This window comes from Rattus norvegicus, chromosome 4, assembly GCF_036323735.1.
Source record: "Rattus norvegicus strain BN/NHsdMcwi chromosome 4, GRCr8, whole genome shotgun sequence".
Classification (NCBI taxonomy): Eukaryota; Metazoa; Chordata; class Mammalia; order Rodentia; family Muridae; genus Rattus; species Rattus norvegicus.
This window is the reverse complement of record NC_086022.1, coordinates 352536-424624: the sequence shown is the minus strand read 5'-3', so window position 1 is coordinate 424624 and position 72089 is coordinate 352536. Positions and strand designations below refer to the sequence as shown.

Sequence of the window (72089 nt, the reverse complement as noted above, 5' to 3'; positions counted from 1 at the left end):
TATTTGAGAGTGTTTGTGTGTATGTATATTGTGTACAGGCATACACACTTCTGTATGCAGGTTCAATCTACCAAATGTGTACTTGCAGAGGACAAAGGTTCATGTCAGCTTTCTTCAATTATTTCTCCAGCTTATGTTTTTCAATACTTTGTAGGTTCTATTAATTTTTGAAATTCTGTTCATATATTGTCTGTGTAGACTTTTGTGAGTAAGTGTGTGTGTGTGTGTGTGTGTGTGTGTGTGTGTGTGTGTTCTCATGCGTGCAAATTCTACAAAGCACATGTGAAAGTCTGGGAACAACTAGCATGAGTTGGTTCTCTTCTGTCATCTGTCTGTCTAACAACTGACCTTTTACCTGGTAATCTTTCCAGCTGTCTACCTTATTGTTTTGAATTTGTCTCTCGGGGGAGATTCTGGAGCTTAACTAAATCTGCTATACTGGCTAACCAGCAAGATTCAGGTATCCTGTTTGTGTGTCTTCTCAACCCTGTCTCTCATAAAATAGAAAAACAAAACCACAAGTTTAGCTTTTTCATATGGGTGATAAAGATAAGAACTCAGGTTCTTACATTTTACAGTACACTTTACCAAGTCATCTCTCAGTTTTTAAACAAGTTTTTTCTATAGTGAAATATTAGATCTATAGGAATACTAGGCTGAAGTCTATATGTTCTCTAGTAGGAGACATCTCAAGCTGCAGATAAAAAGGCAAAACCCAGGAATATAAAATGAATTGTCTTTATGAACATTTCTTGGATCTTTTTTATTATCACCTTTTCTCTTCCCTCATTCCAGCCCAGTATTAGTAGTTGTACTCTTGTCCATCTTCATGTTAACCTTTAAGACATTCTCAATGTAGAAATGAGTAAACCTAATTACTACCAATATTAGTTATTTTTTTATTGATGTAAGAAAATATCCGATGAAAGAAGCTGAGAGGACTGAGTGAGCCAGACTCAGGCTGACTCCATGACAGGCTGAAAACCAACAGTTTGGGAGAATAGCCCTAAATGTATGTTTCCAAGAACTGGAAAAGACTGAACACAGTCAATTCCAGGAAAAAATACCACTTGCTGGCAGCCAATCAGGAAGATGCCTTACCACCTATTCTGAGCCAACCTCATGGGCAACCAATCAGAAGCTGTAAAAGCTGACCCACCAGCTAGCCTGAGAGAAGTATAATTAAGTAGCAAAAGTCCCCAAATCCCTCAGTGCTTTAACCAATCACAAAGGCAGCCATACTCCTGGAGATAGAGCTAATCAGTAATAGGAATGAAAGTTAAAAGTCACCCATTCCTACACTAAGATACTTAAAATTAACCCTGAAATTTCCACACCTTTGTCTTCCATCTTGATGAATGGTAGACCCCCCTCCCTGCTGGCAGGTTATCTACAAAATAAACACAATCTCCTGTTGCATATTATTTGAGTCTGGGGTATTCTTCCCAAATCATAGCCTTTTATAAAACTTGATGAATAAAAGGTTTATTTTGCCTCTCACTTTGAAGACATTATCTATTTAACAGGGAGGACATGACTACAAACTGTGTGAAACTCATCTTAACATTGCATTACAAGCAGAGAAATGGATGCTGTGCTCGGCTCAACTTTCTCCTTTTTATTCTATTCATGACTGCAGCCCATTGACTGGTGCAGTCCACATTCAGAGTATTCTCACCTTAGTTAGGACAGTCATAATTCTCCCTTAGAGTCATTGCTGGGATTTGTTTCCTAAGTGAATCTAGATCCTGTCATACTGACAATTAATATTAATGAATACATTATCATCCTTCAGTATTTGTATATCTCAAATTTTACTAGCATAATTTCAACATGAATTAAAAACATTATGAAATGAGAAGAGCTGTTTTATACCATGTTGAGAATTAGAGAGCAGCCGAGTCACAGAGACAGATTTGATTTATTTTTTCACATCTTCATCACATTCTTTTGCTTTTCCTGTGTGGAGATATAGCAGAAGACATTCCTAAAGGAGAGGTATTGCCAAGGATCAGAGATTGTCATATACTAAGCAGTGTTTTAGGAATTCTGCTTTATAACACAGAAGTATGATCTCCATCTTAAACATCTTATGTGTTTATTGTGTTTTGTGGAGGTAGGTACACAAATGCAACCATGAGAATGTAGAGGTCAGAGGACAACTTGCAGCATTCATTCCTCTCCCTCTAAAGTGTCGGGTCCAGAGATCAATCTCAGGTCATCAGGTTAGTGGTAAATGCCTTTACCAGGAAAGCCATCTTATTCCACTTCCTTACACTGTCAGATAAGAAAATTGGATAGTTATTTAATTACACAGTTTGAACATGTATAGAAATATCATCCTGTACCTCCTAACAGCATTGTACACATATTAAACAATAAAACTTAATTGATAACAAGAAACACATGGATTGTTTTTCATACACATCAAACAGCAAATCACATTCATCTTTATTTAATATTTCATTTATTTACAGTCCATTTATTACCCTCTCCTCCCAGTCCCACCTTCCCCAGTTCCTCATCACATTCTCCCTCTCCCTTGCCTCTAAGAGTGTCCTCCCCACCTCCCAGATATCTCCTTTCCCTGGGGCCTCAAGTCTCTCCAGAATTAGGTGCATCCTCTCTCACTAAGACAAGATTAGACAGTCTTATGTATGTGCTGGAGGCCATTGTCCAGCTTGTGTATGCTCCTGGTTGTTGGCTCAGTCCCTGAGTGTTCCCAAGGGTCTGGGTTAGTTGACCTACTGGTCTTCCTATGGGGTTGCCCTCCCCTTCAGCTCCTTCACTCCTTCCCTTAATACCTCCATAGGAGTCCCTGACTTCTGTCCAATGGTTGGGTGTCTGAATCTGTCTCAGTCAGCCTCTGGTAATGCCTTTCAGAGGATGCCATGCTAGACTCCTGTCTGTAAGATCAGTAATTGTCTCAGGCCTTGCTGCCCCCCAAGCCCAATACAAGATGGATTCCAACTTGGGCTGATCACTTTACAGCCTTTCCTTCAGTCTCTTCTAAATTTTTGTCCTTGTAATTCTTTTAGATAGGAATAATTCTGGATCAGAAATTTTGACTGTGGGTTGGTAACAAGTTCCCTTCACTTGGGACCCATTCTATCTACTGGAGGTTGACTCTTTGAGTTCCCTCTCCACACTGTTGCATATTTTGACTAAGATCACTCACATTTAGTCCCAGGAGTCTCTCATATCCCAGGTCTCTGGAACTTTCTACAAGCCTCCCCCAACCTTCAAATGCCAGAAACAGGATATTTTCATTTATTCTCCTGGTCCTCTGGGATTTTCTCTTTCTCCCCTCTCCCCAAACCTGATCCTGTCCCCTTTCACCTCCCTTTTTTTTTGTTAAACTTTTAGTGTCTATGGGTCGTATCCTGGATATCCTGTACTTTTTGTTTAATTTTCACTTATCAGTGAGTATATACCCATTTTTTTTTGTTCTGGGTTACGTTAATCAGGATGATATTTTCTAGTTCCATCCATTTGCCTGCAAATTCATGATATCCTTGTTTTTATTAGCTGAATAGTGTTCCATTATGCAAATGAGTCACATTTTCTGTACATATTCTTCAGTTGAGGGACATCTGTAAGTTTCCAGTTTCTGGCTATTATAAATAAGGTGAACAAAGGCCATGAACATAATGGAGTACATGTCCATGAAATATGGTGTAGCATCTTTTGGGTATATAAACAGGAGTAGTATAGCTGGCTCTTCAGGAAGAACCATTTCCAGTTTTCTCAGGAATCACCAGATTGATTGCCAGAGAGTTTGTACCAGTTTTCAATCCCCCCGGCAGCAGAGGACTGTTTCATTGGTAGGCATTTTCTACCTCTATGCCTGTGTGTCCTATATTTCTTTAAGGATATTATTTGTATTCTTCTTGAAGGCCTCTATCAATATAATGGAATGGAATTTTATGTCAGTATACTGCCTTTCACCTATGTTAGGGTATTTAAGGATTGCTGTGGTGAGAGAGCTGGGTTTCATTCTTGCCAAATTACATTGGCTTCTGTTGCTTGCCACCTGGTCACCTCTGGTGTTAACTGGGCTGGGTGTCTGTGACTAGAGATGGCCTCCTTGGGAGCTGGAAAGCTCTGTGACATGGGTTAGAGCAGGCCTCCTGGAAGTCAAGAAGTGCTGTCTCTCAATGAAGGGGAGGGGCTCCTTTGAACTTGGATAGTGCAAGCATCCTGTGTTCCTGGTTAGAGCAACCTTCCTGTATCACTGGCTAGGGCAGAATTCCTGGGAAATTTGTGGGACATGACAGGGAGCAGGCTGGTCATCTGCCTCATCTACTTCCTTAGATATGGATTAAGTCATTAGTCATTAATCATAAGTATTATAAGCTTTACTTAGCAAGACAAAATTATAAAGTCTTGAAATTTGGGTCAAATCTTCTATTCTTATTTTTTCCAGATGTGTTAGCTATGTAGGTTGTTAAATCTCAATAATTTACATTATATCCCATATAATGTGTTCATACAGATACGAAACATTATTGATTTTTATTTCTGACATTTTATTTTCAACTTGTCGATATTATTTTGCCATTCACACTTTAAAAAAAAATTGTTTTAAAAAGGAATGCCTCTCGCACTCGAGTGGCAGGTCCCCTGCAGGCCAGACACCACCCTGACCTGAAGGGACCCGGCCAACAGTTCTCTGCACCCAAATCCCGTGGGAGGGAGAGCTAAACCTTCAGAGGGGCAGACATGCCTGGGAAGCCAGACGTGTGTGCACTCTGCCCACATTTCTTACTCCAGAGGAAAACACCTAAATGCCATCTGGGACCCTGGTGCAGGGGGCCTCCTGGAAAAGGCAGCACAGGCCCTCATGCTTGCTGCTGTCACAGAGAGCTCAAAGGCAACCACCCATGAGCAACTTCATCCACAGGACCACAGGTAAGACCAACTGTTCTGCTCCAAGCGACCTGCCTGGTGAACTCAGGCCACAGGTCCACAGGAACAGCTGAAGACCTGTAGACAGGAGAGACTACAGGCCCGAAAGCAGAACATTCTGTTCCCATAACTGGCTGAAAGAAAACAGGTCTACAGCACTCCTGACACACAGGCCTTTAGGACGGTATAGCCACTGTAAGAAATAGAAGAACAAGGTAATTCCAGAGACAACCTGATGGTGAGAGGCAAGCTCAGGAACTCAAGCAACAGAAACCAAGACTACATGGCATCATCGGAGCCCAATTCTCCCACCAAAGCAAACACTGAATATCCAAACACACCAGAAAAGCAAGATCTAGATTTAAAATCACATTTGATCATGATGCTGGAGGACTTCAAGAAAGGCATAAAGAACTCCCTTAGAGAAACACAGGAAAACATAAACAAACAAGTAGACGCCTATAGAGAGGAATCACAAAAATCCCCAAAAGAATGCCAGGAAAAGACAATCAAACAGGTGAAGGAATTAAAAATGGAAATAGAAGCAATAAAGAAAGCAAAAAGAGAAACAACCCTGGATATAGAAAACCAAAGGAAGAGACAAGGAGCCATAGATACAAGCATCACCAACAGAATACAAGAGATAGAAGAGCGAATCTCAGGAGCAGAAGATTCCATAGAAATCATCGACACAACTGTCAAAGATAATGTAAAAGAGAAAAATCTACTGGTCCAAAACATACAGGAAATCCAGGACTCAACGAGAAGATCAAACCTAAGGATAATAGGTATAGAAGAGAGTGAAGACTCCCAGTTCAAAGGATCAGCAAATATCTTCAACAAAATCATAGAAGAAAACTTCCCTAACCTATAGAAACAGATGCCCATAAACATACAAGAAGCCTACAGAACTCCAAATAGATTGGACCAGAAAAGAAATCCTCCTGTCACATAATAGTCAAAACACCAAATACACAAAATAAAGAAAGAATATTAAAAGCAGTAAGGGAAAAAGGTCAAGTAACATATAAAGGCAGACCTATCAGAATCACACCAGATTTCTCACCAGAGACTATGAAAGCAAGAAGATCCTGGACAGATGTCATACAGACCCTAAGAAAACCCAAATGCCAGCCCAGGTTACTGTATCCAGCAAAATTCTCAATTAACATAGATGGAGAAACCAAGATATTCCATGACAAAACCAAATTTACACAATATCTTTCTCCAAATCCAGCCTTACAAAGGATAATAAATGGTAAAGCCCAACATAAGGAGGCAAGCTACACCCTAGGAAAAGCATGAAACTAATCATCTTGGCAACAAAACAAAGAGAAGAAAAGCACACAAACATAATCTCACATTGAAATATGAAAATAACAGGAAGCAATAATCACTATTTCTTTTTTTCTTTAAACTTCTTCTTTTTTTTATTAACTTGAGTATTTCTTATATACATTTCGAGTGTTATTCCCTTTCCCGGTTTCCGGGAAAATATCCCCCTTCCCCCTCCCCTTCGTTATGGGTGTTCCCCTCCCAACCCTCCCCCCATTGCCGCCCTCCCCCCAACAGTCTAGTTCACTGGGGGTTCAGTCTTAGCAGGACCCAGGGCTTCCCCTTCCACTGGTGCTCTTACTAGGATATTCATTGCTACCTATGAGGTCAGAGTCCAGGGTCAGTCCATGTATAGTCTTTGGGTAGTGGCTTAGTCCCTGGAAGCTCTGGTTGCTTGGCATTGTTGTACATATGGGGTCTCGAGCCCCTTCAAGCTCTTCCAGTTCTTTCTCTGATTCCTTCAACAAGGGTCCTATTCTCAGTTCAGTGGTTTGCTGCTGGCATTCGCCTCTATATTTGCTGTATTCTGGCTGTGTCTCTTAGGAGCGATCTACATCCGGCTCCTGTCGGTCTGCACGTCTTGCTTCATCCATCTTGTCTAATTGGGTGGCTATATATGTATGGGGCACATGTGGGGCAGACTCTGAATGGGTGTTCCTTCAGTCTCTGTTTTAATCTTTGCCTCTCTCTTCCCTGCCAAGGGTATTCTTGTTCCCCTTTTAAAGAAGGAGTGAAGCATTCACATTTTGATCATCTGTCTTGAGTTTCATTTGCTCTAGGCATCTAGGGTAATTCAAGCATTTGGGCTAATAGCCACTTATCAATGAGTGCATACCATGTATGTTTTTCTGTGATTGGGTTAGCTCACTCAGGATGATGTTTTCCAGTTCCAACCATTTGCATACGAATTTCATAAACTCGTTGTTTTTGATAGCTGAGTAATATTCCATTGTGTAGATGTACCACATTTTCTGTATCCATTCCTCTGTTGAAGGGCATCTGGGTTCTTTCCAGCTTCTGGCTATTATAAATAAGGCTGCAATGAACATAGTGGAGCACGTGTCTTTTTTATATGTTGGGGCATCTTTTGGGTATATGCCCAAGAGAGGTATAGCTGGATCCTCAGGCAGTTCAATGTCTAATTTTCTGAGGATTCTCCAGACTGATTTCCAGAATGGTTGTACCAGTTTGCAATCCCACCAACAATGGAGGAGTGTTCCTCTTCCTCCACATCCTCGCCAGCATCTGTTGTCCCCTGAGTTTTTGATCTTAGCCATTCTCACTGGTATGAGGTGAAATCTCAGGGTTGTTTTGATTTGCATTTCCCTTATGACTAAAGATGTTGAACATTTCTTTAGGTGTTTCTCAGCCATTCGGCATTCCTCAGCTGTGAATTCTTTGTTTAGCTCTGAACCCCATTTTTTAATAGGGTTATTTGTTTCCCTGCGGTCTAACTTCTTGAGTTCTTTGTATATTTTGGATATAAGGCCTCTATCTGTTGTAGGATTGGTAAAGATCTTTTCCCAATCTGTTGGTTGCCGTTTTGTCCTAACCACCGTGTCCTTTGCCTTACAGAAGCTTTGTAGTTTTATGAGATCCCATTTGTCGATTCTTGATCTTAGAGCGTAAGCCATTGGTGTTTTGTTTAGGAAATTTGATCCAGTGCCTATGTGTTCCAGATGCTTCCCTAGTTTTTCTTCTATTAGTTTGAGTGTGTCTGGTTTGATGTGGAGGTCCTTGATCCACTTGGACTTAAGCTTTGTACAGGGTGATAAGCATGGATCGATCTGCATTCTTCTACATGTTGACCTCCAGTTGAACCAGCACCATTTGCTGAAAATGCTATCTTTTTTCCATTGGATGGTTTTGGCTCCTTTGTCAAAAATCAAGTGACCATAGGTGTGTGGGTTCATTTCTGGGTCTTCAATTCTATTCCATTGGTCTATCTTCTGTCTCTGTACCAATACCATGCAGTTTTTATCACTATTGCTCTGTAATACTGCTTGAGTTCAGGGATAGTGATTCCCCCTGAAGTCCTTTTATTGTTGAGGATAGCTTTAGTTATCCTGGGTTTTTTGTTATTCCAGATGAATTTGCAAATTGTTCTGTCTAACTCTTTGAAGAATTGGATTGGTATTTTGATGGGGATTGCATTGAATCTGTAGATTGCTTTTGGTAAAATGTCCATTTTTACTATATTAATCCTGCCAATCCATGAGCATGGGAGATCTTTCCATCTTCTGAGGTCTTCTTCAATTTCCATCTTCAGTGCCTTGTAGTTCTTATTGTACAGATCTTTTACTTGCTTGGTTAAAGTCACACCGAGGTACTTTATATTATTTGGGTCTATTATGAAGGGTGTCGTTTCCCTATTTTCTTTCCCGGCTTGTTTCTCTTTTGTATAGAGGAAGGCTACTGATTTATTTGAGTTAATTTTACACCCAGCCACTTTGCTGAAGTTGTTTATCAGCTTTAGTAGTTCTCTGGTGGAACTTTTGGGATCACTTAAATACACTATCATATCATCTGCAAACAGTGATATTTTGACTTCTTCTTTTCCGATCTGTATCCCCTTGACCTCCTTTTGTTGTCTGATTGCTCTGGCTAGAACTTCAAGAACTATATTGAATAAGTAGGGAGAGAGTGGGCAGCCTTGTCTAGTCCCTGATTTTAGTGGGATTGCTTCGAGTTTCTCTCCATTTAGTTTAATGTTAGCAACTGGTTTGCTGTATATGGCTTTTACTATGTTCAGGTATGGGCCTTGAATTCCTATTCTCTCCAGGACTTTTATCATGAAGGGGTGTTGAATTTTGTCAAATGCTTTCTCAGCGTCTAATGAAATGATCATGTGGTTTTGTTCTTTCAGTTTGTTTATATAATGGATCACGTTGATGGTTTTCCTTATATTAAACCATCCCTGCATGCCTGGGATGAAGCCTACTTGGTCATGGTGGATGATTGTTTTGATGTGCTCTTGGATTCGGTTTGCCAGAATTTTGTTGAGTATTTTTGCATCGATATTCATAAGGGAAATTGGTCTGAAGTTCTCTTTTTTTGTTGTGTCTTTCTGTGGTTTAGGTATAAGAGTAATTGTGGCTTCATAGAAGGTATTCGGTAGTGATCCATCTGTTTCAATTTTGTGGAATAGTTTGGATAATATTGGTATGAGGTCTTCTATGAAGGTTTGATAGAATTCTGCACTAAACCCGTCTGGACCTGGGCTCTTTTTGGTTGGGAGACCTTTAATGACTGCTTCTATTTCCTTAGGAGTTATGGGGTTGTTTAACTGGTTTATCTGTTCCTGATGTAACTTCGGTACCTGGTATCTGTCTAGGAAATTGTCCATTTCCTGAAGATTTTCAAGTTTTATTGAATATAGGTTTTTGTAGTAAGATCTGATGATTTTTTGAATTTCCTCTGAATCTGTTGTTATGTCTCCCTTTTCATTTCTGATTTTGTTAATTTGGACGCACTCTCTGTGTCCTCTCGTTAGTCTGGCTAAGGGTTTATCTATCTTGTTGATTTTCTCAAAGAACCAACGTTTGGTTCTGTTGATTCTTTCTATGGTCCTTTTTGTTTCTACTTGGTTGATTTCAGCTCTGAGTTTGATTATTTCCTGCCTTCTACTCCTCCTGGGTGTATTTGCTTCTTTTTGTTCTAGAGCTTTTAGGTGTGCTGTCAAGCTGCTGACATATGCTCTTTCCTGTTTCTTTCTGCAGGCACTCAGCGCTATGAGTTTTCCTCTTAGCACAGCTTTCATTGTGTCCCATAAGTTTGGGTATGTTGTACCTTCATTTTCATTAAATTCTAAAAAGTTTTTAATTTCTTTCTTTATTTCTTCCTTGACCAGGTTATCATTGAGTAGAGCATTGTTCAATTTCCAAGTGTATGTGGGCATTCTTCCTTGATTGTTATTGAAGACCAGTTTTAGGCCGTGGTGGTCCGATAGCACGCATGGGATTATTTCTATCTTTCTGTACCTGTTGAGGCCCGTTTTTTGACCAATTATATGGTCAATTTTGGAGAAAGTACCATGAGGACCTGAGAAGAAGGTATATCCTTTTGCTTTAGGATAGAATGTTCTATAAATATCTGTTAAGTTCCTTTGGCTCATGACTTCTCTTAGTCTGTCTACATCTCTGTTCAATTTCTGTTTCCATTATCTGTCCATTGATGAGAGTGGGGTGTTGAAATCTCCCACTATTATTGTGTGAGGTGCAATGTGTGTTTTGAGCTTTAGTAAGGTTTCTTTTACGTATGTAGGTGCCCTTGTACTTGGGGCATAGATATTTAGGATTGAGAGTTCATCTTGGTGGATTTTTCCTTTGATGAATATGAAGTGTCCTTCCTTATCTTTTTTGATGACTTTTAATTGAAAATTGATTTTATTTGATATTAGAATGGCTACTCCAGCTTGCTTCTTCTGACCGTTTGCTTGGAAAATTGTTTTCCAGCCTTTCACTCTGAGGTAGTGTCTGTCTTTGTCTCTGAGGTGTGTTTCCTGTAGGCAGCAGAATGCAGGGTCCTCGTTGCGTATCCAGTTTGTTAATCTATGTCTTTTTATTGGGGAGTTGAGGCCATTGATATTGAGAGATATTAAGGAATAGTGATTATTGTTTCCCTTTATATTCATATTTGGATGTGAGGTTATGTTTGTGTGCTTTCATTCTCTTTGTTTTGTTGCCAAGACGATTAGTTTCTTGCTTCTTCTAGGGTATAGCTTGCCTCCTTATGTTGGGCTTTACCATTTATTATCCTTTGTAGTGCTGGATTTGTAGAAAGATATTGTGTAAATTTGGTTTTGTCATGGAATATCTTGGTTTCTCCATCAATGTTAATTGAGAGTTTTGCAGGATACAGTAACCTGGGCTGGCATTTGTGTTCTCTTAGGGTCTGTATGACATCAGTCCAGGATCTTCTGGCCTTCATAGTTTCTGGCGAGAAGTCTGGTGTGATTCTGATAGGTTTCCCTTTATATGTTACTTGACCTTTTTCCCTTACTGCTTTTAATATTCTTTCTTTATTTTGTGCGTTTGGTGTTTTGACAATTATGTGACGGGAGGTGTTTCTTTTCTGGTCCAATCTATTTGGCGTTCTGTAGGCTTCTTGTATGCCTATGGGTATCTCTTTTTTTAGGTTAGGGAAGTTTTCTTCTATGATTTTGTTGAAGATATTTACTGGTCCTTTGAGCTGGGAGTCTTCACTCTCTTCTATACCTATTATCCTTAGGTTTGATCTTCTCATTGAGTCCTGGATTTCCTGTATGTTTTGGACCAGTAGCTTTTTCCGCTTTACATTATCTTTGACAGTTGAGTCAATGATTTCTATGGAATCTTCTGCTCCTGAGATTCTCTCTTCCATCTCTTGTATTCTGTTGGTGAAGCTTGTATCTACAGCTCCTTGTCTCTTCTTTTGGTTTTCTATATCCAGGGTTGTTTCCATGTGTTCTTTCTTGATTGCTTCTATTTCCATTTTTAATTCCTTCATCTGTTTGATTGTGTTTTCCTGGAATTCTTTCAGGGATTTTTGCCATTCCTCTCTGTAGGCCTCTACTTGTTTATTAATGATTTCCTGTGTTTCCCTAAGTGTGTTCATGTCTTTCTTGAAGTCCTCCAGCATCATGATCAAATATGATTTTGAAACTAGATCTTGCTTTTCTGGTGTGTTTGGATATTCCATGTTTGTTTTGGCGGGAGAATTGGGCTCCGATGATGGCAGGCAGTCTTGGTTTCTGTTGCTTGGGTTCCTGCGCTTGCCTCTCGCCATCAGATTATCTCTAGTGTTACTTTGTTCTGCTATTTCTGACAGTGGCTAGACTGACCTATAAGCCTGTGTGTCAGGAGTGCTGTAGACCTGTTTTCCTCTCTTTCAGTCAGTTATGGGGACAGTGTGTTCTGCTTTCCGGCGTGTAGTTTTTCCTCTCTACAGGTCTTCAGCTGTTCCTGTGGGCCTGTGTCTTGAGTTCACCAGGCAGCTTTCTTGCAGCAGAAAATTTGGTCTTACCTGTGGTCCCGAGGCTCAGGTTCGCTCGTGGGGTGCTGCCCAGGGGCTCTCTGCAGCGGCAGCAACCAGGAAGACCTGTGCCGCCCCTTCCGGGAGCTTCAGTGCACCAGGGTTCCAGATGGTCTTTGGCTTTTTCCTCTGGCGTCCGAGATGTGTGTGCAGGGAGCAGTCTCTTCTGGTTTCCCAGGCTTGTCTGCCTCTCTGAAGGTTTAGCTCTCCCTCCCATGGGATTTGGGTGCAGAGAACTGTTTATCCAGTCTGTTTCTTTCAGGTTCCGGCGGTGTCTCAGGCGCAGAAGTCCTGCCGCTCCTGGGCCCTCCCCCACGGGAGCCCAGAGGCCTTATACAGTTTCCTCTTGGGCCAGGGATGTGGGGAGGGGTGAGCAGTGTTGGTGGTCTCTTCCGCTCTGCAGCCTCAGGAGTGCCCACCTGACCAGGCGGTTGGGTCTCTCTCTCACCGGGTCTGGGAGCAGAGAGCTGCTGCGGGCCGGGATCCGCGGGTGTGGGACTTCTGGTAAACACAGACCGTGCCTCCTAGAGAAATTCTGCTTCCGTGTGTCCCAAGCTCACCAGGCAGCTTTCTTGCAGCAGAAAATTTGGTCTTACCTGTGGTCCCGAGGCTCAGGTTCGCTCGTGGGGTGCTGCCCAGGGGCTCTCTGCAGCGGCAGCAACCAGGAAGACCTGTGCCGCCCCTTCCGGGAGCTTCAGTGCACCAGGGTTCCAGATGGTCTTTGGCTTTTTCCTCTGGCGTCCGAGATGTGTGTGCAGGGAGCAGTCTCTTCTGGTTTCCCAGGCTTGTCTGCCTCTCTGAAGGTTTAGCTCTCCCTCCCACGGGATTTGGGTGCAGAGAACTGTTTATCCGGTCTGTTTCTTTCAGGTTCCGGCAGTGTCTCAGGCGCAGAAGTCTTGCCGCTCCTGGGCCCTCCCCCACGGGAGCCCAGAGGCCTTATACAGTTTCCTCTTGGGCCAGGGATGTGGGCAGGGGTGAGCAGTGTTGGTGGTCTCTTCCGCTCTGCAGCCTCAGGAGTGCCCACCTGACCAGGCGGTTGGGTCTCTCTCTCACCGGGTCTGGGAGCAGAGAGCTGCTGGGGGCCGGGATCCGCGGGTGTGGGACTTCTGGTAAACACAGACCGTGCCTCCTAGAGAAATTCTGCTTCCGTGTGTCCCAAGCTCACCAGGCAGCTTTCTTGCAGCAGAAAATTTGGTCTTACCTGTGGTCCCGAGGCTCAGGTTCGCTCGTGGGGTGCTGCCCAGGGGCTCTCTGCAGCGGCAGCAACCAGGAAGACCTGTGCCGCCCCTTCCGGGAGCTTCAGTGCACCAGGGTTCCAGATGGTCTTTGGCTTTTTCCTCTGGCGTCCGAGATGTGTGTGCAGGGAGCAGTCTCTTCTGGTTTCCCAGGCTTGTCTGCCTCTCTGAAGGTTTAGCTCTCCCTCCCACGGGATTTGGGTGCAGAGAACTGTTTATCCGGTCTGTTTCTTTCAGGTTCCGGCAGTGTCTCAGGCGCAGAAGTCTTGCCGCTCCTGGGCCCTCCCCCACGGGAGCCCAGAGGCCTTATACAGTTTCCTCTTGGGCCAGGGATGTGGGCAGGGGTGAGCAGTGTTGGTGGTCTCTTCCGCTCTGCAGCCTCAGGAGTGCCCACCTGACCAGGCGGTTGGGTCTCTCTCTCACCGGGTCTGGGAGCAGAGAGCTGCTGCGGGCCGGGGGTATCTCTTTTTTTAGACTAGGAAAGTTTTCTTCTATGATTTTGTTGAAGATATTTAGTCCACATCAAACCAGACACGCTCAAACTAATAGAAGAAAAACTAGGGAAGCATCTGGTACACATGGGCACTGGAAAAAATTTCCTGAACAAAACACCAATGGCTTATGCTCTAAGATCGAGAATCGACAAATGGGATCTCATAAAACTACAAAGCTTCTGTAAGGCAAAGGACACGGTGGTTAGGACAAAACGGCAACCAACAGATTGGGAAAAGATCTTTACCAATCCTACAACAGATAGAGGCCTTATATCCAAAATATACAAAGAACTCAAGAAGTTAGACCGCAGGGAAACAAATAACCCTATTAAAAAATGGGGCTCAGAGCTAAACAAAGAATTCACAGCTGAGGAATGCCGAATGGCTGAGAAACACCTAAAGAAATGTTCAACATCTTTAGTCATAAGGGAAATGCAAATCAAAACAACCCTGAGATTTCACCTCACACCAGTGAGAATGGCTAAGATCTAAAACTCAGGTGACAGCAGATGCTGGCGAGGATGTGGTGAAAGAGGAACACTCCTCCATTGTTGGTGGGATTGCAGACTGGTAAAACCATTCTGGAAATCAGTCTGGAGGTTCCTCAGAAAATTGGACATTGAACTGCCTGAGGATCCAGCTATACCTCTCTTGGGCATATACCCAAAAGATGCCTCAACATATAAAAAAGACACGTGCTCCACTATGTTCATCGCAGCCTTATTTATAATAGCCAGAAAATGGAAAGAACCCAGATGCCCTTCAACAGAGGAATGGATACAGAAAATGTGGTACATCTACACAATGGAATATTACTCAGCTATCAAAAACAACGAGTATGAAATTCGTAGGCAAATTGTTGGAACTGGAAAATATCATCCTGAGTGAGCTAACCCAATCACAGAAAGACATACATGGTATGCACTCATTGATAAGTGGCTTTTAGCCCAAATGCTTGAATTACCCTAGATCCCTAGAACAAACGAAACTCAAGATGGATGATCAAAATGTGAATGCTTCACTCCTTCTTTAAATGAGGAAAAAGAATACCCTTGGCAGGGAAGGGAGAGGCAAAGATTAAAACAGAGACTGAAGGAACACCCATTCGGAGCCTGCCCCACATGTGGCCCATACATATACAGCCACCCAATTAGACAAGATGGATGAAGCAAAGAAGTGCAGACCGACAGGAGCCGGATGTAGATCGCTCCTGAGAGACACAGCCAGAATACAGCAAGTACAGAGGCGAATGCCAGCAGCAAACCACTGAACTGAGAATAGGTCCCCCGTTGAAGGAATCAGAGAAAGAACTGGAAGAGCTTGAAGGGGCTCGAGACCCCAAAAGTACAACAATGTCAAGCAACCAGAGCTTCCAGGGACTAAGCCACTACCTAAATACTATACATGGACTGACCCTGGACTCTGACCCCATAGGTAGCAATGAATATCCTAGTAAGAGCACCAGTGGAAGGGGAAGCCCTGGGTCCTGCTAAGACTGAACCCCCAGTGAACTAGACTATGGGGGGAGGGCGGCAATGTGGGGAGGGTTGGGAGGGGAACACTCATAAGGAAGGGGAGGGGGGAGGGGGATGTTTGCCCGGAAACCGGGAAAGGGAATAACACTTGAAATGTATATAAGAAATACTCAAGTTAATAAAAAAAAAATTAAAAAAAAAGAATACATATATAGTTCATATGAAGGCAACTTGGTCTTGCAGAGATAAGCTAAACAACTCCTGGATACTATAAGTTCAGACTCATGAACATGTATTACTCAGATTGATGAATCAAAAAACTTAAATATGGGGCATGTAGATTCCAGAGACTTTTCCACAGTGGTATTGTGTAACCAGGGTGACCAGACAATAGCACTTGTATTTGTATCACTTAGATTTATAGGGACCTTTCCTTGCATGGTGGAGGAATAGGCATCTACACTGAAATGTACTATATGTAACTAGAGAAATAAAACAAAATGTTCTCCTTTATAACCAAACCAGGAATACTACTAGGAGATTCCAGGTTTCTTAGTCACATCGTGAAATAGAATCAAGTGACCTTGTTCCAATATGATATTCTTCATTCTTTCTGAGATATGAGGTAGAGGATGAAAGAAAATACCCCAAAAATTGGGTTTAGGGTAATATATTAGTTAAAAATGTCAAGTGTATGAGTCCAAGGGGAGCTGACATCCATCAGGAGTCCTGGAATACTTCCACTGGACTCTCCACAGTGGTTGCCTGTGTAGGATTTAGTTGCTGAATCAGCACTCATTTTTCAAATGTAGAAGACATCAAAATATAGACAAGAGGGATCATCCTCATATTCATTTACAAAGCACCCCCACAAGTTTTCTATTGTCTTACTTGGAAAGGATAAATTTAAAAGAGTAAAACAATATTATTGTACTCAAGGAAAAAGCCTGTGTCAAAGAAACAAAACAACAATTAAAGGCAAAAGTCTATGTTTTTCAATAGAGTGACTATAAGGAAAAGAGGTACACTTTAAGCAGCCATTGTTATCTTCTTCAAATTTTTGGAGCATGGATTTTATAAAATGAGTGATAAGATAGAATAACAATGTAGGGTGAGAAGCTAATTGAGAGAGGAGCAGAAATTAAAATCAAAGCAGCTCAGAGCATCAAAGAAGCCTGTGGTAAAACCAAATCTGCAGCAACACAATTGTAAGCAATACCCATTATGGAAAAGTAAAAGACAATGCAAAAGGCACATTAATGTATATGATGGACACTTGTGTCAACTTGAATTTAGATGCCTCTAAATCTGGAGGGGTTTGTCTCCTATCGAGAAGGCAAAATGTTGCCCTTCAGAAATTTGAAGTAGATTGTATAATTTTACCCTCTTTGTCCTAGTAAAAAAAAAAAAATAAGGCCAGAAAATGAATTAAATTGTAAACGTGTGTATGTGGGGGCTGTGTCTTTATTAAATTATGTGTGAGTATTTGCATGTCTAGGGTTGCCTGTGGAGACTAGAAAAGGAAGAGTATTAGGTCCCTGAAACTGAAATTACCAGTGATTATGAGTCATCTTGTTCTTTGAATCTAACATGGGTCTTCTTCAAAAGTAGTACATGTTCTTACCTTCTCCGTCATCTCTCCAGTCTCCTGTAAAAATAAGTTAAAAAAATGATTTCTATTGCCTAAAGACAAGGAGGCTGAATGAATATAATGATTCTGAGGTTATTTTTAAAGATGAAATTCATTATGATAGACAATGGGCATAATATATCTAAAACTAAAAAAAGATAAAGTGCAAACAATAAGGAACAGTGTGCTGTATGAGAGATGTTGCAGGGTAAAAAATGGCATGAAACTTTCTAAAGAGGCTTGAGTCTGCTTATAAGGTCGCAGTACTTTGTGTGTACATGTTTATGTGGGGGTACATATGTCTGCAGGTGCATGTCCACAGGTGTGAATAAGGAGGTCAAAGGTCAATGGATATCATTCTCAGTCACTCTCTACTGTATTGATTTTCTGACATGGTCTCAAGCTGACCATGGAATTACCAATATAGCTAGACTGGGGCTCTGTCAAGCCACAGGGTTTCTTTCTTCTCCATTTCACATGCACCAGGATGATTAGCTTGGAACACAGTCCCATGACTTTTTACATGTTCTCTGGAGACTGCACTCAGATCCTCATGCATGTATCAGAAATAATTTAGCAGAGTTGCTACCTCTTTCTGGCAGTGGCCATGTAGCTGCTGCAAGGAATAGCATATGAGTGCTTCAGTGACAGGATTCTACTGTGGCAATTCAATAGAAACCACTTCTCAGTTGACAAGGTAAATTTGGTGGCCTTTATATTTAGTACCAAGTTTGCATGCCCTACAAGCTCTCCATTTCTTCATTGTACTGCATATAGTCATTATCAAAATTGTATCACTTCATCAGTCATGGACAAGGCCATCTGGAGTCACACTGACTTACACTGTGGATGATTCTACATTTTTCTGAAAACTCTTTCAAGGGATAAAATGTTCGCCACCTTTTTTTGTATCTATCAATCCTCCAGATGTTACCATAAATCCTGGGAATTTGAGACTTATAATCATATCTTTAGAGAAGTACCCAGTCACACTGAGCAAGTCTGTGTCAGTTGTGGAGAGAGGTAGGTCCTGCTTACAAAACTGTTTTTAAGAAGCTATATCTGATCAGTAGAGACATGGAAAATGCAGAGATTATGTTGGATTGATAGAGACTTGAAAATGGCTCTTAGAATGATTACATCTTACAAAGATCTATATATTAGAAAGATGTCTAGAAGATGTGCTTTGTAAAATGAACTTGTCTGTCTGCAATTAAAAGGGAATTATGATAGGATATAACTAGGTATAGTTTACCAACAAATGTTCAATTAGGCCTCTCACCATGCATAACTATGTAACCATGTTTGCTACCAGACTGGTATGTCTTCATGTTTACAGGACAAGCCTGGCCAGACATCTCTTTTGTCTTGCTGAAATTGTGCTTTTTAATGCAAAATAAGTTTAGGTGGTGACTGATTCAAGGAATGGGAGAAGGAGGAAGGGGAACTATTGGGGGATTTGTGTAAAGATAGAGCTTTTGAAATGTGGATATTATGATTTCTTTTAATAATGTAAGCAATGATATCACTGCTTGGGTAAGCACAATTGTCATTGTATAAATATAGAAGGCTCAAGTTATTTGTGGCCACTTGCCTGAAAATCAAAAGGTGGTCAGTGTCTTCACTTTTGTTAACTCCCCTTCTCCATCTCAGGACCTAAACATTATAGCTAGAACTGGCATTGATATCTTCTTGGTTCCTAAATTTTAATTTTTAAAATTTTTTATTAGATATATTTCTTTACTTACATTTCAAACAATATTCCCCTTCCCAATTTCCTGTATATAAGCCCCCATTCCCTCCCATCCCCCTCCCCTATACAGGTATTCCCCCTATACATCCAGTTTATCCCCCCTCCCCCATATTCCCCTGCACTGGTGGTCAAACCTTGGCAAGACCAGGGGCTTCCCCTTCCCCTGGTGCCCCAACAAGTCTATTCTCTGCTATATATGCGGTTGGAGTCCTGGATTATTCCATGTATAGTCTTTCGGAAGTGGTTTAGGCCCTGGAAGCTCTGTTTGGTTAGCATTGTTGTTTTGATGGGGTTGCATCCTCCTTCAACTGTTTCAATATTTTTTCTAATTCCCTCCAAGGGTGTTGTTCTCAGATCAGTGGTTTGCTGATAGCATTGACTTCTGTATTGGACATGCTCTGGATGTGTCTCTCAGGAGAGATCTATATCCGGTTCCTTTCAAGATGCATTTTATAACTTCATCCATCTTATCTAGTATACATATATACTCATACATATACATATATATACATATATATACACATATATACATAAACACATACACACACAAATGAGTATTTACAAACAGATAAGTAAGTTAGAGTACACTATTCTTTGTATTATTTTAGACTATCATATGTATTTGTGACTATGCTCACATAAAGAAAAACTATTATAAGTAACTAAACATCATTTAAAAGATGGTAAGACGTAATACATATCTATATAAGCAATGGAAATGGAGAAAAGTGCACAATTACAGTGTGAAATTATCTCTTTAAATTGTTTTTAATGAGTTTTTAAATAACCATACCACTAACTTTCAATTTAAGTCCCCAGGAATTAAATTCCTAAAGCATATTGTACCATAACTGACATGGATAAATCCTACTTCATAGTAACTAGTAGTTTTTAAATAGGCAAAGACATATTTGTATCCATGAAAATACACAGTTTCAGGTAGCACAATTTAAATTTTCAATCTCCTCCTTCTTCTCCAGCCTGTCAACAGCCTTATTTTCAAATGTTTTCCTATTTCCCATCCTTTCCTTTTCACTTCCTCAGTCAGGTTCTTCCAATGAAATTTAGGTCTTATACGCAGTATTCCTGCTTGGCATAATCTTCTGTGAATATGTAAGAGATATACTCCTTTCCATGGTCCTTCCTCTTATGTTCATTAATGGACCTGGTGAAATTCAACAAAAACACACTAAGAAGTGAAATAAATGGTATAGTGACTTGTTTTCATATAAATCAAGGATGTAAGTACAAAATATTAATTTTAAATTAATAGTCTAAATAACAGTTTTGTGCTACAACAAATAAAAGCAATTTTTCAAAAAACAAAACTAAACAAACAAACAAAAAGCAAAAATAGGGTATGTTGCAAAACAAAGCAGGTGAGCCCTAAACTATGACATTTAGGAAGCAGATTTTGTTCTGACAATATTTCTGCCTATAGTAATGGAACCAAGATCATACATGGTTCAGAACCAAGAAGTATACCTTTTGAGTGTGCACAGTATTGTAATCTGTATTGACAATAAATCAATATTACTTCCAGAATCCTATTTTAGCCGATATAAAGGTAGAGGAAGGAAAGTATGAAAATGGCGGCCACCACATTCTCAAAGCTGAAAAGGTAAGATATTCCAAAAACAGGTAGAAAACATTTACTGGGAGTCTAATCCTGATGCTGAATCTAAACAACCGGAAAAGAAAGTCATACACCAACATCTCTGATGACCATAGGTGCACAAGGCATTAATAAAATACATGTAAATCAAATGCAGTAACACAAACAGATTTCTCATCAGGTTTAAGGCAACTTCATCCCAGAGATGGAGGAAAGCGTCAATACATGAGATTTAACATAATCTACCACATAAGTACAAGTACCACCCTATTGCAAACATAAAAGACCTTTGATAAAATACAGCCTCCATTTGTGAGGAAAGTCTTGCAGAGAATAGGGATACAAGGGATTTATCTCAACTTGATAAAGGCAATATACAGCAAAAGTCATCCAAAAGAGAGAATAATTCAAAGTACTTGTGTTGGAATCAGGACCAAGACAAGGATGTTCACTCTTCTCACTTCTCAACATACTGCTTACAGTGTTAGGTCAAGTAATTAAACAAGTCAAGGTAATGAAGCAAATACAAATGAGAAGGGAAGAAATCAATATATGTTTATTTTCAGGTTTTAAGATTCTATACATAAAAACTAAATCATAAGAAAAAACTCCTAGGGATGATAAATATGGATAAATTTGAAAAACACAGAGTTAAAGCACAGGAATCAGTATCCTTTTTAATATACAAAAGACAAACACAGAAAGCAAGGGACAATACTATTCTCAAGAAACTAAAACAAAACAAAACAACAACAAAATACTTGAAATTAATATGACAAAGGAATGTGTGCCATGAAAACTGTAAAACACTAACGAAATTCACTGAACATATTCCTGCTTAAGAAACAGCTACAGGTGTTTCTTGCCCTCTTGCTAAGAGCAGAAGAATAAATAATACTCTGTTAGTACTCAGTGGCTTCTGGGATTTTCCTAACATTCACATCACCACAGAGAACCACAAACAAATAAGAAACCTCTTAAGTTATTGAGAAGCAAATCCCAAGCTTCATGCATTTTTCATGTAAATAAAATAAAACATATCAAGTTTAAAATGGAGATAGGATCTAGTATGTACTCCCCCCACCCCGATTACCACAGTCGTGTGGGTGTGACTCAGTGTGACAGCTCCAAGGACTATGTGTCCTGAGAGCTATGTGTCCTGAGGACTTGATGCTGTTGTGCTGTTATGGAGTTCTGCTCTGTTCACTGCCAGCATGTTCCTCATAATCTAAGAATTATGGGAAAATTCTAAGGTACCTCAAATCACTCACTGGCCAACATATCTGGCATTAACAATTGATTCCTTATACACATTTTTGCCCTCAGCTTCCTGATGAGATTTATTAAGAATTGCTCTTGAGTAGATACTCATTCTGAGGATTTAAAGTAGATATGACTGATTTTTATATAAGTGGTTAGATCTGTGAGTCTTTTAAGAATACTTTTTAAGGATAAATAATGAAATAATTACTCCTGTCTTTGTCTAGAAGAAAACTAAAACAATTACATTGCAATTTAATGATGCTTGAAAGATTTGGCTGGGATATATAAGTGATGGAACAAAGAATAAAGCACAAGGGTTAGGGCATCCATCAACTATGTGTATCTGTTAAGGCTTGTGTATGATGAGCTGGAACACTGTTCCTTCTACCATCAACTCTGTGTGTGTGTGTGTGTGTGTGTGTGTGTGTGTGTGTGTGTGTCTGTGTGTGTGTGTGTCTGTGTGTGTGTGTGTTTGTGAATTTTCTCTCTTCCCTGGTCTTTCTCACTGACCCCAAGGAGTTAAGAGTTCATAGGTTTTTCGCTGATCATAGAGAGTGCAAACCCCCCAGTAACTTAAGCTTTGCTCCCTCAGAAAACTGTCTGTTGAGTAACATCTCTAGTCGCTGGCTGCCTGTGGCAGCATCCCCATAGGTGTCTGGATCCGCCCCCATCAATAGCTTTAAGCACTGAACCCATCGGAAGGCTGCCTGCTTCATTTTACCCACCACACAGATGCCAACATTGGTCATCAGCAATGGTAGAAAATAATTTACTTTTAATTTAGAAGGAAATCGAGTTTCAGCTTAATTTTCTGTGTGTTTTCTTGAATGTATGTAACTGTGTCCGTGAACAGACGGACTGACCAGAAGGGCAGTTATGAATAGTTGTGAGGCGAGTTTTTCTTATTTGTAAAGACTGACAAATAAGGCCCCGCCAATGCCATTCAAATAAAAAAAGACAAAGAAAAAGAAAAAGAAAAATGTAGCTTTCAATTTCTTATCATTTTATACCTCACAGAAGTTAAACATGACAATGCCTATTATTATTATTATTATTATTATTTTGTTTTTCACTAGAGGATCACTAGGGACTATTATGTTATTTAAAATTCTTTACATGGTAGTATAGATGAAGGACTCAGACTAAAATATTTCCTTTGTAATACATATTTCATATGTGGAAATTGTAGAACTGACCTTCTAGGCTTAATCTTTCTAAAAATATAAAAAAAATCAACTATCCATTAAGAAATAGAACTCACTTAGCTTCTCCATACCTGCCTTAATAGCCACAAGAAGCAATTTCATCTCTTGAAAAAAACAGAATCAATTCAATTTCTTTGCGTAGAATCGGGATTCTTACTCACTGATGAATCTGATATTAGGTCTGCATTAAAATAAGATTTAATCATTATGTTACAATATCTTTTCCTTAAATTTTATTTAGGAAATATGGTTTCTTTTATTTTCAGGTGCAAATATTTAGGTTCCAAACACCTGCACGAATGGCCGTTATTTCTATACTTAGTACAAAAACTATTAAAATTGATTTTTTATTTTTCAGCAGTGTTCAGACAAAAACGCGTCACAATAAACTCACGGTATCATGTTTTAATAAATGTAATCCATTCTGTTACCTTGTCAGACAGTCCCTGGGGTAGGCAAGGGTGAAAGTGGTAAGGAGGATGAAGTCCACCTCCTTGCTTAGGAGAACTATGCAGTTCACTAAAACAGGAAAAACAGAAAAGAAGTTTCTTGGAATGGTTATTTTTTCTTTCCTAAAAGAACTTTCTATAGCACTTACAACAAATATGTTAAAGAAATTTCAAGTTTCTGCCAGCCATTTGATTAAACAAAAACGTACTAATCATTTTTAGAAAGTTTGGTTTCCTGTTTCCCATATCCAGAAACTAAGTCAGTGTAGCTTGATGATCTCATCTATACACTACATCCATACCCACATGTGTGCACACACGCAGACACACACACACACACACACACACACACACACACACACACAAAGATATGCACATTATATAAACATTTTTATATACTATAATGACACTTTATCTTAAACATTAAAGTTTTTCTTTTACGCACAGGTAAAAACAGTCTAACAGCATTATTTTCTACTTGTCATGAAACAAGTGCACCTTCAACTAAAAAACCTGAGCTCAATTTTTGTCAGTAGTAGCTGCTTTACAGATCATAATTCCAGTATCGATAGAAAAACAGCTTACCAGCATTTGTAATATGCAAACCAAATTTGCAATCTCACTCAGATGTATAAATGTGCCCCGCACCTGAACCATAAAGAAGTCAATTAATAATGGATGAGTAAAGAAATTGATCATTGCTGTGGATAGTACTATTAGGTTAAGCATGATATGTGCTTTTATACAACTTTTTCTGCTGCAAACAACGCTGTTAGTAAAGCAAGACCCAAATCTATCACTTTAGCTAATTCCAAACAAAGCTATTCTGTGTACACTGCAGTAGCACAGAGTTTAAAAAACTACTCACTGCCTCTTTTTCACACATATTGAAATACCTCAATGCTCTATGAAAAACAGCAAAGTTATTGCACCACCAGAAATACACAGTACAATATCTAACTTCATTTCAGTAGAGCATGAGACTTAATCTCAGGGTCAAGGGCACCAATTACAAAAGGAATTAAACACTCTAACTAGTCCAAATAAAAGACACACAATCCAGGTACTTTATTTACAAGTCATAAGCCTAATTGGGCAGGTTTACAGCTATACTAACCTATTTCCATGCCATAATGTCCCTTGTTACTTGCTGTTTTTCCAGGCCATATGCTCAGGGTCCATCTCCTCACATGGTGGCTTCCTCCTCCCTTGGTCTCCTCTCTTGTTCCCCCTTCTCCTCTCTCTTGAGACCCTCCACTCCATCCTCAAGTCCCACCTTTCTTCTTCTATTGCCTAATCACAGACTCTATCCATTTTTCATGAGTTAATCTAAGAAGCAAAGTTTACGAAGCATCACTTGGGGTACTTGAGGATCTGCTCCTCAGGGCTTCCAGATCTTGGGAGCCAGTGGGTAGGGAGCATTTAAATACAAGCAGCACCACGCCAACCCCACCAATAACTTTTCCTTATCTGACCAATAACCATCAGCATCTTTACCTAATACTCAGCCCATACAGATATTTTCAGATCCTAGCACCCATAGCTATGGCTTCTGGTAAAATGTAAGTACGTGTCACATTCTTACAAACTCAAGACAAACTGAGCAGATTATCCAGTGTTTTCACAACAGTCCACTATTTAATCTGCAAGAATTTAAGGGTCATCAATAACAAACCAACAGAAAATACCACTAAACAAAGACAACAGCCATGATATATTATATTCCAAAGTTACAACCATGAATTAAGCTTTAAAAGGAAGTTACATAACCTTTATATTTTAAAGACTTTTAAAATAAGAATCTCACTTGGAAATTATGCAAAGTTCATCTTTGACCACTGAGTGTGGGTCATGCACCCCCACTGTCATGGCCTGAGAGGCAACACCAGAGTGTTCCTCTTCACTGGGCTAGCTGACCTGCTCCACAGTGCAGCAGAGTGCATGGGTCTCTCCACACGCAGAGTAAGCTACTTTTTGTGAGATTCGTGGAAATGCAAGGATACACGGTCCTCTCTGGAGGGCAAACTAGACAAGCACATGGAGAAAGGATGTGGAGGAATAGTTGGAGAAATCAGAGACTAGGACACAAAATTGTGAAAGAGTAATCACTGAGAGTCAGTCTGTGACTAATAGAATTTAAATTGTTGCTCCTGTAGAATGAAAAGTAAAGTTGCTAACAGGGTAGAAAACATCTGCATCCTCGGAATCCAGGAGGGGTTTGTAAAAGGCCCCAAACATGTGCAGAGATTAAATAGCTCTAAACAGAATCATCAAAGAGATGATTCAGGAAACAGCACACAAAGGAAGTCACAGATGGATCAAATGCTCTGGTTACATTGACCTAATTTCTTAATATAAGGAACAAGAAATCAGTTTCCAAAAAACACGAAAGATGCTTCATCTAACAATGCAAGTCAATATTAGACCTAATTTTTATAGAGCTAATGTGTAGAAGTCAAAGATACTAACTTCTAAAATGACTCTTAGTACATTTAATTTTTGTGCAATGTCTAATAATGACTCAGAGAATGTGATATTGGAAAAAAAGTAGAAGAAAGGCATTGGAAAAGCAGTTTTAGGCACAGGTTTGGCTGTCAATTTAGTAAAAGACAATCTAGTCCTTCTATATCTAGCAAATACTTTTACAGGCTCCAAATGGGTCAAAGACCTTAAGATACAAAAATGAATGTCATAAAGTTAAAACAAGAATATAGTATCAAGGTATTATGACCACTTTTTTAAAGGAAAGGAATATTTCATTTTGTGGAACTTAAACATTTCCTCTAATATTTGACTTCTGGTGGCCCATCCAAAAGAAATGAAAAAGATATGAATTATAAAAGGATGCTAAATATTTTAAAAATCCAGTGGCTAATAAGATGTAGCTAATTAAGTAAGCAAAGAAAATATTCTGCTGCAAAACCATGCTTGGCCAGCCAGTGATGGAAAGCAAGACAAAAGATTAGTTTCCTGCAATTTTCAAAGAACAAGCACCTACCCAGGTCAAAATCTAGATGCAGACTACTAAAACAAGCAGCTGACTTGGAGTCTACCCACCAGACTGAGCAACAAAGGAACTTAGAAACACCACCAAACATGCACAACAGTTTTTTTTCCCTCATTTTGACAGATGTTCACTAAGTATTTTCTTAGTGTTCAGCATGGGACACGTACTGTGTACTTCCTTCAGTTACACATCCCTTGCTTTCTAGAACTTAAATTTCTATCTATTTAATAATATGAAGAAGGAAATTCAGAAAGAAAAAGCAACATGGTACACAAGTATGCTGAAGAAACTGACCACAAGCAATGAAACAAAGACTCAACAAGCTCAGGAAGTTATCCCAAGATCTACTGACACAAATCACTAATCTCAAAATTTTCTGAAAACATTTAACAGCTAATAAGAGCCCTAGAAAACTTGAAAAACTGATACTCATATAAATTTTAAATGTGTGTCTACAATCACCCTTCCCATTGCTCCGTGTAAGCAGATGATGGCAACTAAGAAAGACTAATTCCTGAAAAGAAATCCAGATGGCCAGATTCTGTTTTGCCTCAACAGGGTCATTTCTAAAATAACCATTGTTTTTTTTAAATCTGACAAAACAGGAAACAGAAGTAACTGGGATAAAACCAAAATCTAGACCCTTTCTACTGTGCTATATGTCTTTCTCCTCGTTAATGTGTTCCTAAAACAATGATTTTTTTTTTAATATTGTGGTTTTACAATTTATTCTACAAGGAAACAAATGGGAAAGACTTGCCAATTTCTTTGGAACTGTAATGCAGTGTAGTAAAACAAATGAAGATCTTGTGATTGTAAAGAGACTAATTTTCCAAGACGGTTATGGAAATATTTTTATTAAGAAACCAACTCACTCAAATGAGGCATTTAGACTCTGGTTACAATAGTGGTTGTGTCCTTCCTTGAGTTGGGGTTCCCTGCTCTGCAGCCTTCCCTTGAAAGTTTTGTTCTCTTGGTGTCATCTCCTGAAAGCCGAGGTTAGGTACCATGGTGTCTGCTTTTAAGTTCTAAAAAATACTGAAAAACATAAACTTCAGTGTCTGCACGGTGACATAAGCCACATCGCTAATAGCTCATCTAGTTAATATGAAATAAATCATGCTTTCACTCCCAACCTATGTTGGGATTGAATTCCAGGTGAACATCATCATTCTGTTCCAGAAATCAAAAGTATACACTGGTCGGTCATTGCTCAGATTTAGATTTTGTTTGGATTCATGTTGTCACTGGTAGAAGTTTGGACCTGGTTCTTCTTCTCAGCCCCATGATCCCAGGAATAAGACGCAGACTCAACATATATTAACAAATACCTTGGCCATAGAGCTACACTTTTCTCTGACAAATTCTAACCCACTTACTCAAATCTACATACCGCCATGTGGCTCATTACCTGTGCTCAGGAACCACGAGTCTGTCTGGTCACATTTTCCAGGGCAAATCTCTCCGACCTGGCTCTATCCCAGAATTCTTTCTGCCTCCCGGATGTCCCACCTTCTATTCTATCCTTTCCTATAGGCCATAATTTTTTTTAACTGAAAGGTGATATATGCATACAAATACCCAAGATACTCTCTCTACAGTCACTAGCATTCTTAAAGCCTTCGAAGAGCTAATTATTCCAATTCTACTTTTACTTCTAACGCACCAACAGCAGCACCAACATTCAGAGACCATCCAGGGGAGGACTATTGCTTTAAAGAACTTATGTGCACCTGCTTTTCCTTTCAGTTTATTCTGGTAATAATGCCACTCCAGCAGGGTGTTAGCATCAGGATGAAAAGGTGTTGTATGTAGAACAGGCTGTCCGGGAACTCATAGAGGTGCACCTGCTATGATTAAAAGCTTGCTCCACCAAACATGGCTCTGATGAACTGACTCAATTTAACAGCAGCAGAGTCAGTATTCTGTAGCCTTTGATTTATTACAATGAAAAACAGGCAAATCGGATACCAGGTTCAGATGGTAGGAGAAGAAAATGAGACAAAAAACTACAATCAGACTTTTGTAATTCTGGTATAAGTAGGTATGAATAGATTTAGAGAGCAGGGGGCTCAGAACAAAGAGACATATAACACACAAGCTCTCCTGCCTCACTACATAAGCCAGACAAAAGAACAATAGACCAGAAGGTAAGTGTCCCTAGCCTAAAATCAATTCCTTTGCATTCAAAAAAATCCCTTTCAGAGCTGAGTCAAAACTACCTAGAACAAAAATAAAGGCTTGTTGGGAATCTAGAATTTTCTAGTATTTTCACATAAGAGAAAAACTGACTTTCAAACGAAAGTGCAAATGTAGCTATCTTGTCCAGAAAGAACTAAAGAAAAATGCTAAATAAGTGCTTCTAATACTAGTAAGTAGTACACACATAAACCTGAAATTTCATTTGCAAAACAGACTGCCCAGTTGACTCAACTCAACGATACAGAATTATCCAAAACCCAGAAGTTAGTATGTTTACCTACATTAAGGGAAGAGAGTTATTTGAACAGAAGAGAAAGTATGAAGACACAGTATAGCAGAAAATTCCCCTTAATGAGCAATAAAAAGATATAGAAAATATCCAGAAACTCTCATCTATGTGAGATAACAGAGTCCTCAATTTAACATACTCTTCTCTGTATATTTCAACGTACACTAAAGTAGTAGTGTTCTAATTTCCCTATACCTGTGATAATAAAGGGTAGCCAATTAGAACAAATGAATAAATTTAATTGAGAAAAAACAAAATACTTTCCAAAGAATATATTGTTATCATTTCAGATACACACACAGACACACAGACACACACATACAGACACATACACACACACACACACACACTCTCTCTCTTATGTATCAATTTTTTAAACAAACAAGAATACAGATCTTTAAGATCTGTTATACTTCTTACACCCAGGAGACAAAGAAGAAAACAGTATCAACATGCCTTCCAGAGCTCTGATGTCTGGGTGCCCTCAATACTGACATATTGCCTAAACGGAAAAAAGAGCATTCAAACTCAAACTAATTCTTCTCATTAAAAACATATTTAGTCAATTTTAAAAAATCACATTTAAGAATAATGTTAACATAATGTAGAATATATTATGGACTGTACACCACCTTAATAGATGAATTTCCATTTCTTCAGTTTTCTGATAGAATGTTAAATCATTTCTAACAATAGCATAGCATTATTTCCTATTCTACATTCTACCCTTCTTCCTTTAAGATTATAATTTTATAAGATAAATCTTATTATACAATTTAGTTATGTGTAGTTTCACCTATTTAGCTTTGATAAACTCCATTCTGCACAACTCTACAAATTTTATTTAATGAAACAATTACAATGGCTACTACTACCCAATGTTGTTGATAAGTAATAAAACACAAGAGGATTACAAGGAGTTAGATTAATTCTCACAACACTATAGGGAAAAATTACTATCACCCACAACTTTTATATTAGTAATATAAGTTCAACAGCTGGTGAGTGCCCAAATTGGAATTTATTTCCAGTCAGTCTGATTTCCAAGCTCTTAAATTATCATACTTGTTGTTATTGAAATCTCTTTGTAATAAAGTACCCACCACACCCATCAAAATAGAGCACACAAAACTAAAACAGTTCCACTTAGTGAGATTTAATGGGAGAACAAGACAAGGGAAAGGGGCGAGAGAAAGAAGAGAAAAGAATGAAGAGAAGAGAGAGCATGAGGGCAGAAGAAGTCTGCCTTTCATTTGGAATATGACATAACTACTCCCACGTGGAGTTGGGATTTAGACCAAAGGAATACTGGGAAAGTAGGGCTGTTTCCATGTCAACAGTTACCAAATAGTGTTGCTGCTCAAGGCAATTCCTGATACCAACAATACTGCTGTTATAATTTGACATATTTCAAAAAGTAGTTCACAAAAAAACAAAGTCTATATACACAGGGAATTGTTCTTTCATTATTAGCTGTTACTATTTCTGCCCCATGACAATTATATTTATGGAGATGAAAGTAAATATTATCTCATAAGGAAAATTACTGACTTACAATAACTAGAGATTGTTAATAAGGATTATTAGGATAAGACTACTTTATAATAACATTACTTCTAATAATCCTTCTGGTGTTCCAAAATATGATGGTACAGGTCCTAAAACTGCCACTCATTTCTACCTGTCTCAAGCTCTGGCCGAATCTTTCGTGCACTGTGACAGCCAATTCTGTGAAAAACTGACTCATAAAAGGCCAGTGAAAGAAGAACACAGACTGGAAACAATTAAAAAAAAGTCTATTCAGTCCCAAATCAAAGTACACCTGCCTGTTAAGACAGAGCAAGCAGTGAAGATCCAGGTAAATATATTTAAAATGCAAATCATACCAGCCCTCAACAAACACCGAGAAGTCAACAAAATGATCTAAGTATTAAAAAGAAAAAACAAAACAAACAAACAAAAACACCAAAAGCCCCAAACCACTCTTTCTCTTCAACAAGGAGGCCAAGTAGGAGATGCCAGCATGCAGATCTTCATGAAGACCCTAATGGGCAAGACCATTACTCTTGAGATTGAGCCCAGTGAAACCATCAATAATGATCCAAGACAAGGAAGGGATCCCACCAACCAGCAGAGCTGATATTCGCTGGCAAACATTTGGAGGATGGCCACACCCTGTCCAACTACAACATCCAGAAAGAGTCTACCTTCCACCTGGTGCTGCGTCTGCACAGTGGCATCATCGAGTCATCCCTTTGTCACCTTGTCCAGAATTACAATTGTGACAAGATGATCTGCCACAAGTGCTACTCATGCCTGCACACAGTGTAGTCTACTGCTACAAGAAGTTCGGCCACTCCAACAACCTGAGCCCCAAAGAAGGTCAAATAAGGCTGGGGCCATACCTGGCCTGTGACCCTGTGACCAAATAAAATCCATTGACTTGGGCAAAGAAAAAGAGAGAGAAAGAGAGAGGGAGAGAGAGAATGACAAAGAAAAATATCAAGCTGGGCACAGGACTTAAACCCTAGCATTCAGAGACAGAGGGCAGGCACATCTCTGTAAGTCTGAAGGCAGCCTGGTCTACAAAGTGAGTTCCAGGACAGCCAGGGCTATACAGAAAACCCTGACTCAAAAACAAAACAAAATTCTGACAATTAGCTTTCCTGTGTAAAACCATTATGACTATTTAGCATATCCAACAAAAATTCATGTATTGGTGGCAAGAAAATACACTGTTAATGATGAATACTCTATGCTGGTACAGAACACCAGACAAACCCACATTTGGAAAACAGCTGTGTATGAAATATAGTAAGACACACATTTAAACAACTAACATTATTGGATTTTGTACTAAAAACTGAGATCTTACGAGTAAACTGTAGTGGTTTGGCTTGATGCTGCTTGTATATTATTGTTCATATTGGTTCCTCAAGAGAGGTTGCTCCCACCCCACAAGCAGAGCATCATGTACTTAGGTGATACTATGTGAACCTTCTCTCCACTTTAATAGGTCAATAAAAGGTTAGAGCCTATGATTGGGTAGTGGATACGAAAGGTGGGACTGGAGGCTCAGGAGGGGGTGGCAGGTAGAAGGAGAAAAAGAATGAAGGAAGAGGAGTGAAGGAAGCCACTATGCACCAGAATCCTGTGGCTGGGAGAAACCAGAAGTAATAAGGAGTCTTAGAATTGGGAAATAAGTTAGTATTGTATTAGATATGCCCAATCTAGGCATATAACTTATTATTAAAATATTTGGATTGTGTGTCCTTTACATGGGCTATTAGGGTTGGAAATTTTAGTAACAAATTGACAAAGCCATGTCTGGTTTAGAACCAACGTAACCCGATACGGAAATCCACCCCAACCACTGAATATTAACAACTAGGGCTTCACTCTAAAGCGGCTTCAGGGTGGAAATTAAGCATGAATCTAAAGGGTGTACAGAGAGCTAACTGAGATGCTCCCTGCCCAAGCCCCAAGCAAACCTAGGCAACCAGAGGTACCACACCAGCCCTGAGCTGGGACACAAGGTGGCGCCAATGCCACAACATAGTTGGGGTTTCCTGAATCTGAGAGAAAAAAAAGAAGGACAAGAAGTCAAGGTTGCCTGAGGTGAGGCCTTCACAACTGAAAATTAGCAACTGAAAACACAGCAGGTATCTTTCCAAAGCTTTCTCACAGATAACAAAGGGCTGATCTAGAGATCTCTCTCCCAAGTCAACCTTCCCATGCACACTTTGAATTTCCAACATCCCTCCACTTCTAAACAAGGCACAGGACACAGGTAGCAAGACCAGCTATCTCAACTGCTTACACTGCAGGCTGTGTAAGATCAATACACAGGCTGAAGGCTATACAGGACAGTCAAAAGACCTAAAGGGCTCAAAACACAAAAGCCAAGGGTCTTTGTACAGTCCGCCCCTAACTACTAGTGAAAGAACCCTAAAGGACCTTAATGTCCTAAATCAAACACCAGAAGGAAACAAAGATAAAAGAAACTTCAGACCAAATATAAGAATTAAAATAGTACCACTGCACTCTTTTCCTCCTTCGCTTTTTCCTACATAAGGTGCGATAGAGAATTGAGGAGTTTCTTAAGTAGTGAATATAAAAAGCAGTGATTTTGTTTTTAACATTCTTAGCTTCTCAGAGTATGTATGACCAAAGTTTAAGAAATTAAATTTGCCAAGGTATGTTGAACAAAATTTTTGCATTTTCAACAGGCTAACACTAAGAGCTGTACCAGAATCCACTCTGACGTAACACTTTACCAGCAAAACTTGTAATTATAAACAGTGTGATCTGCTCTCGTTAAGCAAATATCTTGATTTATTAGTACTTAACTTTAACTCAACGAAAAGATAAAATAGTTAGATTCAGTCATCACAGAGACAACAACAGTACAATTAATACAGTAATGAAAATGTAACTCTACCTTATGTCTATATAACAAGGAACTATAATAAGGACTAAAGAGTGCTAATATTGCACATACCTTAAGAGGCATGGATCTGGGCAGGAGAGAGAGCTCAGTGGATAAGAGGTCCTGAGTTCAATTCCCAACAACCACACGGTGGCTCACAACCATCTGTAATGGGATCTGATGCCCTATCCTGATGTGTCTGAAGACAGCTACAGTGTACTCATGTTAATTGATTAATTAACTAATTAATTAATTAATTAGCCATGGACCCAGAGAAACAAGGTGAATTCATCTAAACCAGTATGAAGACAACCAGGCAATCAAGCACAGTGATATATGAAGAGATCTCAAACGACAAATATGTATCTGTCAACTGCACGGGTTAAAAAAAATGACACTGACATACATATTGACAGCAATTTGCTGTCAATTGTGGGCAAACATACACAACTATGACCATCAAGAAGACTCAAAGTTAAGAAAAATTTGGGTAGTAACACTCAATAAAGAAAGACAAGTGCTAAAATGATCAGAAAGGAATAAATCTAGATTGGGTAAATGAAAGCTCAGAAAGAAAGTATTTGGAATAAAAAAAAGAAAATAAAATTAAATAAATAAATAAATAATTGGTGGCCAGAAACTAATGGAACAATCTCACTGGGCAAAAAAAAGTAGGTGATTAGGTGTCTTACAGATTTACTGCTGTGAAGAGACACTGTTACTGAGTCAACTTTGATAAGGAAAACTGACATTGGACTGGCTTACACTCTCAGAAGTTTAGTCCGTTATCACCATGGCGGGAAGCACAGCAGCATTTAGGGAGGCATCGTGCTGGATAAGGAGCTGAGAGTTCTACATCTTCATCTGAAGGCAGGAGCAGGAGACTGTGTCGACACTGGTCATAGCTTGAATATAAAGACTTCACAGCCCACTTTCCCATTGACCCACTTCCTCCAACATGGCCACACATACTCCAACAAGGCCCCACCTCCTAATAGTGCCACTCCTTATACGACAAGCATTCAAGCATATGAGCCTATGGTGGTCATTCCTATTCAAATCACCACAGCAGATAAGTCTTCAGACAGGGAGTTCATAGCTAAAACTATATAAAAATTAAAATTTCCAGATATCTTCACCAACCCACAGGGCAAACTACTCATTCATTCCAGAGACTAGACCCAGGAAGAGTAGATAGAGCTGGTAGAAGAGGCAACCAACACAAAGGAGTAACTCGGTGATACCCTTTCTAGACTGACAATTATGGCCCTTTCCTGACCTTCTTTTACAAATCTAAAAATATTCTCTGCTATGAATGTACCCTTTCACAAGCAAGAAAAACAGATCTTTCTCTAGGAAAACACAAGCATGCACCCCAAAGGACCTCAAGGCCAACCCTAATCCTGAGTTCCCGCATGAAGACCCTGAGAGATGAAGTGAAGCCTGGGATACTTGTACAGACTCCAAGGTGTTGGAAGCGCCAAAGCTGTGATTTCTGCCAGGGAGAGTTGCTTACATGGGATAGAACCAGCCTGGAAGAGATATATTTTATAAGCAGAAAGATGGAGGGATGGTGCCATCTAAGCCTCTGATATCAGATATTAAGCTAGAGCACTGGATCTCAACCTTCCTAATGCTGTGACCATTCAATACAATTCCTTGTATTGTGGTGAACCCCAACCATAAAATTATATTTGTTGCTACTTCATAACTGTAATTTTGCTACTGTCATGAATCATAATGTAAACATATGTTTACAGATGGACTTAGGGAGCCACTGTAAATGGGCCATGACCCACAGGTGGGAAGTCTGACCTAGGGGACTTGATGTTTACATGCTGCCTTACCAGTCTTGCTTGGTCCAGCGTTTTCTGACTATGCCCCCATTCCTCCTTTTAGGAAATAGTAATATATATCTTTTCCATTCTATGTTGAAATTAATTCACTTTTCAAATTCACAGGGTTTTATCGAGACTGTGGGAGACCATGGGGACTTCTGAAGTAGGATTAAAAATACTTTGTATTATAACAATGGCCTTTGGAGCCTGGGAGGGAAATGTGGTGGTTTGAATGAGAATATCTCCCATAGGCTCAAATGTCTGAACCCTGGTGGTGACTTTACAGGCTATACCTTGCTAGGGGCTAGCTCTGAGGCTAGTATATATTGACTAGCCCCAATTCCTGTTCACTCTCTCTGCTTCATATTTGGGGTTTAACATGTGATCTCTCAGCGCCCTGCCATGATGGTCTCATGGAAGCCCAACCAAAATAAACTCTTCCATAAACTGACTTGGTCATGGTATTTCATTATAGCAACAGAAAAGCAAATAAGTCAGGCTATAAGTAATTGAAGATTAAAACAATTTTTTCTTAATCTTAAAAAGTTCATGATACCACACCCGCGGATCCCGGCCCGCAGCAGCTCTCTGCTCCCAGACCCGGTGAGAGAGAGACCCAACCGCCTGGTCAGGTGGGCACTCCTGAGGCTGCAGAGCGGAAGAGACCACCAACACTGCTCACCCCTGCCCACATCCCTGGCCCAAGAGGAAACTGTATAAGGCCTCTGGGCTCCCGTGGGGGAGGGCCCAGGAGCGGCAGGACCCCAGCCAGAGACACCGCTGGACCCTGAAGGAAACAGACCGGATAAACAGTTCTCTGCACCCAAATCCCGTGGGAGGGAGAGCTAAACCTTCAGGGAGGCAGACAGGCCTGGGAAACCAGAAGAGACTGCTCCCTGCACACACATCTCGGACGCCAGAGGAAAAAGCCAAAGACCATCTGGAACCCTGGTGCACTGAAGCTCCCGGAAGGGGCGGCACAGGTCTTCCTGGTTGCTGCCGCTGCAGAGAGCCCCTGGACAGCACCCCACGAGCAAACCTGAGCCTCGGGACCACAGGTAAGACCAAATTTTCTGCTGCAAGAAAGCTGCCTGGTGAACTCAAGACACAGGCCCACAGGAACAGCTGAAGACCTGTAGAGAGGAAAAACTACACGCCCGAAAGCAGAACACTCTGTCCCCATAACTGACTGAAAGAGAGGAAAACAGGTCTACAGCACTCCTGACACACAGGCTTATAGGACAGTCTAGCCACTGTCAGAAATAGCAGAACAAAGTAACACTAGAGATAATCTGATGGCGAGAGGCAAGCGCAGGAACCCAAGCAACAGAAACCAAGACTACATGCCATCATCGGAGCCCAATTCTCCCACCAAAACAAACATGGAATATCCAAACACACCAGAAAAGCAAGATCTAGTTTCAAAATCATATTTGATCATGATGCTGGAGGACTTCAGGAAAGACCTGAACACACTTAGGGAAGCACAGGAAAACATTAATAAACAAGTAAAAGCCTACAGAGAGGAATCGCAAAAATCCCTGAAAGAATTCCAGGAAAACACAATCAAACAGTTGAAGGAATTAAAAATGGAAATAGAAGCAATCAAGAAAGAACACATGGAAACAACCCTGGATATAGAAAACCAAAAGAAGAGACAAGGAGCTGTAGATACAAGCTTCACCAACAGAATACAAGAGATGGAAGAGAGAATCTCAGGAGCAGAAGATTCCATAGAAATCATTGACTCAACTGTCAAAGATAATGTAAAACGGAAAAAGCTACTGGTCCAAAACATACAGGAAATCCAGGACTCAATGAGAAGATCAAACCTAAGGATAATAGGTATAGAAGAGAGTGAAGACTCCCAGCTCAAAGGACCAGTAAATATCTTCAACAAAATCATAGAAGAAAACTTCCCTAACCTAAAAAAAGAGATACCCATAGACATACAGGAAGCCTACAGAACTCCAAATAGATTGGACCAGAAAAGAAACACCTCCCGTCACATAATTGTCAAAACACCAAACGCACAAAATAAAGAAAGAATATTAAAAGCAGTAAGGGAAAAAGGTCAAGTAACATATAAAGGGAGACCTATCAGAATCACACCAGACTTCTCGCCAGAAACTATGAAGGCCAGAAGATCCTGGACTGATGTTATACAGACCCTAAGAGAACACAAATGCCAGCCCAGATTACTGTATCCAGCAAAACTCTCAATTAACATCGATGGAGAAACCAAGATATTCCATGACAAAACCAAATTTACACAATATCTTTCTACAAATCCAGCACTACAAAGGATAATAAATGGTAAAGCCCAACATAAGGAGGCAAGCTATACCCTAGAAGAAGCAAGAAACTAATCGTCTTGGCAACAAAACAAAGAGAATGAAAGCACACAAACATAACCTCACATCCAAATATGAATATAAAGGGAAACAATAATCACTATTCCTTAATATCTCTCAATATCAATGGCCTCAACTCCCCAATAAAAAGACATAGATTAACAAACTGGATACGCAACGAGGACCCTGCATTCTGCTGCCTACAGGAAACACACCTCAGAGACAAAGACAGACACTATCTCAGAGTGAAAGGCTGGAAAACAACTTTCCAAGCAAATGGTCAGAAGAAGCAAGCTGGAGTAGCCATTCTAATATCAAATAAAATCAATTTCCAACTAAAAGTCATCAAAAAAGATAAGGAAGGACACTTCATATTCATCAAAGGAAAAATCAACCAAGATGAACTCTCAATCCTAAATATCTATGCCCCAAATACAAGGGCACCTACATATGTAAAAGAAACCTTACTAAAGCTCAAAACACACATTGCACCTCACACAATAATAGTGGGAGATTTCAACACCCCACTCTCATCAATGGACAGATCATGGAAACAGAAATTAAACAGTGATGTAGACAGACTAAGAGAAGTCATGAGCCAAATGGACTTAACGGATATTTATAGAACATTCTATCCTAAAGCAAAAGGATATACCTTCTTCTCAGCTCCTCATGGTACTTTCTCCAAAATTGACCATATAATTGGTCAAAAAACGGGCCTCAACAGGTACAGAAAGATAGAAATAATCCCATGCGTGCTATCGGACCACCACGGCCTAAAACTGGTCTTCAATAACAATAAGGGAAGAATGCCCACATATACGTGGAAATTGAACAATGCTCTACTCAATGATAACCTGGTCAAGGAAGAAATAAAGAAAGAAATTAAAAACTTTTTAGAATTTAATGAAAATGAAGATACAACATACTCAAACTTATGGGACACAATGAAAGCTGTGCTAAGAGGAAAACTCATAGCGCTGAGTGCCTGCAGAAAGAAACAGGAAAGAGCATATGTCAGCAGCTTGACAGCACACCTAAAAGCTCTAGAACAAAAAGAAGCAAATACACCCAGGAGGAGTAGAAGGCAGGAAATAATCAAACTCAGAGCTGAAATCAACCAAGTAGAAACAAAAAGGACCATAGAAAGAATCAACAGAACCAAAAGTTGGTTCTTTGAGAAAATCAACAAGATAGATAAACCCTTAGCCAGACTAACGAGAGGACACAGAGAGTGTGTCCAAATTAACAAAATCAGAAATGAAAAGGGAGACATAACTACAGATTCGGAGGAAATTCAAAAAATCATCAGATCTTACTATAAAAACCTATATTCAACAAAATTTGAAAATCCTCAGGAAATGGACAATTTCCTAGACAGATACCAGGTATCGAAGTTAAATCAGGAACAGATAAACCAGTTAAACAACCCCATAACTCCTAAGGAAATAGAAGCAGTCATTAAAGGTCTCCCAACCAAAAGGAGCCCAGGTCCAGACGGGTTTAGTGCAGAATTCTATCAAACCTTCATAGAAGACCTCATACCAATATTATCCAAACTATTCCACAAAATTGAAACAGATGGAGCCCTACCGAATTCCTTCTATGAAGCCACAATTACTCTTATACCTAAACCACACAAAGACACAACAAAGAAAGAGAACTTCAGACCAATTTCCCTTATGAATATCGACGCAAAAATACTCAATAAAATTCTGGCAAACCGAATTCAAGAGCACATCAAAACAATCATCCACCATGATCAAGTAGGCTTCATCCCAGGCATGCAGGGATGGTTTAATATACGGAAAACCATCAACGTGATCCATTATATAAACAAACTGAAAGAACAGAACCACATGATCATTTCATTAGATGCTGAGAAAGCATTTGACAAAATTCAACACCCCTTCATGATAAAAGTCCTGGAAAGAATAGGAATTCAAGGCCCATACCTAAACATAGTAAAAGCCATATACAGCAAACCAGTTGCTAACATTAAACTAAATGGAGAGAAACTTGAAGCAATCCCACTAAAATCAGGGACTAGACAAGGCTGCCCACTCTCTCCCTACTTATTCAATATAGTTCTTGAAGTTCTAGCCAGAGCAATCAGACAACAAAAGGAGATCAAAGGGATACAGATCGGAAAAGAAGAGGTCAAAATATCACTATTTGCAGATGACATGATAGTATATTTAAGTGATCCCAAAAGTGCCACCAGAGAACTACTAAAGCTGATAAACAACTTCAGCAAAGTGGCTGGGTATAAAATTAACTCAAATAAATCAGTTGCCTTCCTCTATACAAAAGAGAAACAAGCCGAGAAAGAAATTAGGGAAACGACACCCTTCATAATAGACCCAAATAATATAAAGTACCTCGGTGTGACTTTAACCAAGCAAGTAAAAGATCTGTACAATAAGAACTTCAAGACACTGAGGAAAGAAATTGAAGAAGACCTCAGAAGATGGAAAGATCTCCCATGCTCATGGATTGGCAGGATTAATATGGTAAAAATGGCCATTTTACCAAAAGCAATCTACAGATTCAATGCAATCCCCATCAAAATACCAATCCAATTCTTCAAAGAGTTAGACAGAACAATTTGCAAATTCATCTGGAATAACAAAAAACCCAGGATAGCTAAAGCTATCCTCAACAATAAAAGGACTTCAGGGGGAATCACTATCCCTGAACTCAAGCAGTATTACAGAGCAATAGTGATAAAAACTGCATGGTATTGGTACAGAGACAGACAGATAGACCAATGGAATAGAATTGAAGACCCAGAAATGAACCCACACACCTATGGTCACTTGATTTTTGACAAAGGAGCCAAAACCATCCAATGGAAAAAAGATAGCATTTTCAGCAAATGGTGCTGGTTCAACTGGAGGGCAACATGTAGAAGAATGCAGATCGATCCATCCTTATCACCCTGTACAAAGCTTAAGTCCAAGTGGATCAAGGACCTCCACATCAAACCAGACACACTCAAACTAATAGAAGAAAAACTAGGGAAGCATCTGGAACACATGGGCACTGGAAAAAATTTCCTGAACAAAACACCAATGGCTTATGCTCTAAGATCAAGAATCGACAAATGGGATCTCATAAAACTGCAAAGCTTCTGTAAGGCAAAGGACACTGTGGTTAGGACAAAACGGCAACCAACAGATTGGGAAAAGATCTTTACCAATCCTACAACAGATAGAGGCCTTATTTCCAAAATATACAAAGAACTCAAGAAGTTAGACCGCAGGGAAACAAATAACCCTATTAAAAAATGGGGTTCAGAGCTAAACAAAGAATTCACAGCTGAGGAATGCCGAATGGCTGAGAAACACCTAAAGAAATGTTCAACATCTTTAGTCATAAGGGAAATGCAAATCAAAACAACCCTGAGATTTCACCTCACACCAGTGCGATTGGCTAAGATCAAAAACTCAGGTGACAGCAGATGCTGGCGAGGATGTGGAGAAAGAGGAACACTCCTCCATTGTTGGTGGGATTGCAGACTGGTAAAACCATTCTGGAAATCAGTCTGGAGGTTCCTCAGAAAATTGGACATTGAACTGCCTGAGGATCCAGCTATACCTCTCTTGGGCATATACCCAAAAGATGCCTCAACATATAAAAGAGACACGTGCTCCACTATGTTCATCGCAGCCTTATTTATAATAGCCAGAAAATGGAAAGAACCCAGATGCCCTTCAACAGAGGAATGGATACAGAAAATGTGGTACATCTACACAATGGAATATTACTCAGCTATCAAAAACAACGAGTTTATGAAATTCGTAGGCAAATGGTTGGAACTGGAAAATATCATCCTGAGTGAGCTAACCCAATCACAGAAAGACATACATGGTATGCACTCATTGATAAGTGGCTATTAGCCCAAATGCTTGAATTACCCTAGATCCCTAGAACAAACGAAACTCAAGACGGATGATCAAAATGTGAATGCTTCACTCCTTCTTTAAATGAGGAAAAAGAATACCCTTGGCAGGGAAGGGAGAGGCAAAGATTAAAACAGAGACTAAAGGAACACCCATTCAGAGCCTGCCCCACATGTGGCCCATACATATACAGCCATCCAATTAGACAAGATGGATGAAGCAAAGAAGTGCAGACCGACAGGAGCCGGATATAGATCGCTCCTAAGAGACACAGCCAGAATACAGCAAATACAGAGGCGAATGCTAGCAGCAAACCACTGAACTGAGAATAGGTCCCCTATTGAAGGAATCAGAGAAAGAACTGGAAGAGCTTGAAGGGGCTCGAGACCCCAAAAGTACAACAATGCCAAGCAACCAGAGCTTCCAGGGACTAAGCCACTACCTAAAGACTATACATGGACTGACCCTGGACTCTGACCCCATAGGTAGCAATGAATATCCTAGTAAGAGCACCAGTGGAAGGGGAAGCCCTGGGTCCTGCTAAGACTGAACCCCCAGTGAACTAGTCTATGGGGGGAGGGCGGCAATGGGGGGAGGGTTGGGAGGGGAACACCCATAAGGAAGGGGAGGGGGGCGGGGGATGTTTGCCCGGAAACCGGGAAAGGGAATAACACCCGAAATGTATATAAGAAATACTCAAGTAAATAAAAAAAAAAAAAATAAAAAAAAAAAAAGTTCATGATAATTGGGCACAAAACCAGTAAAAAGCACTCAACATCTCTAACCATTAATACAGATAGCAATTCCCCTAAATATTGCTGTGTCCCATCCTCCTGGTTACCAGAACAAGCCGATTCCTCCAGCTTCTGGAACAAGGCAGCCAGGTGCTCATCCTACAACCAAGAAAAGACATTCCAATAAACAGCAGGTACAGCTCCCTGCCACAAAAATAACTTTAAAATACCAATACACTTACAAATACAATTTCATGTATTTTACACTGTTTTGATTAGTTTGCTTCTTTTTCTCCATCTTTATTAACTTGGGTATTTCTTATTACATTTCAATTGTTATTCCCTTTCCCAGTTTCCAGGACAAAATCCCCCTAACCCCTCCCCCTCACTTTCATTATGGGTGTTTCCCTCCCCATCCTCCCCCATTACCACCCTCCCCCCAACAATCACATTCACTGGGGATTCAGCCTTGTCAGGACCAAGGGCTTCCCCTTCCACTGGTGCTACCTATGCAGTTGGAGCACAGGGTCAGTCCATGTATACTCTTTGGGTACTGGCTTAGTCCCTGGAAGCTCTGGTTGGTTGGCATTGTTGTTCATATGGGATCTCAAGCCCCTTCAAGCTTTTTAAGTCTTTTCTAAGATTCCTTCAATGGGGATGCCATTCTCAGTTCAGTGGTTTGCTGCTGGCATTCGCCTATGTATTTGCTGTATTCTGGGTTTGTCTCTCAGCAGAGATCTACATTCGGTTCCTGTCAGCTTGCACTTCTTTGCTTCATCCATCTTATCTAGTTTGGTGGCTGTATATGTATGGGCCACATGTGGGGCAGGCTTGGAATGGGTGTTCCTTCTGCCTCTGTTCTAAATTTTGCCTCCCTATTCCCTCCCAAGGGTATTCTTATTCCCCTTTTAAGAAGGAATGATGCATTCGTATTTTGGTCATCCTTCTTGGGTTTCTTGTGTTCTGTGCATCTAGGGTAATTCAAGCATTTGGGCTAATGTCCACTTATCAATGAGTGCCTACCATGTGTGTTTTTCTGTGATTGGCTTACCTCACTCAGGATGATATTTTCCAGTTCCATCCATTTGCCTATGAATTTCATAAAGTCATTGTTTTTGATAGCTGAGTAATATTCCATTGTGTAGATGTACCACTTTTTTTGTATCCATTCCTCTGTTGAAGGGCATCTGGGTTCTTTCCAGCTTCTGGCTATTATAAATAAGGCTGCTTTGAACAGAGTGGAGCAAGTGTCTTTGTTATATATTAGGGTATCTTTTGGGTATCTGCCTAAGAGAGGTAGAGCTGGGTCCACAGGTAGTTCAATGTCTAATTTTATGAGGAGGAACCTCCAGACTGATTTCCAGAATGGTTGTACCAGTCTGCAATCCCACCGACATTGGAGGAGTGTTCCTCTTTCTCCATATTCTCGCCAGCATCTGAGTCACCTGAGTTTTTGATCTTAGCCAGTCACTGGTGTGAGGTGGAATCTCAGGGTTGTTTTGATTTCATTTCCCTTATGACTAAAGATGTTGAACATTTCTTTAGGTGTTTCTCAGTCATTCGGCATTCCTCAGTTGTGAATTCTTTGTTTACGTCTGAGCCCTATTTTTTAATACGGTTATTTGTCTCCCTGCAGTCTAATTTCATGAGTTCTTTGTATATTTTGGATATAAACCCTCTATTGGTTGTAGGATTAGTAAAGATCTTTTCCCAATCTGTTGGTTGCCATTTTGTCCTTACAACTGTGTTCTTTGCCTTATAGAAGCTTTGCAGATTTTTGAGATCCCATTTGTTGATTCTTGATCTTAGAGCATAAGCTATTGGTGTTTTCTTCAAGAAATTTTCTCCAGTGCCTATGTGTTCGAGGTTTTTCCCCACTTCTTCTTCTATAAGTTGGAGTGTATCTGGTTTGATGCGGCGGCCCTTGATGCACTTGGACTTAAGCTTTGTACAGGTTGATAAGAATGGACAGATCTGCATTCTTCTACATGCTTACCTCCATTTGAACCAGCACCATTTTCTGAAAATGCTATCTTTTTTTCTTGGCTCCTTTGTCAAAACTTAAGTGACCATAGCTGTGTGGGTTCATTTCTGGGTCTTCAATTCTATTCCACCGGTCTATCTGTCTGTCTCTACACCAATACCATACAGTTTTTATCACTATTGCTCTGTAACACTGCTTGAGTTCAGGGATAGTGATTTCCCCGGAAGTCTTTTTATTGTTGAGGATAGTTTTAGCTACCCTGGGCTTTTTTGTTATTCCGGACGAATTTGCAAGTTGTTCTGTCTAACTCTATGAAGAATTGGCTTGGAATTTTGATGGGGATTGCATTGAATCTGAAGCAGTCATTAAAAGTCTCCCAACCAAAAAGAGCCCAGGTCCAGATTGGTTCAGTGCAGAATTCTATCAGACCTTCATAGAAGACCTCATACCAATACTCTCTAAACTATTCCATGAAATTGAAATAGGTGGAGCACTACCGAATTCCTTCTATGAAGCCACAATTACTCTTATTCCTAAACCATACAAAGACCCAACAAAGAAAGAGAACTTCAGACCAATTTCCCTTATGAATATCAACAGAAAATACTCAATAAAATTCTTGCAAACCGAATCCAGGAGCATAACAAAACAATCACCCATCATCATCAAGTAGGCTTCATCCCAGGGATGCAGGGATGGTTTAACACACAGAAAACCATCAACGTAATCCACTATATAAACAAACTGAAAGATAAAAACCACATGATCATTTCAGTAGAGGCTGAGAAAGTCTTTGACAAAATACAACACCCCTTCGTGATAAAGTTCCTGGAAAGAACAGAAATTCAAGGCCCATACCTAAAGATAGTAAAAGCAAACCAGTAGCTAGTATTAAACTAAATGGAGAGCAACTTGAAGCAATCCCACTAAAATCGGGGACTAGACAAGGCTGCCCACTCTCTCCCTACCTATTCAATATAGTTCTTGAGAGTTCAATATAGTTCCAGAGCAATCAGACAACAAAAGGAGATCAAAGGGATACAGATTGGAAAGGAAGAAGTCAAAATATCACGATTTGCAGACAATATGATTGTATACTTAAGTGATCCCAAAAGTTCCACTAGAGAACTGCAAAAGCCACTTAGGCCTGGTATACAAATTGAGTTTCACAAGGTGAAAGCAACGTGTTCCCTTGATTCAGCACAATTTCTGTGTCCACCTCCTCCACAAAATATGACCAGAGTCTCTAGAAGTGTAGGGACAGACACCAAAAGCACGCAGGATGCTGTTAAGAGGTACAAGTCGCCCCCACCCTAATTTCCCTTTGTCTCTCTACTAACCCTCCGAGTTCCTGATGAAAGTGGCCAGAGAGTCTCCTGGGAAGCTCTCCAGATGCTTTTGCTGCAGGTGTCCTCAAGGTCAATTTTCAAAATGACTGCTTTTTCCAAGGTTTTTCCCAAGGTACACTACTGGGGACAGCTGTTATCACTAATACATGGCTAGGATTTTAACATCCTAGTGTTTTCATACCAGCCCTAAGAAGGTCCTATCCCTCATCTTCAATTCAGAGTTGGTTCAGTTCCAGAAAATCTTAGACCCTACCCCTAGGCCCAGAGCAGCCAGGTCTCCCTGTTCCTACCCTGACGCCATACCTCAGGCAGCCAGGTAGAGACAAAGTCGCTCATGCCCAGAGCGACCCCCAGGCACCAGGGTGGGGTGCCCCGGTGCCCCAGCCCTCACTCACCTTACCTGTCTGGACCAGGATGGCCAAGGAGAAAACGAGGTAAAGGAGGAGAGCAGTGAGCCTAGCCACCATGGCTGGGAGCAAGTGCAGGGCCCCAGAGGAGGACAGCTATCCAAGGAGGGCCTGAGAGATGGTTGGGGAGGAGGGGCCGGAGAGGAGGAGCCTATCACAGCTGCAGGACCCCACCAACAGCCAGAACAACTTGAACAGCTTGGCAGCAGTCTGGGGGTGGGACATGGGGGAGAGGGCAGAGGCGGGGATAACAGACACCCTTGGGTCACCTGATCCAGATTGGGTGGTGTGTCTACTTGTTGCCCACAGAACCCTCCCCATCCTGCATTGCTATGGGAATGTCAGAAGCGGCCTGCAAGTATCAGAAGCCAGGGGTGAGAAACAGCAGTGGAGATGGTGCTCAGAAATGGCCACCTGTGAGACCACCACACCCTGGCCCAGAGCTTGAGACCTTGGGCCACACCTTCCTCCTCTACTTCAGTTCTCCCAGCTGTGAGGACCCCAGCACCTCAGCAGTGCTTGCTACTCCAGGTTGAAAGCTGCAACAAAATCCCTGCCCCAGACTAAAAGAACTGGTCTGTTTGTGTAGCTGCCTGGAACCAGGTAGAAGCTGAGGATCAGGGCAGGCAACAGGGAGGGTGAGCTCAGTCCAGAGTAAAAGCTGTAGGGAACAGTTCCCAAAGCTTGAGTTAGGGATGGCCTTAGTGAAGGGAAAGTTCACAGCTGCTCAGTCTACTGAGACTAACAAGTGCGCTGCAGTCTTTCCCCATGAATCTCTCTCTCTGCAAATGGAGTCCTACTTCCTGGCGGTGAGAATGCAGATACTCTCTGCTGTGACAACCAAAAACCTACTGCAGCCTGGAATTGAAAGCTCCCAATATGAGCAGGGCTGCAGCCAGCTCTCAGGACAAAGAAACACTGCTCAGGGTGGCAGCATGGAACCTGTCTATACCATCATGCTGCATAAGCTGCCCTGGGGCCACTTCAGAGCACCTCTTCTATTCCTATTCCTATGGGGCAGATACAACACATATACATATGCACAGGCAGGCAGGCAGGCAGGCATGCACAGACACACACACAAACACATACACACACACACACACACACACACACACACACACACACACCCTAATGAAAACAACACTAAAAAAAAAGAGAAATTTTCTGAGCCTTTAACAAAATCCTAATTCCCTGACTCAGCAAACCAAATCCTATATGCTTAAAGGGGAAGTTAAAACTTACTGAGAAGGGTGCTCTCTATTCAGAAAATAAGGTTCAAACAGCATCTGTCTTCAAACTACACAACAGAGCTGCGGGGGAACTCAAGTCCATCCACTACCAGAAGCTGTGCATTTCCTACCTTGAGCTGGTACTAGAAGGTCTCAGCCCCATTTCAACAGCTGCCCAGAGTAAGCCCACAGCTGTTGGATAAACCTCTGGGACACCAGTGTTTCCTCTGAACATAAATAATAACAATTATATGTTTCTATGATTCACACAGCTCACCAAACATTCTTTCTTAAGGGCTAGGCTTTCCCACACATGAACTTGTACACATGAACACACATAAATATTTTTTTAAATAAAATTTAAAAGTATTTTTCTCCTCTAAGACTTAAAAGCTTCCAGTTGGACAATCTCCCCCTGAATGTCTTTTTCATAAACATTCTAGCATTTAGATGTCAGCACTGACTACATTTGGCAGCTGATTAAACACCACAGATCATGTCCCTCCTGGGTTATGCTGTTACCCTCAGTTCCCAGTGACTGGTTCCATTTCAGGCCTTTCTTAAACAACCACGCACAACCTTTGACACTGTGACACATTATCATCTACAAAGTTCACGCTTCAAGAACCATGACCGATTGCAAAAGAAAACTCTCTGAAGGTTTTAGATCAGTTTACAGTTTTGTGCTGGGCCATAGCCCGCTCCTCAGGTTTCAGACAACTGTACATACACCCACTTTCCAACAACTGTGTGCTCTTCCTGGGCCAGGAAAATACAACCCCCAACAAAAGGCCACTCAAAAACACATCTGTAACACAAAATCCCTTTGAGGAAACTTTTGATTCATACCTTTAAATGTCTTTAGATAGAAAGAACTCACACTGAATATTTTAGGAGATTGTTAGAAGAATTTGAAAGTTCTAACGTTTAAAAGAAATCCATGCCTTTGGCTTTAACAAAAACAAATACTCATCAAACTTCATCAAGCAGAAAAGGAGACAGGAGGCAAAAGCTTTTTAATGAGACTTTCTGTTTTCAGTTTCTCTGTTTTCCAGCCCAGCTGTTCACTCCCCCACCCCCATCCTCCAGTTTGCTATGTTTTAAATCCTCTAAAGATTAGTAATGATGCTCTTAACTGTCTTCTGAGGAACAGACTAATGCAGGCACTCAAAACATAACATATACTAACAACAAATCCTGGCAATACGTTTGTAAATGAAAATCAGAGACCTGAGGGTGAAATAAGTTGCCTTAGCATGGCCACGATTCAAACTTGACAACAACAGTCCTACCCTAACTATTACTCTATACTCTGTTAAACACAAAGTGTTTTCTTCCCTCCTGAACTATTTCTCTAAACAACTCCTGAACCTGCAGAAAATGTCCCAGCAGAACCAGAAGGTCCTCTTTGCTAGGTTAATGTTTTGGTCAATAAACGGACAGAAAAACTGTGAAGTTGAAATGCTGTGGAGAGAGGTGTGACCTCTGACATGTCCTCCTGGCAGAGATCATTGAGCAGGGAGAGCGGGAGATAGGTGTGGGGGAGGATGAATCTAGGACCAGTTTCCCAGTCCATCAGGGTGGATGAAAAGTTGTTCCCTCTGGGCATTCCCCTCCCTTCTTCCTGCTACCTTTAGTGCTAGTGAGTCACAGAACCAGGTTAAGGTGGTTCAGGGGAGTTGAAGGTCACAGCTATGGGGACAAGAACCAGAACTAATAGCAGACACAGGTGTCTATACCATGTTCTCTCCCTAAGGCTCTTCAGCATGTTTCCCTAAGCCTGCACAGCTAACTACCACAGACAAAGCTAAATGGCTGTACCCTCCATCCTGCAATGCCTATGAAGCCTCGACATGGCTCACCTTCTCTGAACTTGCAAACCAAAATTTTTATTACACTTGGGAGGAGAGCTGGCTGTATAATCCAGGCTGGCCTAGAATTCTCTATATGGCCCAGGCTACTCTTGAACCTACACAATCTTTCTGTCTCAGCCTGCCCTTGCCTGCCCTAGCCTGCCCCAGCCTGTTCCAGCCTGCCCGGTACAGGGATGGGCCCAGGTGAATGACCATATCTAGTTTGTCAACTCTGCTATATTTTCTTTAAACAAAACCTCAAATGCCCAGTTTTTCAATGCACTTGCCTTGAGCTTTAGAACTCACGTGGTCATCCAGTCCTACCACATACCTCCTTCCACTCAGGGGTGGCATGTACCAGAATCGGGGTAATTAGGAAGGATTTCTCCTTCCAAAGGAGCGACGGGAACATCTGGCTGTGAAAGCACTGGCTATGCCTCTCGATAGGACCTGGTGTTTCTGTTCCCAAGAGAGTTAGGAAAGCCTGCATCTGCCTGTGGAGGAGCTGGGGTTCTGGTGCCCATTGGATCCAAAACCAATGCTGGGTCCTTGAAATCCACGACCTCTACCTCTCCCACAGGTGGCCCCTGTTTGATTTGATGGACCGAAGAAGCCAATTCTGTTTCCCGGTAGGATGCCCAGTTACCAGGTGCTGGGTGTGGCAAAGGAGAAGCGTGATCAGAATCTGGAGACGTGGTACCAACATCCACAAAGCACGAATTATCCTTTGATTTGAAAGACACATCAATACATCGATTCTGCTGTGGTCTTCCAGGGTCTTCCCCGGTTCAATTGGTGGGTATTCTACATCCTCTCCATTCTCCTTGTGATAATTGCAACTGTCCTCAGTACAGATCTCCAGGGCTGCAGCATGGTTGAAGGAGTGCTCCAGCGCTGAGGAGCAGGCTGTGGAATGGTCACCTCTGACCGTGACTGGCCAGACATTGTCGAGGGCCAGCCTGCTGCTGATGTGAAAAGCCCACGCCCCAAGAATCCCAGGGTTGCTTAGTCTAAGAACAGAGGAAAGAGTGGATTGTAACCAGTCCATTCATCCTCCTTCAGAATTCATATTGAAATCAAAAGACTTTAACGATCAAAGTCAAACTTTCCATGCTATGTCAAACAGAAGCAAAGCTTCTAAGTAACTGAGATAAATACCGTATAGGAACTTTGGTATAAGCTGCCTTTTGTCTGGCTTTGTGTATGGAAAGCCATCAGGTTATATGTCTGCTCCAGAAGCCCAAATCAAATATTCTGTCAAAAACCTGGCTGTCTTGAGAGCAAACATGGAATGCAAGAATATTTTATGCTTTCTCGACGTGAATGAAAACTTAAATCAGACTCAAGCTTACTTAAGCTTAAAATTCCTAAAACACTTAAATAGTACTGATTTCTACAAGCCGAGCCTACACCAGTGCTTATCAGTCTTCACTGTGCTCTGCAAGATAGGGGTGGTAGCTGTGCTAGTTCTTAGTGAGGAAAAAGTTGGTTTTGAGAGGTTAGCTAATCTTCAGATCATACAGCCAAAAGTTGGCAAAGCCACGGCAAGAATTTCATGCTAACACGAAACTTTGTCTTCCAAACATCTCTGTGTACTCTGATTCACATTGACTAATATATTAATGACAGAGGATGATAGATCTATCAGTACTTTTTAATGACCAAGTCTAAAACAATTTTTGAGCAAAAGTTCAACATAGGTAAGACACAAATGTATTAATCAGTATTTGGGAACAGATCTTCATTTTCTCTGTAGAGTAGACCATGAAACCCTGTTAGTTCCCAAGAATCTCTTTTCTTAGAGGAGTCTCACCAGATTGTCCCAGCTATCCTGAAACTTAAGATCTTCTGCTGGGATGTGGCACTACTCCTGCCAGCCCAGTCACCTACTATCTCAGTGTCAATGGTACGCTTGCTGTGAAGAGGACAGCCATGTGTAAGATGACTCCTAACCCTAAGAGAAAGCTCGGGTTAGGAAGGCTCTGGAAGGATGAAGGAATGCCCATTCAGAGCCTGCCCCACATGTGGCCCATATATATACACCCACCGAACTAGATAAGATGGATGAAACAAAGAAGTGCAGACTGACAGGAACTAGATGTAGATCTCTCCTGAGAGACACAGCCAGAATATGGCAAATGCATAGGTGAAGGCCAGCAGCAAACCACTGAACCGAGAATGGGACCCCCATTAAAGGAATCAGAGAAAGGACTGAAAGAGCTTGAAGGGGCTTGAAACCCCATATGAACAACAATGCCAACCAACCAGAGCTTCAGGTGACTAAGTCACAACTCAAAGACTGGCCCTGGGCTCCAACCGCATAGGTAACAATGAATAGCCTAGTAAGGGCACCAGTGGAAGGGGAAGCCCTTCATCCTGCCAAGACTGAACCTCCAGTGATCGTGATTGTTGTGCGGAGGGTGGTAATGGGGGGAGGATGGGGAGGGGAACACACATATAGAGTGGGAGGGGAAAGGTGTTAGGGGGATGTTGACCTAGAAACCAGGAAAGGGAATAACAATTGAAATGTAAATAAAAAATACCCAATTTAATAAAGATGGAGAAAAAAAATGACTCTGGAAAACGGGACCTAGCCAATGATATCAATCCTGTGTTTGCACGAAATACTAAAGCTCAAATTATTCCAGACTATGTAATTTCCTCAAAAGTCAACAATCAAGAATAAGAGGGAGTGGCTAAAAAGAGGTATTTAGATTCACTGAATCATATAACGAGATCTTTGTTCACTGGGGCAAGTATTCATCATTCTAGTCTAGGTTTCTACTGCAATAATGAAGAGAGTTGAGGTTTTCTTCAGTTCTCTACCTCTCTTTCATTCTGTGCACTGTCCACTAGCCACTACCTGTACCCAAGTGTATTCATGATACTCTGGTGTACTGGCTGGATTCTGCTACCCTGATGTAGACCTGAGAAGAGATTGCCTCAATTACACAGCTCTGAAGGCAAGTCTGGGGGAGGGGCGTCTTCTTTGTTAATGATTGGTGGGAGGAAGAGCAGTTTACTATGGGTGATACCACCGTAGGGTACCATCTCTGGTTGTGTAAGAAATCAGGCTGAGTAAGACAGAGGAACCAAGCCAATAATAATGTTCCTCCATGGCTTCTGCTCCAGTTCCTGCCTCCTTCTAGGTTCCTGTCTTGCTTTAGTTCCTGCCTTGGCTCCCCTAATGCACTGTGTGACCCAGGACAGTAAACCAAATAAACCCTCTCCTCCCCAATCAGGTCAGTGTTCGTCCCTTCTGTGATTTGTTATATTCAGTTGCTAAGGTTTCTTTTCGTTTTTTGAGACACAGTCTCATGTAGCTGATGATAACCTTGAGCTTCTATTCCTCCTGCCTGCAACTCCCAAACACTGGGATACCAGGTGTGATACTAAACCCTGTTTGTGTGGCACCAAGGTCAAAACTCTGGGCTTTGTGTCCTCAAGGCAATGTTCTACCAGCAGAGCTTCAACTCTTGCCCTCAGTTGGTGCATATAGAAATTAGGGTTGCAAATAAAACACACCACAGAAGACAAAACTCCAGGCTGAAAAAATGACTTAGCAGGGAAAGCCACTTACCTACAAGAGATTAGAGCTATACCCAGAATCCACGTGGTGGGGGAGAGCACAAACTCTGACAAACTGGATTCCGACCCAGACACCTCCCCACCAGCTGGCTCCAACCCCCAACTCCCACACAGTAATGTAATTTTAAAAACTGAAACCAATCAGTAAGAAGAGACTCTGGAGCCCCAGCCCATCCCATAGCAGGGTATTGCAGCTGGGAAACCTCTTGAGTTTGGAAGTGGACAGCTTCAAAGCTTCAAAGAGTAAGAAAATACAAAACATGCAAGAGTGGAGCAAAATAAATGCCTTCTAATGATACATAACTCAATATCCTGGCATTTGCCACATCGCCTGGTGGGAACCTAAACAGTTAATTTACCCTCCACACTGAGGTTGTTTATGAATGCTCACAGATTGAATTTGTCTCCTAGAAAGAAAAACTGTATCACAAAACAGAACAGACATGCTGGCCTGCCTGTGACTAATCCCTTCCCAGGAACTACTCTCTTCCCTACCTGAATATGCTTATGTTTCAGAAGAGGCCTGCAAACGTGAATAATGTATGACCTCTGTTGGAGGAAGAGATTCCAGGACTAGGAAAATGTTCTTCTCCTTGGAGGGGCACAGCAAAGCATCCAGAGGGAGCTAGGACCATGATCCTGAGCTACTTTAGTTTACAAATGTTGTCCTCTGGGCATGTGTGATGCAATGTTTCAACCCTAAAGACAATGATACTGACAGGAAAAGAAGCCTAGGAGACAGTGTTAAGTATGGAAACACTGAATGGAAGGCAAAGCCCACGCTGAAAGGGGAGGTAGCAGAGTTGTCACTCAGAGTAGTGGTAGGATAATTCTGACATGCATTTTATGTTATTCCATTGTCTGTAGTTTGTCTCATTTTATTAAGGGTGAGGCACACCAAATCTGTCAATCACTCTGGTCATGTCTCACGCTGCTCCTTTCTGGCGCACGCCTGTGTCTTAAAAATTGTAGTATTTCAAGCACTCAGCCCTCCTTCCAAGGGGCTCTAGGTACAACTTGGGGAGAAAGAGTCTTTAAGCTAGAGGGTAAGAGGTTAGAGGAGAAAGGATAGAGGCCAACTGCTAAGTCTGTTCTAGAGTCTACACTACAGAGCAGGTGAGATGGAAACCAAGACTCAGTACGGATCACAGAACAGGAGGGGACACTTGTATGTAGAGCCCTTGGAAATAGGGCTGAGTGCTTGAAATACTATGATTTTTAAAGGCAGAGCACCTGGACACCAACAGCATCTGGGAAGGACCAAGAATCACAGAGTATTAGAATGAGAATTGGTACCTGCATAGCCGTAAGAAGCCGTGCGTGTGCATGTGTGTGCCCGTGTGTCTGTGCCTGTGTGTGTGTGTGTGCAAAAAGCATGTGAGGAGAAAGTTGTGTTTCCCTACTAGAGCCATAAAGGCCTTCATACACCCGCTCACACACACATGCATGCACATGCATGCACGTGCAAGCGCGCTTGCACACACACACACACACACACACACACACACACACACACCACACAGACACTATTGTCCATTCACTCTGGTTCTTCACTGCCTCCTTTGATGCTTTCCAGAAATATCAAAATTGCAGGAGAGGGGCAGAGTGAGTGTAACTGGAGTGACTGATAAAATGAACCAAAATACAAACAACCAGGTAACGTGAAATCCAAGTAAGAAACACCCTATCTACTCTGCATAAGAGATCACCCCTGTATCCATACTTCAGAGATGTATTGACTATGGCTCGGCCATTTACTTCTGACATAAGCACCTTTCATAATTTCGGTAAGACTATTGGTAAAACTGGGAAGATAGTTATACTTACCGCCTACAAGTTGAGAAAGTTTTAATTAAGATAATATCTGCAAGGGTTTTATCACAATGCTCTGCAGATAAAGTGATCGGCAAATTTTTGCTCTGTCACTCTATCTGCCCATGATCTAGTTTGACTGAGAAGCAACTATGGGAAGCCACAACGTAACTACTGTGGGCTAAGCTAGTATTGCAAAATACAAAGACAAAAGTGTCCACCTGAAGTCAATAGTCTCTTAGGAGCACCAACTGGACAGACACCTGCAGAATAACCTATTGCACCACTAGCAGAATAACCCACTGGGGAGACTAAGAAGTGGATTTGTCTCTGGCAACGCTGTGGGTAAACCAGTCAGCATGATTTCTGGTGATGGTGCCAAAAGAAACCTGAGATGAATAAAAGACTCATCTACCTCCGCCCCATTATACTACTCATAATTTAATCCTTAACAATACCTGTTTGAAAGACTGAATCATGATGCCTCCTCTCCAGAAATCATTAACCTGAAAAGTGCCCACTGAGGCAGTTAGTTATGCCTGGATATTTTTATGTAGCCCCAAGAACAATGTTTTTCACAGCAAGCTCCAGTAGTTCTGCAAAAACATATAATCACTGCTGGTTCTGGTTTCTATGCCTGACAGATAGTGCAGGAAAAAGAAGGAATCTTTTAAATATTGGACAGCCTGAAGCTCCAGAGGTCCAGCTTAGCTCTTGGTTTTCAACCAGCGACTTTCTTAGAAGCCACCAGAGGTTATTATCAAATGGTTTCTGACCACTAGAGATAGTGTCCCTCCTAAATGTCCTTCCAGTGCATAGCACAGTCACACACTCCACATTACTCACTGGTAGAGATTCTTCACCGACTGCTCACTGTTAGTCAGGCTGAAATACAGGGCTTTTCTCTTCACATCATTTGCTTCCCCTTGGCAGAATCCCACCTTAGCAGGAAGCTGCGGCTGGACACTGTAGGATTCTTTGGGGTGAGTTCCAAAAACTGAAGAACATTGGGAGGATAGAGAAAGAGGGCATAGGAATCACATTCATCAGATGCCAGAACGGCCTGGAAAGTGTTCAACTGTGGACAAAAAGGAATTGCAGACACCCTTAAACAAAGAAATAAACAAAAGAAGAAAATCAGAACACAGGTAAGGTGTTCCAACAAGGGGGCGGAGGCCAGATCCTTTTTAGGATTTCCCCATGTTCGTTTTGAACATAATCGCCTTTAGAATTCCTTCTTCAAATTACAAATATAATTTTGTAAACCATGCTTTTTTTTTAATCTTTTCTACCAATTTAGATCAATAGTTAAATAATGCATTAATGAAACACTGGTTTAAAATCTTTAGGATTGCAGGGAAGAGGATGAAGAAGAACCAACTAACACTAAGGATATTTGAAAAAGCCATATGAAGGGCCAGAGAGACGGACAGTTAAGGGCACAGGCTGCTCTTCCAGAGGTCCTGGGTTCAATTCCCAGCACCTACTCGCCCATGGTAACTCACTCCTGCTTGTAACTTCAGTTCCAGGACTACTGACAGCCTCACACAGACATACAAGTAGGTAAAAGGTTCACGAACATTAAAATACAAAAGCCATATGAAAAGCTACTTGCCAACTTACAACGAACGTTACAAGGTGGTTAATTCTCCTTCCATTGGCTACAAGTTCTCAAAAAGTCCAGAGCTAGATGTAGGACACCTTGCTCTCAAGTTGTTGGTCGAGGATGTCACAGAGATGATACCAGAGTTGTCAATTCTCATTGCTCATTGCTCTGATGCTCATTGCATCAGAATGTGATGGTAAGATCCTATAGCTGATGACACCACACAAGTAGGTCAAAGAACTTGAAGAAATCACACAGACCTGCCTGCACAGTACTTAGCAGGAAGCTTCCACCCCTGCTAGCTACCCTTTATGATGCTAGAAGATGCTATGCAGACTATTCTCACTCCACTGTGACTACTCAGGGCTACATAACAAAAGCCCTGGCAAGATGTACTCATGGGTGCGCCATAAATGGCAGGAATGTAATGAGGATCACCAATCACTTTCTGGGTGGATTCAAGGTCTGCACTACAAGAGGAAACTTTTGCCTGGCATTGTAAGTCTGGTCAGGAAACCATGGCAGAGAGGCTCATAAGCCCTGGGAGTGAACCATAACTACTATTTTCTTAAATTGATATATAGTATCAAACTATTCCAGTTACAAGCTCATAGATGAACACAGCTCTCGGTGGTCATTCGGGGAGCATCTTCATACAGTGGATGGTAGTTAATACACATTCATAACTAGTCCGAGTATTGAGAATGAACTCTCTGTGGAGAGGTCAGCCACAGAAGCTCCCACCGTATCAAGTTCCCTCAAGGCTCAGGGAAAAGAAAAGAGGTGGAAAGAGTTGAAGAGTTTAAGAGCCAAAGGTCGGAAGGAGTTGGATCAAAACAATGACATGTTCTCATGATATGGTCATTGAACTCACAAACTCAGTGCAGTTGGTGTCCAGCAGAAGAGCAAAACACTCAACATTCCCGCACGGATGTGGTAGGGCACTGAAGCCCCTGCCTGCAGCTGAGAAGATTCTGTCACTTGAGAACTGCTAGGGGAGGATTTTCTTTAGGGGTATGGTCCCTAGTGAGTGGACCATGCTGCAGTGGTGGCCCCTCACTCATGAGTAGGCTTCGCTGTATTCAAGGGATTATTCACGTGGATATACTGAAATATACTGTATCAATGTATGAAATTCTCAACAAATAACATTAAAACCGTGTATTTAAAAGTGGTATGGTTGTAAGCTTCTCCAGTCCAAACTCTTTTGACTATTCTGGACAAGGAACAAAATTGACTTGCTCACTCCTATACCCTCAGTTTTTATTTTGTGTCTGAAAGGCTTTCACATCCATATATCATATTAGCATCCATGCATGCACCCACCCATGCATCCATCCATCTATGCATCCATCCATCCATGCATCCAACCACCTATGCATCCAGCAAGCCATGCATCCATCTATGCATCCATCTATCCATCCATGCATCCATCCATCTATGCATACATCTATCCATCCATCCATCTATGCATCCATCCAGCATGCATCCAGCAAGCCATGCATCCATCCATCTATGCATGCATGCATCCATCCATCTATGCATCCATCCAGCATGCATCCAGCCAGTCAGCCATGCATCCATCCATCCATGAATACAGCATCCATGCATCCAGCAAGACATGCATCCATCCATCTATGCATCCACCCATTGCCTACTGCAGGCAACACTCAGTAAGGAAGCAGCTGATCAAAAGGCATCCTTACTGATTTCACAGCCAAACTCCCTTTCCTCTTCAATCTCTTTACAACCCGAACTATCTTGTCACATTGCAGATGAAGAAAGAGACCCAGGGGCTTGCTTTAGGTCAGGCAATGATTAATGGTGGAAGCCAGCCAGACCCAACAGCTCATCCCCTGCAATAGACAGTCATCTGAACTCTACCAAACAAGCCATTCCAGGACACCTGCTCTGACCCAATCTCCCTTCCCAGGCTCAGCTCCACTAAGCCCTCCACACAGTGTTTAAGGGTTCCCACTCCTACTAAGTGCTTTGATGCTGTGTCCATATTTCCCTGCACCAAGAAAATCCTAACCAGCAAGCACTGCCTACTGGGGGTCGAGGACTGTGATTCCCTGCGGAACCCCTTCCATCCTTAGGCACCCACTATGTTGGTTTTCCAGTATGTATTTGGCTCCTGTTGGTTGTCTGGTTTGGCTTTGGCCTCCACACACTAACCCATCTGAATATTAATTCATTGGGGTTGGGTACCCGCTAAACCACATTATGTTTGATGCTGCAGTCAGGACAGAGCCAAAAAACTATGCCCCAAGAGCCTGAATTATAGGAGAGAGAAACAGCCTGGACTGGAATTTTAGGAGAGTGACTGGGGACAGGCATGGTGGCAGAGGCCACAGAAAAAGGAGAGTGTCCAGGACATCAGAGTGGGGTAGGGTAGCATCACAGTGGCAGCCAATGAATGAAGATAAACACTGTGGGAGCCAAAGCAGACCTAGATGAGAGTTGGAGTCTGAATTAACACCAGGGTGACTGTGGAATTACTCCCTGATATTTCATTTACTGAGTTTCAAAGGGACCTTTTCTGCCATTACCACCTTCTTCCACCAAAGAATTAGTTAAGGGATGCTCCACTGTCTTAGACTCTGTAGTTGGCTTCCCTCACTAGATCATATATGCTTTACAATTTAATAGGGAAACTGGGGAGACATTTCTCTTACAAATACTCGCTTTATAAAGAAGGTGGATGACAAGAAGGAAAAGAAATCACTTATTGGTATCATTACCTCTTCATTTTGCTAAACAAGACAAACTGCCACAGCAAGAACCTCAAAACTGAATACAAGGAACGAATGTGTCCCTGTGTTTTTTTCTGCCTTGTTCTAGAACATCTCAAATGTTACTTTTACCTTTCTGACACGTAATGCTAAAGTACAGCTTTGAGGTTTGGGTAATAAGACAAAGAAATGCAGATATTAATATGGTTTCAAGAAAAAAAAACTCTGTAGCTCCTCTGTATTCTCTAAATGGAAGAGTCTGCTTACCTTCCTTGTTTTTGAAAAAAAAGTTCATGAATTCAGTCCCCACATTCTACATTTGTTGCAGCTGTATTCCTCAAGTATGTCATCTGCGGGACTTGACCCTCCCCAGAAAAGTCAAAACATCTAAATTTCCAACTCAGGTACACGAAGAACATGCGTCATCCATCATCAGTCATGGTAGGGCCAGAGGCTGCCTAAGCTTTATTTCAGTCACAACAAAGTTCAAGTAGGAGATAAAAAGCCGAACAAATAATCCCATCCTTAAATAACCAACTGTGGAGGCTCCTGGTATCGTGGCCACAATCAACTTCACAAGATAAGGGAGAACAAAGGTTCTAAATTTACAGAAATTCCATATGATAAGGGCTGTCTATATGTGGAGATCCGAAGGCAGGAGGGAGGAGGTCTGGGATGAAGTGAGGAGCCTGTGATGGGAGAGCCTGGCTTTTAACCTGCAGATCTGCACATGTAGTACCTTATTTGCTCTATGTCTTTTCTGTGTCACCTTTTGGCGAAGCACTCACTTCAGATGGAGAGTTTTTAATTTCCTCATCCCCTATAAAAGAGGCAAATAACAGAGGAGAAAACAACAAAAACTTCCTTTTAATATAGTTTATGATCCCAAAGTACATTCCAGAAGAGTTCAGCTGCTTGAAATCTGACACACATGAACCACTTGTCAGGGCTACAGACTTCCACACAGAATCACTAAGAGGCCACTTCATAGGCCCTGAAGAGCCCCTCCTTAGATACTCCCTCTGTCTGACTCTTTTCCAAAGGGAAAGGCCCTCACATTCCCAGAGACACGTTTTCCAAGAGTCCTCCACACCGGTTCTGAAGGTAAGCCCTCAGTTGCACTGCCAAAACCTGTATAAGATTCATAGCCTCCCAACCTCCCCAAAGAGAAAGAGAGAGTGCCAGCTAGGAGAGGATCTCTCCACAGGTTGGGGAGCAGTACAAAGAGGATCAGGTCAGAGTTGCCCAGCTGCATGTTCTCCAGTTTCCTTTTCAGACAAAAAACCAGAAGGCTTCTCAAACATACCATCCAAAAAGGGTAAAACATCAACCAGCAGAATGACATCTTTACAACAAGGGATTTGTCTATTCAACCTTACCAAAATGATAACAAAATAAGAAATGAGGTGATTCCTTCCTGGGGGACAAAGTTCAATGCTCAGTCTTCCTTAAGGACACATTCTCTGGAAGTGTAAGGCCACTGATTCTGGCCTCCGATGTTTGGTTGTATGTTACTTTTTCCCCATTCCCATGGGGACACTGATGTGCTTGGGGTATTCCAAATTCACCCCTGTACTGCAGAGTTAAGAGAATGCCTAATGCTTTCACGATGGCATAGTGTATCCTCCTTCATATGTAGTCTTCAAGGACACCTAAGCAGTTTTCTTCAACCCATTTTCATATATCTAGTTATTCTCTATCCTCTCTGTCTTAACTGACATGTGGTAAATTACACACGTACTGTTTCTGTGGACTCTAGCTCCATAAATTAAAAGCTCTAGCTAAATTCAAAGTTCTTGATCAAGAACTGTCACCTCTGCACCAACTCAACACCCACCGTTCCATGTTAAAGCGTCCAGGGACCAGCTGTGATGCATACTATTAGCTGTCAATCTGATGCTATCTACAACCATCCAGGAAACAGTCACCAGGCATGTTTCTGAAAAAGTATCTTGATTAGATTAATTAAGGAGGGAAGACCCACCCCAAATATAGATACCACCATTCCCTGGGCTCAGGCTTGCACTGCATACAAAGAAGAAAGAAAGCTTAGAAACAACACCCATCTTTCTCTGCTTCCTGGCTACAGATACAATGTTTCCATCCTTTTCTGAAGCAACTTCCACGCTCCCATCCCTCTCCCAGGATGCAGTCCAGACTAGGGCAAGCTCTCCTACCATTCACACTCAGTTTCCATTCCTGTGGTCTTCCAACCCAAAGGAAATTCCTCATCAACAAAAACCTTCGACATACTATTTAACTCAGTTATAGATAACACCCTCCTTCCCTGTGAGAACACAACAGCCTTCCCCTGACACCAAAAACACACAGAGCAACAATGACGATGACAACAACAACAACAACCCTAACAACAGCAACAACAACAAAAACCGGTACCCATCATTACTCAGATCTTCCGTCCATAACCTCTTTGCTCTATGAAGTGACAATTTAAGAAATCTCAGATTAACTAAATGTACATTTGTTCATTTTTGTAATGCAGTTGCACCATGCCATTCTTGCATGCCAGGTAGAACACTCTGTCACACCCAGTGTGAACATCCTGGAGGGAATGAAGAGAGCAGAAACATTTCACACTGTAAAGATATTATTCCTCTGATATCATTTCCAGTGACTAATATTAATATTACTATAACAGATGTAAGAAAACTATGTAGAGATCATAGAATCTTCCAAGCAAAGGAGATTGGTGTGTGTCAAAATCTATATCAAAAATAAAATAAAATCTATCAAAGCCAGAGTTCAAACCCAGGGTCTTCAAAGTATTCAGAAGAGCCTTCCACAGGAATAATTGAAAACACATCTTGTGCTCAAAACCTAATCGACTGGAACATGTCCTGAAACCCATTCAGCCTATGGCAATATCTGAAGAACAATATGGATGTTTGGAAAAGTTAAAAAACAAGAAAGCTACAGAATTTTCCCCACCAAATTCCCCTAGAAAAAGATAAGAAAAACAAAGGGGAAAAAACCCAGAACAGTAATTTGGAAAACCCTCCATTTAAAAAGTACTTAAAAAGCGGTCCAGAGAAGTCTCGAAAGGTAAATAAATCCCTTGCCTTGAAATCGGAGTTCAGTTTCAGGAACCCATGTAAAAGGAGAGAATTGGTACGGGGAGGATCTCCTCCCAATCTCTGCATGTGCACCCTGCTACGTGCACACATAAATCATACAAAAACACATACCATACATGTCCTACACACATACCATACACAAACCCCACATATATATCATGCACACACAAGTGGCCTCAATGCAGTATTCACATACCATACAAACAACACATACTCACACACAACATGCACACACCATATGCATATAAACACACCATACAGACACACACAAGCACATACATCATGCACATACACACATCATACACACATACCATACACAGACACACACGTCACACACACATATTCATACACATATACAAGCACACACATCATGCACATACACACATCATACACATAAACCATACACAGACACACACATCACACACAAACATAGAAAAAACACACACATAATGCACAAATGCAGACATACATACACATCATGAACATGCAGACACACAATTTCATATACAGCATAAACAGATTATTTACATATACATACACCATACATAGACATACATATTCACATGAAGGATGTAAACATATACGTATATATACATGCACACACAGAGAGAGAATAAAATGAAATAAAACAACCAAGTCCTTACATAAAGGAGTTCTACCACAAGATCGTTACATGGCAGGAACAACACATCGCCTTGGTTAATTCTCATGACAACCCTAAGAAGTCTGCAATACCATGTCAATCTACAGCTTAGAAAATGAAGACTGAGGGCTTGTGTTTTCCAAGACCACTGCTTCAAGGGTTTTCTGCCTTGTTCCTGACTTCACAAGTACCTGGAAGGTGTAATGAAAGAATTACTGTGCCTATGGGTGTTGCTCATTCATGAAGGACTTACTTAGCTAACCTTCATGAGGACTTGTGTTCAAGTCCCAGAACTGCAAAATTGAAGGAAGAGCTGGGAATATGGTTCAGTGTGAGGAGTTGCTTTTCAAGCATAAGCACCTGAGTTTGATCCCTAGAATACACACTGAACAAAAACTGTCATGGTGTCTGTCAGTCCCAGATCTGTAGTCCCATAAGAAGGAAGGCAACTCCCCGAGTCTCTTCACCCAGCATTCAATCCTGGCTTAGCTGCTGAGTACTGGGTCAGGGGGAGGTGTGCCTGAAAACGATTTGAAAGGGAGCTGGATAGAGTGCTCAGCAGGTTAAAGACACTTACCTCCGAAGCCTGATGACCAGAGCTCAATTCCCAGACCCCATCAAGGGGGGTTAGCAGAGAGCTGACCCTGAAGTTGTGCTGTGACTACCACAGTGTCAAAGCATGCACATGTATGCACATCAAATAAATAATCTTTGAAAGGTGGATAGTGCCTAAGGAAGGACACTCAAAGTTCTTCTCTGGTATGCACACACATGCATCTCCACACAAATGTGAGCCATGCATGAATGTCTGTGTGTGCCTGCACATGCGCACACATGTGCAGGTACACACAGAGACAGAGGTACCGCATGCACGGACACCAAAAGGAAACTGTCAAAGACTGTTTCTAATGAAATGTTGCTAATGAAATGAGAATCCTAAGTAGTAAACTCATCTCTCTGGGGCTGTAACCTTCACGTCAAATAAACACTAAAGCACTTGGGACCCACCGCAGCCTCAAGACCCCGGAGCCTCAGTGCAAATGCTTCTTGCTCTAATTTTTGTTTATTTGTTTGTTTTTTCTGTTACAAGAGGCTAGCTAATTCAGCTGAATTTTCCTTGGGAGCAGCAGAACAGTAATTTCATAGTGAGGTTATCATCAGAAGCATCCTTCACAGCAACTTCACTCCAGTTCACACTTCCTTTGAATATGGCTCCAAGAACTGTCCTAGCACCAAAGCCACAATGAGCACTAAAACACTAACCTTATTTATTAGATGTCTTCAGAAAAACTGCAGTGATTGTTACTGTAACTACTTATATGATTCGTGTACAGAAAATGGGTCTTGCATGAAAAGTATAAGAAAGGGGAAAAGTATGTCTTCTAAGGTGAGTTTGCCTCACTTAAGGCAGATTTGGAAATTATTTTCTCTTCTGTGATATAAACAGTTATTACTGTACTTATCCTGTGGGACTGTGTCGAGAAGACAGTATAAAACACTCCTGCAAGAAGGTAAGGAGAGGGGGGCAGAGGGATGGCTCCCTGGTTGAGATCATTGGCTCTTCTTCCAGAGGACCCATGTTCATTTCCCAGCACTCACATGACAGCTCACAACTGCAGGTACTTGGGTCCAGGGTATTCCATGGGCACTGCATGCAACCGTGTGTAGGCATATGACCCATGTGCATAAACACAATTTTAAAAATTTAAAGAGAAGTCTGATGGTGTGAACAAACAGACTATTTAACAGTTGTCTAAGTAGTTTGCCCTTCGACCCTTACTAACTAAGGTCACCAGAAAGACTGTGGCTCAGCTAGTAGAGTGCCTGGTCACCCTGCACTCTCAGTTCAGTTCCCATCAAATGGGTAGGGTGTGATGCTGCACACCCACTATCTCAGCACAGGTCACTTAGGTCAAAAGGATCAGAGATTCAAGATCATCCTCCATTATGAGGTTTGAGGCCAACCTGAGATGCATGGGGGGGGGTGATCAAAAGCAAAACAAAAGGAACAACATAAACGTCAGACTCCCCACTTCAAATCGTTCAAGGCTGCCTACTTCCAGGAACCAATTGCAGTCCTCAGAGGGGACAACATCTCTACCCTTGAGTGCTCCTGCATCAGATCCCAGAACCCTGCTCTTCTGAAAGACACTGTGCCTGCCATGGCCCTAGTACATTAACCTCCAGTGCACAGGCTGATACATGCTCTGCCTTCTATCCTGGAGAAATTGCTTGCACACTGAAACCTACCCAAATGGAATCCCTGAATCAAGATGGGTTAGGAGGAAGCTCTAGCTGGAGAGTCTACCATATTACCACAACAAAAGGTTATCAATAGTGTTCCTACTAAATGTAAGAGAGGCCATTCAGAGTAAGAGCATTCCGCTTAGAGTCTATGTCTATTTCAGTGCCGATATAAGGAAAATGTGTAAAAGTAGTTTCTGAATTAAGAAATATCAACTATGTTCAGATAGAGATTATATATGATATATATGACTCTCTGCATATATAACCCTAACCCTAACCCGTTAATCCTAACCCTAAACCCTAGCTCCTAACCCTAACCCTGTGACATAGATTTTTTTAACATTACAGGAGAAGCTGGGAAGGCAGCACACCCTATGAAGTGCTTGCTGTGCGTGCATGAAGTCCTGATTTGAATGGCAGCACCCAGATCAAAAGCGGTCGTGGCAGTACACTTGTAATCTCTGCCCTGGAGAGAAAAACAAGCAGATCCCTAGGGCTCACTGGCCAGCAAGCCCAGCCTAACTGGGGTGCCCCATGTCCCAGAGAGACCCTGAGTAGAAAGACAAGATGGCTCCCAAGCAAAGACATTTAAAGTTGACCTCTGGTTCACACATGCATATGCACACATGTGCATGCACACCCACACTCTCACTCATAAATTAAAAATTTTAAAAGACTGTAAGGAAATATAAATATTAGAATTGGCGACCTACTTGCTTATATTAGAAAAGTTTATTTTTTTCCACTATAAGCTTGTTATACATGATATTAGATAAATGTTTTAAAAAGAATGTATGAATGAATGAATGAGTGAATGAAACTTAACAGTGGGGACTGTCTTCTCTAGCCCTCTAGCTGGCTGGCCTGTGCCAAGGAGGCAGTGTTTGAGTTGAAGGTATTCTGTTGAACTGTAATTGAGATGGCAAACCCAAGGCATTACAAGGCTAGTCAGTAAACAAAACTGGATGTTAACCTGTCAAGTAAGAAACTGAAACTTCAAACAATTTCTCCATCTCTGCTGGTGCAGGCTTTAGGAAAACATGTCTCTTCCTTTAAGTTCACAGAACAAACACAGGAACAATGGACAAGCTCTTAGGGAAGACATCACTTCTGTAGCTCAGAGGCACTGGGGGAGTTAAAGCAAACACAGATTTGCTCCAGGTCTATGGCATTTTACACCCAGGTGGAATTTCACAAGAGGACTCTGTCTCTACCTACACCAGGAATGAGGCCATTTACCTTCACCCACCCATACCCGCTTCACATGTTGCCAAGACCAAAGCCAGAGCAGAGTTGGTGTTTTCTCCAGGGAGACTACAAAGCAGGCTCCTGCAGACAAAAGTATGTAAACTGTTACAAAGGCAACGTGGAGAAAGCTACAAGGAACTTACTAAGAAGTTCATGGCATGCTTGCTCACTCTCCTGTGATGTCAGCTAAGGCTGTGTAGTGTTTTGACACTTTAAAAAGTGTTGGCTCTGAAGAGGTGGCTCAGCACCTAGTAGTCCTTTCAGCATGCTAGCTCAAATCTCTGTATCCATTGTCACTCAAGCAGTTCACAACTGCCTATATGTAACAACTCCAGCTTCAGGGGGCCCAAGCCCTCTTCTGGCCCTACCAACATAAGCAGACACAGAGAAAGACAAACACACACACACACACACACACACACACACACACGAATAAAATAAAAACATTATAAATCATTTTATAGTATTAATTATAGTAAAAAACGTCACGGGAGCAACGTTAATGACCACTAGGAAGGGTGAGATTTGATACAGTTGTAATAAATGTTACAGAAATACACTGACCAGAGCATACTAAATAGCAGAACTAGCAAGTGAAACAGTAATATGGGCACTGTTTACCCACTGTTGTCAATGGCAACATATTAAAGAAATAACTAGAAATGTACACACGAACCTACGGATATTTTTGGTTTCTCCAGACAGGGTTTCTCTGTATTTTGTCCTGGAACTCACTTTGTAGACCAGGCTCGCCTAGAACTCACAGAGATCTGTTTACCTCTCTGACTCTGCTGGGACTGAAGGTGAGTGACACCACACCCAGCTCATACAAAAAAAAAAAGTTGTTCCTTTTTAAATTTCCCAAATTTTTAATTTTTTGATGAATATATCATTAGAAATATTTGTGTACTTATAGGTGGTTCCAGAAAAAAGAAAAAAAAAACTGTAAAGTGCCTCAAGTTCCCTCAGAGACTTGGTATCTGCACCTTAGTCCCTCATTTTACTAAGCGATGCCCTTTAAAAGCTTACAGTCTAGATTTGTTGATGATGTTCTCATAATTTATTGAAAATTTATTACACAATAGACATTGTAATGGATTCGCAATCTTCATCACATCGTATGAGATAAGAAAATTGAGATTTTGAAATTTTAAGTGGCTTACTCGTGCTCCAACAGATAACAGAAGCTAAATGAAAATCTGAATGGCCCGAAAAGCAACCTCACCCATAAATATAGCTATGCTTTATTAATCCAGCAGCAGGAACAGGGATTGTAAGCCATACAGAATTACTGCAACGTTCTCAGAATTCTTCGGAGAATGAGCATCACACATTATACCACAACATAAAATACTAAATGAAGAGTGGGTTCCACTGAGATGGTATCGTTTATTGGTAGTAGAATGTCATGTCACACACTGCATGTCTCTTCCTACTGAAATACTATTGTCAAGATTATCCTGGGCAGTAGTGAGTTCTCACTTTCTCAGTGATGGAAAAGGGGGCTATATTCTAAGGCTTCTTTTCTTCTTTGTTTTGGTCATTTTGTTGGCTACTTTTAGCTGTCATTTTTACACAATCTAGAATCACCTGGGAAGAGAGTCTTACTTAGGAATTGTTTCGATCATGTTGGACTATAGGCACGTTTTGGTGGTTGTGGTGGTGGTGGTGGTAGATATCTTGAATTTTTTTTTTTAATCTCAGCACCCAACGACTATCTTACTCTTGGTACCAATTTTTGTTCTAGTCTTATTTGTCTTACTGTCATTACATATCCTGGCAAGAATCAACTTAGGGAACAAGGGATTATGGTGGCTTGAATGAGAATGGCTGCCAAAGGTTCATATGTTTGAATAGGTAGTAAGAAGTCCTAGCTCACTATGGGCAGCACCATTCCCTAGGTTGGGCCCTGAACTATATATAGAAGTGAAAAAAGCTTCTAAGTAACTATCCGTGCAGATATGCTCTCTTTACTCTTGACTGTGAATATTTGTCAGCCATCTGCCTCAAATTCCTGCAATTCCTATGATTTTCCTGAAATAATGGACTGTTACCTGAAATTGTAAGTCAAATAAACTCTGTGTTTGTCACTATTCTATTGCTATGAGGAGATACCATGACTAAAGCAACTCTTGTAAAAGAAAACATTTAATTGGGGGCTTGCTTACAGTTTTAGAAAATCAGTACACGTTATCATGGCCAGAAGCAAATAAGAAGGTGCTGGGGCAGTAACTGAGAGCTGTACATCCTAATATATCCCAGAATGATACACTGGACTTTGCAACCTCTAAACCAACTCCTCCAATAACATGCCTCCTCCAATGAGGCCATACCTATTCCCAAAGGCCACACCTCCTAATCCTTCTCAAATAATTCAACTCCCTGATGACTGACTATTCAAACATATAAGCCTATTGGGGTTCATATACAAAAGAATGTAAATGACTAAACTAAATACTACACCAAGGACTGTGGAGAACCAACCTACTCATTAGACATTCTGTGCATGTGATGGCTTGTACTGTGTAGGGTTTCTCCTAAAAGGAAGAAACACACAATGTAAAGCTGTAAAATTATAGGATACCACAAACTGTGCTCTCCTCTTTGTGAAACATTAACAGACTTTAAAAATTCGGAGGCAGCCACATGCCCCTCCCTCTATAAGAGGTCTGAAATGGCACTGTTGTTTTTTCCTGATCTTTGAGAAGAAACAATCAGACAATTTCAGTTGGGTTCTATTGAAAAGCCCTCACTGGGATCTAGAGGTGAGGTGGTCCGTTCAGAAATTTTGATGTTCAGAAGCCTACCTCCAAGAAGAAAACCGGACCAACCGACTTAGCCTCAACACAACCCTTTTCTTCTGGTCAACTTTAAATAGTGGGAGGGAAAAATAAAACAATAAAAGCCTAAAGCATAATAAGGTTATGAGGAGGTAAAGAGCTACTCTATTGATAAAAAACTCCACAAAGGTCCGCTGAGGTTATCCAAAGCTAGAACTGAAGCATGTAGATTCACTGAATCCCAGACAGTTATATAGCACAAGTGTCATGTATTTTACACACTGCAGGGCCCCTAAGAATTGCACCCCAAGCACCATCAACTGTGTCCTGTGTATTGAGGACTTACACATTCTGTTTAAGTAGTTTCTGACTACATGTGTTCTCTACTGTGTGGTGATATTTTGGTACTATCCCTCTGGGACCTTGCCCATCCTACAGGCTTGCCTTCTCTTGGGCATGCTTGAGGTTTTAGGCACAGTCAAAACAATAGGCCATTTCTTTCCATTCCCCATCTGTATTGTTAAGTCAGCAGAAGATAAAGCAACTTGGATTGCACTAAAGGTACCTTTGCTGAATTACAATTAATTTTGTTAGGCTTTCCGTTTTAAATTTTCATCGCATTTTTGTGTGTATGTATGTATATACATGTATGGGTGTGGAGGTCAGAGGCCAACTTGTGGGTGGTAGCTCCTTCTACCATATGTGATCCAGGTATTGAATACAAGTCATCAAGCTTTGTGGCAAAAGCCTTTTGCTGAGCCTTCATGCTGGTCCTCAATTTTCATAATATTTCTTCATGAGGAAAATGGACTTGACAAACAGATCTTATATTCAAGACTATTATTACTGTTGGCGAACTTTCCCATATTGATGTAAAAGGGTAAAAAAACCCTCCGAAACATTAATGATTGAACGAGGTGAGCATTCAACTAAGTGGGTGGCTCCTCAGCTAGGCTTTGAGAAATTAGAAATCTACAGAAATAGCCAAGCCCAGGAGTTTAATGTAGACCTTGTAATGTCTGAGAACAGAATTTTGACTAGATGTTGACCATTCACATCATTGTGTTGAACATTGAGCATCCTATTTACCTAGTCCATCCCTCTCCTGTATTCTGCTGAAATCTGTGGCACTGCTCTGTGTAAGGTGAGGCCATTATGGAGCAAGGCTAGTCCGGGATAAGGCATACCCTATCATTGGATGAGAAGGAAGGGCAGGTGGGGAAATCTCTAGGAAGGAGGGAGTAGAAAGAGAGGTGAGGAAAATCAAGATGGAGACAACAGAGCAGGATGATCCAGGTCCAGGTGGATAGTTTTCCAAAGCATTGTTTAAATTTGGCTTATGAGAAAAGAACAGACTTGTAGAGATAACAGTACTTGTTTGGTTCACATGGTATAAAAGAAACCAGTATGTTTACTTCCCTTTGACTCACTCTTTTCGTGAGCTACATCTTAAAAGGACAAAGTTTTGCATTTTGCCATATATTCATAAGTGTATGTTCATCCAAATTACTGGCAGTATTTCATTATTTTTTCCTACGAAGATGTTGTCTGATTCCTGGCAGCTGCAGTGACTGGTTTTTGCATGATGCTGGGATTCGGACTGCAGGCCTCCTGATCGCACAGCAAGTTCTTTCAACCTGGGAAGTATCTGTCTAATCACCAGAGCTATAGTTTATAAGGAGGCGAATATAGATTTAAACATGGACACTAAGGGAGGAGAAACACACATGAAAGCATGACAGGCATGAGAGAAGTGGAGGCAGATGTGGGGAGTTGAACTGTGTCAACCAAAGACAGAGTGAGCTGGGACCAAGAACAGATACTTAGAAAAACTTTTAACTAATTAATGAATTAATTAATTAACTCATTAACGTATTCTGTGTCCATATGTCTATAAATGTTAATGTGTGTATATGGAGACCAGAGGACAAATGAGTGGGGAGGTCATCCTCCTACCCCATGGATTGTAGTGATAGAATTTGGATCCTCATGGGTGATGACATGTTCATTTACCCCCTTTTAAAAGTGACAATTTTTATTTTTATTTTTTTGTGTGTGTCTGTGTATGGCAGAATTTGTATGTGTGAATGTTGTAGAAATTGTTTAATCCTCACATGGGGTTTCTCCCCTGCCTCTGACCACTTAGTTCCAAGATAAAAGACACCCACAAGCTTTATATTTACATTAATCAGCAAAAGAGCTGGGCAGATATGGATCCTCTTCCTGTTATGTCTGTTTCACAGCCAATAATCCCACTATAAAATTAAATTTCCTATGTCTGGTATTCTCTTAACACCAATTAGCCAACCTACCTGACCCATGGAGGCTTCCTATTCCTTTCACATTCTTTTCCCCTCATGGTTCTTCTCTGATGCCAGAAGTCCTGGAATGCTAAAACATGTCTCTTTGTCTTCTGCCCAGCTGTTGACTTTTGGCATCTTTATTCACTTCTCAGAAATAATTTGGGAAAAGATCACATCTCATCACTTGGGTAACTTGTGGACTCTTGTCTCTGGTACAATCAGGCCTTGGGGGTCTGCAGTTAGCATTACAATGCAGAGCAACAGACTAATAGCCAAAACAAGGAGGTCAGGGGCATCTGGTAGGAGCCAGGTTTCAGTGTAGGTCCCAGGTATTGAACTAATTACATCAGGCTTGGTGACACAAGAACCTTTACCCATTGAGCTATCTTATTGGCTCATGAAAAACCTTTTGCAAGCTCCTTTGTCTGGGTGGCTCTGCATATGTAAGCTTGCATGTGTAGAGGCCAGAGGACAACCTTGGGTGTTACTCTTCAGGTGCCATCAATAGGACAGGTCGACTTGGCCATCTGGCTAGGGAGGATATGGAGTCTCTGTCTCCCCAGCATAAGTGTGTGCCACCAAACCAGGTTTCTTTATTGTTGTTGTTATTTTAATTTGCTTCTTGTGTTTGGACTGAAGTTTATTATCTGAGTTTCTGGCCCCATGGCTTTCTATGTGTGCAGGAGAGGACAAAAAATGTCTGTGATAGATGCGTGTATTGTATATGATTGTTCTTGAGTCTAGCATAAAAATGAACAGAATGTTCCTTTCTGGCTTACTCTTGTTTGATCACACTCAAGGTTTAAGAGGAACTTCTTTGTTTTTTTTTAATTTTTTATTAGGTATATTATTATTTACATTTCCATGTTATTCCCCTTCCTGGTTTCCTGTCCATAAGCACCCCATTCACTCCCCCACCCTTCCAAGAGGGAGCATCATTATATCCTCTCACCTATTTCATCTCTTGGGAGATGAAAGTAAGAGGATCAGGTATTCTGGCTATTTGGGTTACATAGAGTCTGACTCAAGGGAAAAAAGGGCTGAGGAAAGAGTTAAGTGGTAGAGCACTTGCTTA

At 41.2% G+C, this 72089-nt stretch overlaps 1 long non-coding RNA gene and 1 pseudogene across 5 annotated transcripts; one reads left to right on the top strand and one right to left on the bottom strand.

Moving 5' to 3' along the window:
* Positions 1-18793: 18793 nt before the first annotated feature.
* Positions 18794-56626, bottom strand: LOC120102192 (uncharacterized). 5 transcript variants are annotated; one of them, XR_010065712.1, is made up of 6 exons: positions 55981-56626; positions 55204-55354; positions 42240-42291; positions 23357-23444; positions 22997-23106; positions 18794-20007 (listed from the first exon to the last, which is right to left on the bottom strand). It is a non-coding gene; the product is annotated as an uncharacterized LOC120102192 (long non-coding RNA). The 5 variants fall into 5 exon arrangements; XR_010065714.1 differs by having other exon boundaries at positions 55204-56626; XR_010065716.1 differs by lacking the exon at positions 22997-23106 and having other exon boundaries at positions 55204-56626.
* LOC134486525 (ubiquitin-like) lies at positions 30556-31643 on the top strand (annotated as a pseudogene).
* Positions 56627-72089: the final 15463 nt, after the last annotated feature.